Source organism: Balaenoptera ricei, chromosome 1, assembly GCF_028023285.1.
Source record: "Balaenoptera ricei isolate mBalRic1 chromosome 1, mBalRic1.hap2, whole genome shotgun sequence".
Lineage (NCBI taxonomy): Eukaryota > Metazoa > Chordata > Mammalia > Artiodactyla > Balaenopteridae > Balaenoptera > Balaenoptera ricei.
In genome coordinates, this window is record NC_082639.1 from 47,002,767 (window position 1) to 47,074,855 (window position 72,089).

Consider the following 72,089-nt stretch of genomic DNA (forward strand, 5'->3'; position numbering starts at 1 on the left):
AACAAAAATTAACTAAAAATGGACCAAAGACCTAAACTTAAGAGCTAAACCTATAGAACTTTATAAGAAAACAGAGAAAAGCTCCAAGACATTGGATTAGGCAATGATTTTTTGGATATGACACCAAAAGCACAGACAACAAAAGAAAATAGGTAAACTGGACTATATTAAAATTTAAAAATTCTGTGCAAAGGATGCAAACAGAGTGAAAAGACAACCCACAGAATGGGAGAACATATTTGCAAATCATAAATCTGATAAGGAGCTAATATGCAGAATATATAAAGAACTTCTACAACTTAACATCAGGAACAAAAACCCAATTAAAAAATGGACAAAGGACTTGAATAAACACTTCCCCAAAGAAGCTACACAAATGGCCAATAAACACATGAAAATATACTCAACTTTATTAATCATTAGAGAAATGTAAAAACCACAGTGAGATACCATCTCACACCCATTTGGATGGCTAGTAAGGAGAGAAAGAAAGGAAGAAAGCAACAGGTGTTGGAGAGAATATGAAAAAATTGGAACCCTTGTGCAGTTTTTGGGGAATGTAAATATTATGGCCATTATGGAAAACAGTATGGCCATTCCTCAAAAATTAAAAATAGAATTACCATATGATCCAGCAATTCCACTTCTGTGTATATACCCAAAAGAATTGAAATCAGTGTCTTGAGGAGATATTTGTACATCCGTGTTCATAGCAGCATTACTCCAAATAGCCAAAAGGTAGAAACAATACAAGTGTCCATAGACAGATAAATGGATAAAGAAAATGTAGTAAATACATACAATGGAATATTAGCCTTCAAAAGGAAGGAAATTTTGACACATGTTACACATTGATGAACCTTAAGGACACTATACTTAGTGAAATAAGCCAGTCACAGAAGGACAAAACTCTATGATTCTACTTATGAGGTGCTTAGAGTAGTCAAATTCAGGGACAGAATAATGGAATGCCAGGGGCTGGAGGGAGGGAGGAATGGAGAATTATTTAGTAGGTACAGTGTTCCAGTTTTACAAGATGAAAATAAATCTGTTGGTGGATGGTGGTGTTAGTACAACAATGTGAGTGCACTTAATGCCGATGAATTGTATACTTAGAAGTGGTTAAGGTGGTAAACTTTATGTTACATGTTATTAGATCACAATTAAACATTTTTATTTTTATTTTTTAAAATTAATTTTTTTTATTTTTGGCTGCATTGGGTCTTCATTGCTGCCTGCAGGCTTTCTCTAGTTGCTGCGAGCGGGGACTACTCTTCGTTACTGTGCGCAGGCTTCTCATTGTGGTGGCTTCTCTTGTTGCACAGCACGGCCTCTAGGCTCATGGGCTTCAGTAGTTGTGGCTCGCGGGCTCTAGAGGGCAGGCTCAGTAGTTGCGGTGCACAGGCTTAGCTGTTCCGTGGCATGTGGGATCTTCCCGGACCAGGGCTTGAGCCCGTGTCCCCTGCATTGGCAGGCAGATTCTTAAACACTGCACCACCAGGGAAGCCCTAAACATTTTAAAATATTACATGAAATTATGTTCAGGATATTCTCATTTTATTAAAAAAAAAAAAACTTTATGTATATATATGTGTTTGCCATGTCCCAGCATACATTAAGTGCTAATATAGGAGAGTTTAATGAAGAGACTCTTTTCAGAAGAATCTGCATGATTAATGGAACTGCTGGATATCACCAACTTACTCTTCCAAATCCACTCTCTGCTCAGCTCCTCTTTGTTCTGTGTCCTAGGATATAGACCAGAATGGACCACATCCATGATCTTTGTCCTCTGGCTCTGGTTGGGCTTGGCCAATCAGAAATATCTGTTCATGATCTTTGCACATCTTCTATTACATCATTGGCCTTTGTCATATTAATTTGTAAAAAGTTCTTTATAAAAATAAATAGCCCAAGGAAATAAATTTCTAAGTACAGAACTTCAGATATGATAGACCAAATTGGGAGTGGAGTAAAGGTTTTCCCACAATTCAAAAATAGAGCATTCCTATGAAGGCTTTCATAAGCTGAAATGGTGTAAAGTGAAGAATCAATTACTTTAGGACACATCTTGCTAACATATGCACAAAATAAATCAAGATAAAGCACAGATACTCACAGACACAGTTCAAAACTATGATGGCTTGATGCTGAGATGCCAAGTATAGTTCCCGGGAAGGGGCTTGGTGGTGCCACTCTGGCTGCTTGGGTTGTGCTCTGCCTCTACAGCAGCTAGCAGCAAAACAAATGCTGACACTATTTTTGCTTTTAGTCTTTTTTCTTTTCTTTTTTTTTTTTGGTAAAAGCAAAAATCCTCTTTGGATTTCTTTTGGTTAGCAAAAACAGGTACAAATGTAGGTCTTTTGTAAAAGCGAAGTGGCATAAAGCAAAAAGTGGGGGATACCTGTAGATTGTTTTCCTACAAGGACAGTGCAATTGCTCTACAGCACACTGGGACCCCCTCAGTGAGCCTCTCTACACTCTGCACCTTCCAGTCATCCAGGCTCATCTACTTGGTACAACCTGCACAGATATTACTTGTGCACATTCCTGTGACTTCATATTACTTGTGCACATTCCTGTGACACTTCATACCCAGAGGAAACATGGAAAGAATACAGTCTATATATTCAGTTCTGCATCTGTGGATTCAACCAATGCCAGATCAAAAATCGATCCACATTTGCCTGAACCCATGGATGCGGAACCCATGGATGGAGGGCCAACTGTACTAGGCCATTTTATATACTGGACTTGAGCATCTGCAGATTCTGATATCCGCATGGGGGATGGGAGGGTCCTGGAACCACTTCCCTGTAGATACTGAGGGATGACTGTACTTATTTGTCTTTGGAGTCAGGAGACCTTGGTTTGATTTGTCATCTTCTAACCAGGTAATCTGGGGCAAGGTATTGTATTCTCTAGTAAAGTGGCTCTGACAATGCCTACTTTGTAGGTTATGGTGGAACTTTTACAATACATGTGGAAGAACATAGCAGATTGCCTGGTACACAGCAGGTACACAGTAGATGCTAAAGGTGGAAAGAAAGAATGAAGGAAGTTATCTAAAGCATAGTCATCCCTTAAGAATCAAAGGAATTATTTCACTTCCTCCAAAAGACTTCTCCAGAATCTCTTCTTGACTTACATGCAAGAGAGATAATTCAAAGCTGGCTCTTATCTTATTAAATGCTGCTCTTACTAATGCAATACTAATTTTATTATTTTGTGAACAGTGTTTCTCACATTTCCATGCACCATATCTCATTTGAACTTTGTATCTGCCCTCTCTGCTCCATCCCAGTAACTATCGTACTAATTCAGGGCCTCCTCTCCCTCAATTTGCCTATAGTAGTTCTCTCCTCATCCTGTCTTATTGCCTCTAGCACAGCTTAGCTGGCTTCACGATTCCTACACAGCTTCCAGAAGAATTGTGACCTCCTGGCATGGGAAGCCAATGTCTGCTACAAAAAAATCCACATCTGCTGAAACCCTATATCCACTATCACTGCTGGAGAATATGACTTTTGCCTCCTTTCTGCGTTCCAAATCTCACACGAATGCATCTTATTGATGCACAACTCTGGAGCTAAGGGAGTTTGGGAAATGTGGTTCCCAGGCTTCCAATCCCAATGACAAAGGAGAAAGCAAAGCAGCAGCTAGAAGAGAATGGTAAAACAGAAAGCAAAGCTCCACATCGTCCAGAATATCCCTTCCTGATGTTTGGGCCTCAGTGTCCTCTTCGGCCTCACCTACCTAACTCTCTATGCCCTAGTCTCACTGAACACCTGGCTCTTTCCTGAGATGCAGCCCAGCTCATGCTCTTCTCTCTCCTGAGAAGACCCTTTCTTCTGGCTGGGTGCACTGTGCCCATGCTTCCTCAACACCATACACTCGTGTCATATTTTGTACCCATCATACCCATCAATTGACTTGTCTATCCTCCCCACAGGCTAGAGTTTCTAAAAGTTAAAGTTGGTATTTCTGTGTGTGTCTGTAGATCAGTGCCTTCTCTATAGTGTTCACTTATCCACAGGAAAGAAAACAGACATTCAACATGTATTTACTGGGCACTGACCACAAGCTAGGCACCATGATGGGTTTCCTCAAAGAGCAAGTGGAGAAGATGAGATCAACCACTGTAAGTTCTCATCTATTAAAAAAAGGTCATGATAATTTCTGCCTCACATTCTTTCTCCTTTTCCAATGAACAAGTGCAAGAGCCATCTCTGGAGCCAGGTTTCTACCTCAGCTTTATCCTTTCCACCCTCCTTAGGCCATGAAGAATAACGTGGTTACCAGAGACCTCAAACTTCTGTCTGCTTATGAAGAGAAATTCATCCACAAACTGCTTCTGCCCCCCAGCATGAGCAAGGCCATTAAAGCACTGGACACAGGTCCCCTAGGGATGGCCAAGCCCTCAGGACACCGTGCCTCCCTGAGCCTGAGGGCCTTGGTGTTTCTAGCCTGTCAAGGGTAATCAGGGATGCCAGGACAAATGAAATCTGCAGTCCATCAAAGGTGCAGACAGATGTGGTTGGCAGTGTGTGGGGCCATAGCTTAGAAACTACTGGAGTCTCATTATGGAGACACATGATCCTTGCGTGTGTTGCTTAGGAGAAAGACTTTTTTTTCCTCTTCTATGCTTCAAATCGGCCTGCAGCCCTGGGATTACTCATTAGGAGAGAAATGCGAAAGTACATAAAATCTGATTTTTTCAGATACAGAATTGTGTGTTTACACTTGATGTTGAAAAGCCTAAGGTTTTGGTCTCAGTGCCCTTGGCTGGGAGTAGGAGACATTTATTCAGGTCCTCTCTACATAAGTCTGTTTCAGCTCATTTTCCTGCTCTCTATAAAGTAAAAAGGCTGATTCTTAACCTTTTCTCTTGTCACAGATCCCTTTGGAAATCTGACAAAAGCTCTTCCTCAGAAAGTGAATGAGTGTAAGTCCTGCCTTAGCCACGTTGAAACTTTACTTTTTGTCTCTCACTCTACCTTTACAATAAAACCAGTGGCAGTTTTTTCCCTTTTAGATGCAAATGCCAATAGATCCATGGCTTTTCTGTTTACTCTTAGGAAATATTCCTCCTATGGTCAATTTTGTTCAAAACACAAGTTTAATTCAGAAGTCAGAATATCCAAAATAAGATGTTAACCCAAACTCCAAACTTGAGAGTGAATTTTTCCCCTTCCTCAGTTTTGGGTCAGCTTGGGTGGTAGTTCCTGACCTGAGAGCAAGTGCCCAGGGAGAAGATAATGAGGGGTTGGTGAAGTTCTTACTGGAACTGGCCCAGCTCTCCACCTGTGGCAGATATTTGGAGTGAACTCCTTTTCTCCTAAGCTCCTCCATGGGGCCTTGGAGATACCTGCTAGGTCCCACCTGAGGCTACAGTTCCTGGGATGGGGTCAGGCACATTTTCTTCAGCTGGCTGCTCCCAAGCCTCTCCCTCAGCTCTGTGTTTCAGATTCTTGCTCTTGAGTTCTCTAGACCTCTAGAAGAAGCTCTCTCGGGCAGGTTTCAAAACACCTCCAGGCTGCTGTTTCTCTCCCACTTCTGGCCCCAGGAAACACTCCTGTACCTCTAGTCCTAACAAAGTCCGAAGTACAGGCAGATCTTGGTGCAGCTTCTCTATCCTTTTACCACAGGCAGCTTTAGCTTTCTCAGGTGTGAGTCCTGCATCATTCTCGTGTCTCCCAAACTCAGGGAAGGCTTAGCAAACTCTTTCAATGGTCCCATGGAAGCTGCCTTGCTTTTAGGCTGGAAGTAGAGAAATGAGCATCCTCATCACCACCATTCCCATCTCGGATGGAGGTAGCTTCTCCCAGATGGTAATAGCTCTCTTTGCAAATCCTTCATTTTCCTTGCTTCCTTAGCCTGTCTTAGGCCCTTGATCTAACCAAGGATCTTAGAGTCCTGGAACTGGTTCTCAGAATCTCTTTTGGTACCTGTTATCTGAGAATATGGAATTACAAAGGGCTTGAGAGAGACTATCATATTGATAATTCAGTGAAAATGGGGGCAGGAGAATCCTAGCATACCAAACAATATACACAAACCTTTTTGCAGATGGTTTCAAGGATTCAAGCCAAGAAATGGGAGGTAGGGCAAGGCTGCTTGGGTTAGGTTTATTGATCCAGTTTTTATTAAGCTCCGGTTACAGATTGGGCATCAACTGAAGTTTACAGATACAGGGATAAATATGTATGGCCCCCTACCTTTTAAAATATGTAAACCAGTTCTTAGAGTGCTCTGTGATAATTGCTATAATACAGCAGGGAGGTGTGGGGGAAAAAGCATCTGGTTCCATTAAAAGGACGCAGGCAAGGTCGCAAAAGAAATAACACTTAAAAGGAGAGCCAAGGTGGACAAAGTGGGAGTAGATGTAGTGGAGGGCATCCTAGGCAGAAGGAACATGTGAAAGATATAGAGTAATGACAGTAGGTAGAAAGTAGTGTTCATAGAGCCACCTGATAGAATACGAGGAGGAAAGTTAGTCAGGGGCCTTGACTGCTTTGCTTAGGAGGTTCTACATCATTCTTCCAATTCTCCATATTACTTATTTGGGCAAACCTCAGATCAGTGACATAGACAGGAAATCATTCTGGAGCATCTTGAATAGTTTAGGTATGAGATTATGAGAGCCTGGATGAAACTACTGACAGGGCAATGAGGGGTCAGGTGGAATTGGTAAAACTTGAATGTAGTTGGGAATAAGGGAGATGGAAAATCCAACATGACTGTAAGGTTTTGGGCTTAGGAAATACAGCGGTGATTCTCAGAGAAAGAGAACACAGAAGAAAGGAGCCAATGAAGGGAGGGATGGTAAACACTAGGGATAAAGACTCATTAGTTTGGGAGCATGTTGAATTTGAGGTAGAGAAGTCCAGTGGGCTGACACATGTGGCTATGGAAGAGGATCCATGGATTGGCAGGGCTCCAGTCACTACCAGGCTCAGCCTTCACTTTCAGCTAATTGTCCCATCAGGCTGGCTCAGTATCACAGAGGCAAGTGGAGTTGAGATGTATTTTAAGGGTGAGACATTTTAAGTCAAGGGTAAGATAGGCCTTTATTCCTCCATTTTGCCTCCACCATCAGAAGACGATGGGCTGAAATTCACAACCAATTCAAAAAATGATTCAAAGGCCAATTCTTTCTGATGGTAGGTCAAAGCCATTGCTTAATTAATGACAGTTTAAAATGCCTGGATTCAATCCCAGATTGGATCAGGCCACTTCATTTATTGGTCAACAGAGCTTTGGGCTACATGATCAGATCTGGGTCTGCATCATGGGTGAGGTGAACAGAGCTGAAAGGCCATTTACAGGGAATCCTAGGGCCTACAATGTCCCAGGCAATGATTTATGACCACGTGCCAACCAGTTAATTGCAGAGTGTAGATGGGAAGAGAAACTAGGAGCGCTGGTTAGAGGAACTATATCAAACTTTAGCTTTAAAGGACAAAGACAGGAATTGAATCAAGAGGTTAGGAGAAGGGAATGGCTTTCTCAATTACCCACGAAGGTAGATCTCATTATCCACACACACTCAGCTCCTTGTTTGTTTCCCTCGTGGCACTTATCATAAATGTTTTTATTTCCACATCTGCTTACTGTGACTTCTCCAGTAAACTTAAGGGCAGCAATTTTTTGTCTTTTCTACCCATAGACCTCCAGTGCCTAGATCAGTGACAAGCACATAATAGACACTCATAGGTTAGGCCAATTAAGTGGAATACAAGACAGATTGTAGTTTTGGAGTGAAGCCATAAACAAGATGAAGGAGACTACCACCTCTTCTTATCAGGGGCTCACTGTGTCTGAGGTGGGCTGATAGGTCAGCTTGAGGACCCAGGCCAGACCAGTCACTCTATGGTCACTATGCCAGTCAAGTCCCTTCTAATAATGGCCTTTATGTATTAGAATCAAGGACTTTCATTTGGTTTCTATCTGCCACCTTACTCCTGCCCAGATATAATACTTGCATCACCTCGAAAACACCCTTACCTTGATTGCCTATCTTGTTTGTATAACTACCTCAAGGGGTAGGGCCCCCTGCCCCTGGAGTGAGCCTTTTGCTCTATAGATAGCTCTGACTACTACATTTTGCTACAATATTGGGAATATCTGATGTTTATCCCAGCACAGTAATTTACTTAAGAAGCCCTGTCTATGCTTGTTTTTATGTACACAGAAATGAGGAAAAGATAAACATCTGTAGCTGAGTCTTTAAACAAAGTTTCAAGAGATACTCTTTGACTATGCTTCACTTATTGGAGCTGTGGGAAGTGATAAAATGCTTGGCTTTTTCCAATCTTTGAAAGATGCTGTGACCCAGGCACTCCATGATGAAAACTTAGCAGTGCAGTAACTTCAGGGAATAGAGGACAAGCCAGAGATCGGGGCCAGGAAAGAGGGGAATGAACTTTATATTATCTGAGAAGCAAAGTAAGGAGGCGAAACCAAGGCCAGCTACCAAGGGTTGGTGGTTGCGGGTCGTATCCTAGTCAGGAGGCATTAGGTCATGGTTGGAGGATGGAATTCAAGGCAGTTAGTGAGGTCTTGATTGATATTTGCCACGTTGACATATGGTGACCCTAAGAGTTGTAACAGGGACAGAAGTCAACTTAGGAATATTAACTGTGGGGCATTTCAGAATAGTGGTCAACAATAAGACATGGGTACCTGATGAACTTCTCCCTCAAGCTCTAGAATCACACATACAACCACTGACTGAATCTTTCCCCTTTGTTGTCTCCATCCTGACTTGGCCAAAGCCATCGTCACAGACATGGGCTAAGGGAAGGATGCTGGTGCATAGGTGGTGGGTCTGAGCTGTATGCGCATTAGCTTGCTTGGACCTTCTAATTCTGCCCATGTTTGATCTTTAATGTGCCATTTCCATCTTTTGATGGAGTGTTTCTGGGCCATTTGTTCTTAACACCTGGTGGGTCTGATAGAATTCAGCTCAAGACAGGCAGCTCTGGGCACATGGTCACTTGGCATTAGCATTCCATCTCTATCAGGCCCCAGTAGCACAACAGGAGTTGTTTTTAAAAATAATGCCAAAGAGACAGAATTTCAGAATGGATTACTTTCCAGAAATTACTAATTGCAAACAATCTGATCAGCAAAAGATGAACAAGGAATATGATGCCATATTCACTTTTTTTTTGGAGGGGGGTTTGAAATACTTTAACTGATGATAGAGTAAAAAAGCAAAAATAACCAACATCTGCTCTTCTACTTTATTAAAGAGAACAATTTTCAAAATATTTATGGTGGTGTAAACATCAAATTAGGTGAAAGAACAATAAAATAAAGTTATAAACTATAAACTAAATTATTATTATTATTTTTTAAATTTTATTTATATTTATTTTTGGCTGTGTTGGGTCTTCGTTTCTGCGCAAGGGCTTTCTTTAGTTGCGGCAAGCGGGGGCCACTCTTCATCACGGTGCGCGGGTCTCTCACTATCACGACCTCTCTTGTTGTGGAGCACAAGCTCCAGACGCGCAGGCTCAGTAGTTGTGGCTCACGGGCCTAGTTGCTCCGCGGCATGTGGGATCTTCCCAGACCAGGGCTCGAACCCGTGTCCCCTGCACTGGCAGGCAGACTCCCAACCGCTGCGCCACCAGGGAAGCCCCTAAACTAAATTATTTTAATTTTTGCAGGCTCAGAAGAATACATCTTAATGTAATTAAAAAATAAAACTTGTGGATTTGATGTAGAAATATGGTACTTTCAGTAATCATAGAGAAATAGAAAATAATAGGATGCATGAGTTGAAAGTATGCTTCAACTTTCAAAAAAGGAGAAGAAAGTTTTAGTTTTAGAGTTTTAGAAACTACAGTCCAATGAACTTAATGTCAACCTCCAAGAAATTCTAGAAGGGATTACTAAACAAGTTATTGAGAAATAGTAAAGAAGAAAGCAATAACTATGAGCAACTATTATGTTTAATTTACTATATAAATTCCTTTTAAAATAAAAGTTCTGAGTAAAGTAAATACATTTTAAAAAATGGTATATGGTCATCCATTGAAGATGACATGACTTCCTTGCTAGAAAACCCTCGAGGCCTGTATTGGGATTATCCCCTGGGACTTGGCATAAATTCCATATGCATCTTTCTTCAGTCCTGACACTTCCAATGTCATAGGGCCTGCCAGATCATATGTATGGCCCAAGGAGTAGGGCTGCTGGTCCTTTAAAAACACACAGAGCCTCATTGGGTGAGCTTGTTTGGAACTGGCCAGGTTGAAAACATGGGAAATAAAGACTAGGAGAAAGGAAATCCTGTTCTTGTCTCAGTCCTATAAAGGAAAACACTGGGCAAAGTGCTGACCCAGCTTATCTCCCAGAAAATCCAGCAGACTGACTTCTGCCTAATGGGGTATGGATTCACGAGGCCAAGTATGGTTTGTAGTGGGTTCTTTGGTTGCTTTTCTAGGTTGTATGAAGCTGAGCCACATGAAATCAACAACGCCCTACTCTCTTCTCTGCTGACAACTTCCACTTTGATTCTACTTACTAAATTTCCTCTTATGCTCCAGGTTACCAGCCACACAAGCAGAGTCAGCAAGTGAAAACTATGAGATGGCCAAGGGCGAAATATAAGAGATTGACTGTTGTTGGCTATTGTTTATGTCAGGAAATATGCTGGGCACTTTTTACATGAAACAAACACTCAACCCTTATTATGCACAACCATCTCATTCAATCTGTAAGCTCTGTTAAGTTCATTTTACATAAAAGGTAACTCAAAGCTTTAAATGATTTGCTTAGAGTTTTGACCCAGTTCCTGCAGAAAAGAAGCCTGAATTAAAATTTTTGGGCTAACACCTCCCTGGGGAATAAAATTTCAGGGAAGCAGGAGTGAAGGAAAAGGAGGAGTGAGGCAGGGGAGGAGGAGAGTATATGTAGCTGTGCATTCTGAGCTGCCCTAGCTTGGCAACAAGCCAACTCCCTGTCTTCTGGGTATCTTTGGAGAGGCTGTCTGAAGCTGCTGTGTCTGGACAGTCAGGGATGGCCCCGTGGGGCATCAACTCTCTGGCACTTTTAGGTTGTTCAACTGAAGATGTTAGGAAGTTCATCCCATGGTGGCTCAGCTGTGACAGAATGCAGTAATAAGGTAGTGGTCTGGGCTGCAGGAAGGCATTGGCAGGGCAAGACCTCAAAGGATCCAAGGGATTAGGAGCAATTGCCTCTGCTCCGGATGGTCTTTGCAAGGCCCTCTCTTTGTAGCAACAGTAGAGGCTTTAGAGACCTGAGTCCAAGGTCATAGGAACCAAGCAAGCGTTCTCTAGGTCTGCACTATTCAGAAAGCAAGATGAGAGGACAGATTGTGGCTAGGGCATTATCTGAATCTCCCACAGTGGGACCCACCTGCGCATGTCTCTTGGCAATCCCATGCCTGTGACAACTGCAAGTCAACTTCAGCAATCATAGCCTGATAAGTGAAATGATGAAGGCTCAGATGTATCTGCTGAGGTGCAGTGAAAGTTTCAAGGGATGTGGGAGGGACACTCAGAGCATCTGCTGCAGTTCTGTGGGGTCCCCAAAGAATAAGAAAAGGATCTCTCTTGCTTAAACCACAACCCTGAGGTCTGCAAGGCTCCAGTTTTGTGCCCACCATTGAAGGGTGGGTCCTCTGTGTCAAAATCATCTGCCCCAGTGCTGAAACCCACAGCATCCAGAAGAGATACTGCTTTCCTTCTGAGCCAGGTGTGGGTCATTTGGTGATGAGGGTCTGGATCACTCTATTAGGCAAGCACCCTCGGCCTGCTGAAGTGCATATGAGCTTGGGAAAAACCCAGAATGGGTAATGGAGGAAGGGGATGTTGACGATCAGTTACAACCTAGGAACTGTCTGCAATAGTGGAGACTGGAGCTTGCTGCACTAACCTACCTGCATTAACTCTCGAGGAGACTGCAGTGGGCAAGGCTCATGGGAGGGTCTTGTGCCCTGCCTCCTGTCCTCTGGCCCTCCCTTCACTTCACCCATTGCTGCTGCACCAGCTTTGCACAGGTACAAGTTTTCAACACCTCCTCTGTCTTGCTTCCTGCCCCAGATCTTCCCTGACACCTCAGAGGAGGAGGTCCTTGGGAACTCACTCAAGACTCATGCTTGTCCTGCCCAGGACATAGAGGAAGACAACACCTATGGGTAAGCCTTGACTGATGGGGAATGGAGTTGGACATACTCTCCCCTCCCCCCTCAGATCAGTGGCTGCTTCTGAGGCATGTTCTCCATAGTCCCTCAGAGGGTCCCAGTGGGACTGAGCCCCCCCTTGCTCAGAGGTGACCAGCTCAATAACACATCCTTGCATTGGCCTTCCCACTTTTGCTTTCTCACTCTTACCATTCCCCTACTCCTCTTTCCTGAAATAATGTTCCAAAATAAATTACATGCTAGCAAGTCCTTATCTTAGGCTGTGCTTTCTAGGAGAGCCCAGGCTAAGATTAGCAGTGTGTATCTAACTCTACGTAACTATCATAAGCCTGTCTCCCTATCATTGTAAGATATATAAACATTTTTAATGGTTGTAACATAAGACAGGCTCTAGAGCCACGCTGCCTGTCAAATAACTGCCTGTTCAGTAAACTTGGACAAGTTATTTAACTTTTTGGTGTCAGTTTTCTTATACATAAAATGGTGATAATAGTAATAATACCCTCATAGGATAATTGAGAGAATTAATATGTTAATTCAGATTAAGTGTTTTGAACTTTTCCTGGCACAGTATAGCTAACACATTCATTGCTCCTGCTATTACTTTATTATAACAGCAAATTGGCTAATTACAATTTTCCCACTGTTTCCACAATTTTTCCACTGTTAAATACCGCACTGTGTGAACCATGTCGGCATGAGGAGGGTCTGCCGACAGCAATGTTCACTGTGCAAACAATCTCTGTGTAAGTCATTTCTGCATTTCAGATTATTTCCTTAGGATAAATTTCTAGAAATAGTATTTCTGGGTCCAAAGAGCCCATACCTAGTGCTATGGCAGCACTTAGCACACTCCATTATAAGAACCTGTCATTGCTGAGAGCTCCAAGATGCAAGTCCTTGGGGTAGGAGCTAGGCTTTTTAATTCTCATTGTATTTCCGGCACTTGACAAACTAATTAATCCCTCCTATATGCCAGCCCCAGTGTTAAATAAACACACACTATGGTGTTGATACACATTTCTGAATTGTTTCCTAGAACAGGTGGTGCACCCTTAATGCTCCTTTTAGTGAGCTTGTAGAGTATAAAGATCTAAAATTGATCAGGACACACACACAGGACATTTAGTTAGAAACTCTCATAAGACAGACGTATAATCATAAGAACTGAGGCTCAGAATATCTTACTGTAATATAAACTTACCTGTACACCCCCATGGGAAAAAAAGTAAACTTTTCATATTCCAACTGTCTCCATAACCAAGGGGCAAAAATGGATCCTATAAGAAAACAAACATTTGGCCTTCATAATTAAAAGTCAATATTAGACCAAGACCCCAGATAGGCTAGGCAACTACTTGCCTCCTCTTAACTCATGCCTTGATGATTCCTCCCTACATACCGTAGGAGGAACAGCTGCTTCACCAAGGCTCACCTGGTTAGAATTTTTCATGGAGCATGACTTGCAGAAAAAAAGCCCAGTCAAGCAACACTGTGCAAATTAATTTGGGTTTACATTACCAAGTGTGTATCCCAACCGGGTGTTTGAAGGAAAATTGAAACATAAAATGCTGTATAAACAGAAAAATAATTGACCACTTTGGAAGCAATAAAGTTAGTACCGTCTGGGAAATTAAACTCAGAGTTACAAAAGGATACTAAGTGTAAACAGAATTGATGAAAAAGGACAGCATACACAGCTATTAATTTGGAGATGGTGGGAATTTAAAACAGCTTAAATTTGGAGATGGTGGGATTTTAAAACAGCTTACTGTGTATCTTCTTTTTTTTTAACATCTTTATTGCAGTATAATTGCTTTACAGTGGTGTGTTACTTTCTGCTTTCTAACAAAGTGAATCAGTTATACATATACATATGTTCCCATATCTCTTCCCTCTTGCATCTCCCTCCCTCCCACCCTCCCTATCCCACCCCTCTAGGTGGTCACAAAGCACAGAGCTGATCTCCCTGTGCTATGCGGTTGCTTCCCACTAGCTATCTATTTTACATTTGGTAGTGTATATATGTCCCTGCCACTCTCTCACTTTGTCACATCTTACCCTTCCCCCTCCCCATATCCTCAAGTCCATTCTCTAGTAGGTCTGTGTCTTTATTCCCGTCTTGCCACTAGGTTCTTCATGACCTTTCTTTTAATTTTCCCTTAAATTCCATATATATGTGTTAGCATACTGTATTTGTTTTTCTCTTTCTGACTTACTTCACTCTGTATGACAGACTCTAACTCCATCCACCTCACTACAAATAACTCCATTTCGTTTCTTTTTATGGCTGAGTAACATTCCATTGTATATATGTGTCACATCTTCTTTATCCATTCATCCAATGATGGACACTTAGGTTGCTTCCATGTCCTGGCTATTGTAAATAGAGCTGCAATGAACATTTTGGTACATGACTCTTTTTGAATTATGGTTTTCTCAGGGTATATGCCCAGTAGTGGGATTGCTGGGTTGTATGGTAGTTCTATTCTTAGTTTTTTAAGGAACCTCCATACTGTTCTCCATAGTGGATGTATCAATTTACATTTCCATCAACAGTGCAAGAATGTTCCCTTTTCTCCACACCCTCTCCAGCATTTACTGTTTCTAGATTTTTTGATGATGGCCATTCTGACCAGTGTGAGATGATATCTCATTGTAGTTTTGATTTGCATTTCTCTAATGATTAATGATGTTGAGCATTCTTTCATGTGTTTGTTGGCAATCTGTATATCTTCTTTAGGGAAATGTCTATTTAGGTCTTCTGCCCATTTTTGGATTGGGTTGTTTGGTTTTTTGTTATTGAGCTGCATGAGCTGCTTGTGAATCTTGGAGATTAATCCTTTGTCAGTTGCTTCATTTGCAAATATTTTCTCCCATTCTGAGGGTTGTCTTTTGGTCTTGTTTATGGTTTCCTTTGCTGTGCAAAAGCTTTTAAGTTTCATTAGGTCCCATTTGTTTATTTTTGTTTTTATTTCCATTTATCTAGGAGCTGGGTCAAAAAGGATCTTGCTGTGATTTATGTCATAGAGTGTTCTGCCTATGTTTACCTCTAAGAGTTTGATAGTGTCTGGCCTTACATTTAGGTCTTTAATCCATTTTGAGTTTATTTTTGTGTATGGTGTTAGGGAGTGTTCTAACTTCATACTTTTACATGTACCTGTCCAGTTTTCCCAGCACCATTTATTGAAGAGGCTGTCTTTTCTCCACCGTATATGCTTGCCTCCTTTATCAAAGATAAGGTGACCATATGTGTGTTGGTTTATCTCTGGGCTTTCTATCCTTTTCCACTGATCTATATTTCTGTATTTGTGCCAGTACTGTACTGTCTTAGTTACTGTGGCTTTGTAGTATAGTCTGAAGTCAGGGAGCCTGATTCCTCCAGCTCCATTTTTCGTTCTCAAGATTGCTTTGGCTATTTGGGGTCTTTTGTGTTTCCATACAAATTGTGAAATTTTTTGTTCTAGTTCTGTGAAAAATGCCAGTGGTAGTTTGATAGGGATTGCATTGAATCTGTAGATTGCTTTGTGTAGTACAGTCATTTTCACAATGTTGATTCTTCCAATCCAAGAACATGGTATATCTCTCCATCTATTTGTATCCTCTTTAATTTCTTTCATCAGTGTCTTATAATTTTCTGCATACAGGTCTTTTGTCTCCTTAGGTAGGTTTATTCCTAGATATTTTATTCTTTTTGTTGCAATGGTAAATGGGAGTGTTTTCTTAATTTCACTTTCAGATTTTTCATCATTAGTGTATAGGAATGCAAGAGATTTCTGTGCATTAATTTTGTATCCTGCGACTTTACCCAATTCATTGATTAGCTCTAGTAATTTTCTGGTAGCATCTTTAGGATTCTCTATGAATAGTATCATGTCATCTGCAAACAGTGACAGCTTTACTTCTTCTTTTCCGATTTGGATTCCTTTTATTTCTTTTTCTTCTCTGATTGCTGTGGCTAAAACTTCCAAAACTATGTTGAATAATAGTGGTGAGACTGGGCAACCTTGTCTTGTTCCTGATCTTAGTGGAAATGCTTTCAGTTTTTCACCATTGAGGATGAAGTTGGCTGTGGGTTTGTCATATATGGCCTTTATTATGTTGAGGAAAGTTCCCTCTATGCCTACTTTCTGCAGGGCTTTTATCATAAATGGGTGTTGAATTTTGTTGAACGCTTTCTCTGCATCTATTGAGATGATCATGTGGTTTTTCTCCTTCAATTTGTTAATATGGTGTATCACATTGATTGATTTGCATATATTGAAGAATACTTGCATTCCTGGAATAATCTCCACTTGATCATGGTGTATGATCCTTTTAATGTGCTGTTGGATTCTGTTTGCTAGTATTTTGTTGAGGATTTTTCCATCTATGTTCATCAGTGATATTGGCCTGTAGTTTTATTTCTTTGTGACATCTTTGTCTGGTTTTGGTATCAGGGTGATGGTGGCCTCACAGAATGAGTTGGGGAGTGTTCCTCCCTCTGCAATATTTTGGAAGAGTTTGAGAAGGATAGGTGTTATTTCTTCTCTAAATGTTTGATAGAATTCACCTGTGAAGCCATCTGGTCCTGGGCTTTTGTTTGCTGGAAGATTTTTAATCACAGTTTCAATTTCAGTGCTTGTGATTGGTCTGTTCATATTTTGTTCTTCTTTCTCTAATTGCTTTAGGTGCAAGGTTAGGTTGTTTATTTGAGATGTTTCCTGTTTCTTAAGGTAGGATTGTATTGCTATAAACTTCCCTCTTAGAACTGCTTTTGCTGCATCCCATAGGTTTTGGGTTGTCGTATCTCCATTGTCATTTGTTTCTAGGTATTTTTTGATTTCCCCTTTGATTTCCTCAGTGATCACTTCGTTATTAAGCAGTGTATTGTTTAGCCTCCATGTGTTTGTATTTTTTACAGATCTTTTCCTGTAATTGATGTCTAGTCTCATAGAGTTTTTGTCAGAAAAGATACTTGATACGATTTCAATTTTCTTAAATTTACTAAGGTTTGATTTGTGACCCAACATAGGATCTATCCTGGCGAATGTTCCATGAACACTTGAGAAAAATGTGTATTCTGTTGTTTTTGGTTGGAATGTCCTATAAATATCAATTAAGTCCATCGTGTTTAATGTATCATTTAAAGCTTTTGTTTCCTTATTTATTTTCATTTTGGATGATCTGTCCATTGGTGAAAGTGGGGTGTTAAAGTCCCCTACTATGATTGTGTTACTGTCAATTTCCCCTTTTATGGCTGTTAGCATTTGCCTTATGTATTGAGGTGCTCCTATGTTGGGTGCATAAATATTTACAATTGTTATGTCTTCTTCTTGGATCGATCCCTTGATCCTTATGTAGTGTCCTTCTTTGTCTCTTGTAATAGTCTTTATTTTAAAGTCTATTTTGTCTGATATGAGAATTGCTACTCCAGCTTTCTTTTGATTTCCATTTGCATGGAATATCTTTTTCCATCCCCTCACTTTCAGCCTGTATGTGTACCTATGTCTGAAGTGGGTCTCTTGTAGACAGTATATATACAGGTCTTGTTTTTGTATCCATTCAGCCAGTCTGTGTCTTTTGGTGGGAGCATTTAATCCATTTACATTTAAGGTAATTATCGATATGTATGTTCCTATTCCCATTTTCTTAAATGTTTTGGGTTTGTTATGGTAGTTGTTTTCCTTCTCTTGTGTTTCTTGCCTAGAGAAGTTCCTTTAGCATTTGTTGTAAAGCTGGTTTGGTGGTGCTGAACTTTCTCAGCCTTTGCTTGTCTGCAAAGGTTTTAATTTCTTCATCAAATCTGAATGAGATCCTTGCTGGGTAGAGTAATCTTGGTTGTAGGTTTTTCTCCTTCATCACTTTAAATATGTCCTGCCACTCCCTTCTGGCTTGCAGAGTTTCTGCTGAAAGATCAGCTGTTAACCTTATGGGGATTCCCTTGTATGTTATTGGTTGCTTTTCTCTTGCTGCTTTTAATATGTTTTCTTTATATTTAATTTTTGACAATTTGATTAATATGTGTCTTGGCGTGTTTCTCCTTAGATTTATCCTGAATGGGACTCTCTGTGCTTCCAGGACTTGATTAACTATTTCCTTTCCCATTTTAGGGAAGTTTTCAACTATAATCTCTTCAAATATTTTCTCAGTCCCTTTCTTTTTCTCTTCTTCTTCTGGGACCCCTATAATTCGAATGTTGGTGCATTTAATGTTGTCCCAGAGGTCTCTGAGTCTGTCCTCAGTTTTTTTCATTCTTTTTTCTTTATTCTGCTCTGCAGTAGTTATTTCCACTATTTTATCTTCCAGGTCACTTATCCGTTCTTCTGCCTCAGTTATTCTGCTATTGATCCCATCTAGAGTATTTTTACTTTCATTTATTGTGTTTTTCATCATTGCTTGGTTCCTCTTTAGTTCTTCTAGGTCCTTGTTAAATGTTTCTTGCATTTTGTCTATTCTATTTCTGAGATTTTTCATCATCTTTACTATCATTACTCTGAATTCTTTTTCATGAAGACTGCCTATTTCCTCTTCATTTGTTAGGTCTGGTGTGTTTTTACCTTGCTCCTTCATCTGCTGTGTGTTTTTCTGTCTTCTCATTTTGCTTAGCTTACTGTGTTTGGGGTCTCCTTTTCGCAGGCTGCAGGTTCGTAGTTCCTGTTGTTTTTGTTATCTGTCCCCAGTGGCTAAGGTTGGTTCAGTGGGTTGTGTAGGCTTCCTGGTGGAGGGGACTAGTGCCTGTGTTCTGGTGGATGAGGCTGGATCTTGTCTTTCTGGTGGGCAGATCCACGTCTGCTGGTGTGTTTTGGGGTGTCTGTGGCCTTATTATGATTTTAGGCAGTCTCTCTGCTAATGGATGGGGCTGTGTTCCTGTCTTGCTAGTTGTTTGGCATAGGGTGCCCAGCACTGTTGCTTGCTGGTCGTTGAGTGAAGCTGGATCTTGGTGTTGAGATGGAGATCTCTGGGAGATTTTTGCCATTTGGTATTACGTGGAGCTGGAAGGTCTCTTGTGTACCAGTGTCCTGAAGTTGGCTCTCCCACCTCAGAGGCACAGCCCTGATGCCTGGCTGGAGCACCAAGAGCCTTTCATCCACACAGCTCAGAATAAAAGGGAGAAAATATAGAAAGAAAGAAAGAAAGAAAGAAAGAAAGAAAGAAAGAAAGAAAGAAAGAAAGAGGATAAAATAAAATAAAATAAAATAAAATAAAGTTATTAAAATAAAAAATAATTATTAAGAAAAAAATTTTTTTTAGTAAAAAAAGAAACAAAAAAAAACGGAAGGACAGAACCCTAGGACAAATGGTGAAAGCAAAGCTATACAGACAAAATCTCACACAGAAGCATACACGTACACACTCACAAAAAGAGGAAAAGGGGAAAAAATAATATATTTTGCTCCCGAAGTCCACCTCCTCAATTTGGGATGATTCGTTGTCTATTCAGGTATTCCACAGATGCCGGGTACATCAAGTTGATTGTGGAGCTTTAATCTGCTGCTTCTGAGGCTGCTGGGAGAAATTTCCCTTTCTCTTCTTTGTTTGCACAGCTCCCGGGGTTCAGCTTTGAATTTGGACTCGCCTCTGCATGTAGGTCGCCTGAGGGCATCTGTTCTTTGCTCACACAGGACAGGGTTAAAGGAGCAGCTGCTTCAGGGGCTCTGGCTCACTCAGGTCAGGGGGAGGGAAGGGTACGGATGCGGGGCGAGCCTGTGGCGGCAGACGCCAGCGTGACGTTGCACCAGCCTGAGGCGTGCCGTGCATTCTCCCGGGGAAGTTGTCCCTGGATCACGGGACCCTGGCAGTGGCGGGCTGCACAGGCTCCCGGGAGGGGCGGTGTGGAGAGTGACCTGTGCTTGCACACAGGCTTCTTGGTGGCTGCAGCAGCAGCCTTAGAGTCTCATGCCTGTCTCTGGGGTCCGCACTGATAGCCGCGGCTCGTGCCTGTCTCTGGAGCTCGTTTAGGCGGCGCTCTGAATCCCCTCTCCTTGTGCACCAGGAAACAAAGAGGCAAGAAAAAGTCTCTTGCCTCTTCAGCAGCTCCAGACCTTTTCCGGGACTCCCTCCTGGCTAGCTGTGGCGCACTAACCCCTTCAGGCTGTGTTCACGCTGCCAACCCCAGTCCTCTCCCTGCGATCCGACTGAAGCCCGAGCCTCCGCTCCCAGCCCCGCCCGCCCCGGCGGGGGAGCAGACAAGCCTCTCGGGCTGGTGAGCGCTGCTCGGCGCCGAGCCTCTGTGCGGGAATCTCTCCGCTTTGCCCTCCACACCCCTGTGGCTGCGCTCTCCTCCGTGGCTCCGAAGCTTCCCCCCTCTGCCACCCGCAGTCTCTGCCTGCGATGGGGATTCCTAGTGTGTGGAAACCTTTCCTCCTTCACAGCTCCCTACCACTGGTGCAGGTCCCATCCCTATTCTTTTGTCTCTGTTATTTCTTTTCTTTTTGCCCTACCCAGGTACGTGGGGAGTTTCTTGCCTTTTGGGAGGTCTGAGGTCTTCTGCCAGCGTTCAGTGGGTGTTCTATAAGAGCAGTTCCACGTGTAGATGTATTTCTGATGTATCTGTGGGAAGGAAGTTGATCTCCACGTCTTACTCTTCTGCCATCTTCTCCTCTCCTACTGTGTATCTTCTGACTGTTTTCCTGATATGTGTACTAGAGGCATGGGGATGAGGACACACTCTCTTCCAGAGTATAGTCACAATATAGTGCATGTTGTAACAAAATGCAATGGGAGCACAGATGCTGGAGCAGTAAGTTCTGCTTGTCATTGGTGGGTGGTTATGGAGATCTTTTACTATAATTATACATGGTTCCAGGTATAATGAAGACACAAGTTGAGTCATTCTGCTCTTTGGGATACAAAAGCATTTTGCTGAACTCCCATCTCACAAGATGAGAAATTGGCTGGCATTCTAATCTCCTTGATATTCTTGGGTATGAGTTTTCTGGGGCAGTTTACATTTCTCCTGGTTATAATGGCTGTGGCTATGGGTTCCTGATTCTAATGAATTAGACCATTTTATCAATCACCTGGTTACCCACACATGCAATCCATTTTCTACATTACATCATCCCATACTGAAAACCACCCCATCCTTTACTCCCACAGACAGCAGTCATGCCAGCTGTGCAGCACCAGACTCTTACTGAGGTTCTGGACTATAGAGGGGATCTCATGCTATAGCATGAAACACAACCTCAACTTGAATATTTAAATATTCTTAAGTTGTTTAATCACTTGGCCACTAGGAGTTTCTGACTATCAATTTATTACTGCCTTCTCCCCTTTTGACTCTGCTTCTCAATGCTGTTTACTCCCAAATCCCAATACCTGTAGCTTAATTATTCTGGGTTAAAATTTTTATTTCACTTTTTAAAAATTGAGGTATAGTTGATTTACAATATTATATGTTTCTGGTGTACAAAATAGTGATTCACAACTTTTAAAGATTATATAGTTACTATAAAATATTGGCTATATTCCCTGTGCTGTACAATATATCTTTGTAGCTTATTTTATTATTTTAAAAACATATTTATTTTTATTTATTTGGTTGTGCTGGGTCTTAATTGTGGCAGGCAGCCTCCTTAGTTGTGGCTCACCTGCTCCTTAGTTGTGACATACGAACACTTAGTTGTGGCATGAATGTGGGATCTAGTTCCCTGACCAGGGATCGAACCCGGGCCCCCTGCATTGGGAGCTTGGAGTCTTAACCACTGCACCACCAGTGAAGTCCCATATTTAGTACTTTATACTTCTTAATGTCCTGCCTCTATCTTGCCATTTCCCACTTCCCTTTCCCTACTGTTAACCACTAGCTTGTTTTATATATCTGTGAATCTGTTTTGTTGTATTCACTAGTTTATTTTTTAGATTCCACATATAAGTGATAACATATAGTATTTGTCTTTCTCTGACTTATGTCACTAAGCATAATACCCTCCAAGTCCATCCATGTTGCTGCAAATGGCAAAATTTCTTTCTTATTTATGGCTGAGTGTGTATATATACCACATCTTCTTTATTTATTCATCTGTTGATGGACATTTAAGTTGCTTCCATATCTTGGCTATTGTAAATAATGCTGCTATGAACATTGGGGTGCATGTATCTTTTCAAATATTGCTGGACCATACGGTAGTTCTACTTTTAGTATTTTGAGGAACCTCCATACTCTTTTCCATAATGGCTGCACCAATTTACATTCCCACCAGCAGTGTAGGAAGGGTCATTTTTCTCCATATCCTTGCCAATGTTTTTTATTTGCAGCCTTTTTGATGATAGCCATTCTGACAAGTGTGAGGTAATATCTCATTGTAGTTTTAATTTGCATTTCTCTGATGATTAGTAATGTTGAGCATGTTTTCATGTGCCTGTTGGCCACCTGTATGTCTTCTTTGGAAAAATGTCTATTAGTTCTTCTGCCCATTTTTTAATTGGATTGATTTGGGGTTTTTTTTGATATTGAATTGTATATGCTATTTATATACTTTGGATATTAACCCCTTATCGGTCATATCATTTGAAAATATTTTCTCCCATTCAGTAGGTTGTTTTTTCATTTTGTCAGTGGTTTCCTTTTTGGTGCAAAAAAGCTTTTAAGTTTAATTAGGTCTCATTTGTTTATTTTTGTTTTTGTTTCCTTTGCCTTAGAAACAGATCTAAAAAAATATTGCTATGATTTATGTCAGAGTGTTCTGCCTATGTTTTCTTCTAGGAGTTTTATGGTTTCCAGTCTTACATTTAGTTCTTTAATCCATTTTGAGTTATTTTTGTATATGGTGTTAGAGAATGTTTTAATTTCATTCTTTTACATGTAGCTGTCCAGTTTTCTTTTATTGTATATAGGGAAGAGACATAGTGAAGGGACTGTCTTTTCTCCATTGTTTATTTTTGCCTCCTTTGTTGTAGATTAATTGAGCATAAGTGTGTGGGTTTATTTCTGGGCTCTCTATTATGTTCCATTAGTCTATGTATCTGTTTTTGTGCCAATACCATACTGTTTTGAATACTGTAGGTTTGTAGTATAGTCTGAAGTCAGGGAGTGTGATACCTCCAACTCTGTTCTTTTTTTCAAGATTGTTTTCGCTATTCAAGGTCTTTCATGTTTCTAAATTTTAAAATTATTTGTTCTAGTTCTATGAAAAATGCCATTGATATTTTGTAGGGATTACATTGAATCTTTAGAATGCCTTGGGTAGTATGGTCATTTTAACAATATTAATTCTTCTAATCCTTAAACACAATCTATCCTTTCTTCTGTTTGTGTTGTCTTCAGTTTCTTTCATCAGTGTCTTACAGTTTTCTGAGTACAGATTTTTATATACTGAGGTAGGTTTATTCCTAGGTATTTTATTCTTTTTGATGCAATGATAAATGGGATTGTTTCCTTAATTTCTTTCTGATAGTTCATTGTTAAATGTATAGAAATGCAGCAGATTTATGTACATTAATTTTACATCCTGCAACTTCACCAAATTCATTGATGAGCTCTAGGAGCTTTCTGGTGGTATTTTTAGGATTTTATAGGTACAGTATCATGTCACCTGCAGTGGCAGTTTTACTTCTTCCTTTCCAACTTGGATTCCTTTTATTTCTTTTTCTTATCTGATTGCTGTGGCTAGGACTTCCAAAACTATGTTGAACAAAAGTGGCGAGAGTAGAAATCCTTGTCTTGTTTCTGAACCTAGAGAAAATGCTTTCAGCTTCTCACCATTAAGTATAATGTTAGCTGTGGGTTTATCATATATGGCTTTTATTATGTTGAGGTATGTTCCCTCTATACCCACTCTCTGGAGGGTTTTTATCATAAATTGATGTTGAATTTTGTTGAGAGCTTTCTCTGCATCTATTGAGATAATCATATGATTTTTCTCCTTAATCTGTTAATGTGATGTATCATATTGATTGATTTCTGGATATTGAACCATTCTTATATTCCTGAGATAAATCACACTTGATCATAGTGTATGATATTTTTGCTATATTGTTGGATTTGGTTTGCTAATATTTTGAGGACTTTTGCATCTATGTTTAGTGATTTTGGTGCATAGTTTTTATTCTGATATCTTTGGTTTTGGTATCAGGGAGATGCTGGCCTTGTAGAATGAGTTCAGAAGAATTCCTTCATCTGCAATTTTTTTGGAATAGTTTGATGATAGGTGTTGGTTCTTCTCTAAATATTTGGTAGAATTCACCTGTGATGCCATCTTGTCTTGAAGTTTTGTTTGTTGGGAGATGATGATGAGGATTACTGATTCAATTTCATTGCTGGTAATTGGTCTGTTTGTATTTTCTATTTCTTCCTGGTTCAATCTCAGGAGATTGTACATTTCTAGAAATTTGTCCATTTCTTCTAAGTTGTCAATTTTATTGGCATATGGTTTTTCTTATAACTGACACCACAGAAATTCAAAGGATTATAACTTCTTTTATATTTCTGATTTTGTTAATTTGGCTCTTCTTTCTTGAGTCTGGCTAAAGGTTTATCAATTTTGTTTATCTTTCCAAAGAACCAGCTCTTAGTTTCATTGCTCTTTTCTATTGCTTTTTTTAGCCTTTATTTCATTTATTTCTCCTCTCATATTTATTATTTCTTTCACTAAGTTTGGGTTTTGTTAGTTCTTCTTCTAGTTCCTTTAGGTGTAAGTTTATGTTGTTTGAGATTTTTCTTGTTTCTTGAGGTAAACCTGTATCACTATAAACTTCCCTCTTAGAACGGCATTTGCTGTGTCCCATAGATTTTTGGATTGCTGTTTTCATTTTCTTTTGTCTCCAGGTAGTTTATTGATTTCCTCTTTGGTTTCTTTAGTGAACCATTGGGTGTTTAGCATATTGTTTTGCATCCACATGTTTGTGGTTTTTATGGTTTTTGCTTGTAGTTGATTTGTAGTCTCATAACATTGTGGTTAGGAAAGATGCCTGATATGATTTCAATTTTCTTAGATTTACCGAGGCTTATATTGTGGCCCAGCATTTGATCTATCCTGGAAAATGTTCCATGTGCTCTTGAAAAAATGTGTATTATGTTGCTTTTGGATAGAATGTTCTCTATATATCTATTAAGGCCATCTGACCTAATGTGTCATTTAAGGCCAGTTACTCCTTACTGATTTTCTGTATGGATGATCCATACATTGATGTAAGTGAGATGATAAAGTTCCCTACTATTATTTTGTTATTGTAAATTTCTCTCTTTATGTCTGTTAATATTTGCTTTATGAATTTAGGTGTTCCTATGTTGGGTGCATATATATTTACAATTGTTACATCTTTTTGTTGGATTGATCCCTTGATTATTACATAATGTCCTTGTCTCTTTTAACAGTCTTTGTCTTAATATCTGTCTGATATAAGTATTGCTACCCCGGCTTTCTTTTGATTTCCATTTGCACAGAATACATTTTTCCATCCCCTCACTTTCAGTCTGTGTGTCTTCAGATCCGAAATGAGTCTCTTGTAAGCAGCATATACACTGCTATTGTTTTAGTATCCATTCAGCCACTCTTTTGATTGGAGCATTTAGTCCATTTACATTTAAAGTAATTATTGATATATATGTTCATATTGCCCTTTTGTTAACTGTTTTGGGGTTATTTTTGTAGTTCCTCTCTTCTTTTGTTTTCTTATGATTTGATGACTGTCTTTAATGTTATGTTTATAAAATTTATTTTTATTGAAGTATATTTGATTTACAATGTTGTGTTAATTTCTACTGTACAGGAAAGTGACTCAATTATACACATATATAAATTCTTTTTTATATTCGTTTCGATTATGTGTTATCACGGGATATTGAACATAGTTCCCTGTGATATACAGTAGGAACTTGTTGTTTATCCATTCTATGTGTAATAGTTTGCATCTACTAACCCCAAACTCCCAGTCATCCCTCCCCCCACCCCCTACCACTTGGCAACCACAAGTTTGTTCTCTAGGTCTGTGAGTCTGTTTCTGTTTTCATAGATAGGTTCATTTGTGTATATTTTAGATTCCACATATAAGTGAGATCATATGGTATTCGTTTTTCTCTTTCTAACCTACTTCACTTGGTATGATAATCTCTAGGTCCATCCATGTTGCTTCAAATGACATTATTTCTTTTTTTATGGCTGAGTAGTATTCCATTGTATATATCCAACATCTTTATCCATTCATCTGTTGATGGACATTTAGGTTGCTTGCATGTCTTGGCTATTGTGAATAGTGCTGTTGTGAACATAGGGGTGCATGTATCTTTTTGAATTATAGTTTTGTTTGGATATATGCCTAAGAGTGGGATTGCTGGATCATATGGTAATTCTATTTATAGTTTTCTAAGGAACCTCCAAACTGTTTTTCATAGTGGCTGCCCCAACTTACATTCCCACCAAGAGTGTAGGAAGGTACCCTTTTCTACACACCCTCTCCAGTATTTGTTATTTGTAGATTTTTTAATGGTGGTCATTCTGACCAGTGTGAGGTGGTAGCTTATTGTAGTTTTAATTTGCATTTCTCTAATAATTAGCGACATTGAGCATCTTTTCATGTGCCTATTGGCCATCTGTATGTCTTCTTTGGAGAAATGTCTATGTAAACCTTCTGCCCCGACTGGGTTGTTTTTTGTTGTTGAGTAGTGTAAGCTCTTTTTATGTTTTGGAAATTAAGCCCTTGTAGGTCACATCATTTGCAGATATCTTCTCACATTCCATAGGTTGTCTTTTTGTTTTGTTTATGGTTTCCTTTGTTGTGCAAACCTTGTAAGTTTGATTATGTCCCATTTGTTTATTTTTGTTTTTATTTCTATTGTCTTGGGAGACTGACCATTGGTATGATTTATGTCAGAGAAAGTTTTGCCTATGATTTCTTCTAGGAGTTTATAATGTCTTGTATTTAAATCTTTAAGGCATTTTGAGTTTAGTTTTGTGCATGGTGTGAGGGTGTGTTCTAACTTCATTGATTTACATGCAGCTGTTCAACTTTCCCTGTACCACTTGCTGAAGAGACTGTCTTTTTCCCATTTTATATTCTCGCCTCCTTTGTCAAAGATTAATTGACTGTAGGTGTGTGGGTTTATTTCTGGGCTCTCTATTCTGTTCCATTGATCTGTATGTCTGTTTTTGTGCCAATACCGCACTTCTTTGATTACTCTACTTCTGTAGTATTGTTTGAAGTCTGGAAGGGTTATGCCTCCTGCTTTGTTCTTTTTCCTCAGGATTGCTTTGGCAATTCGGGGTCTTTTATGGTTCCATATAAATTTAAAAATTATTTGTTTTAGTTCTGTGAAAACTGTCATGGGTAATTTGATAAGGATCACATTAAGCCTGTAGATTGCTTTGGGTAGTATGGCCATTTTAACAATATTAATTCTTCCAATCCAAGAGCATGGGATATCTTTCCATTTCTTTGAATCATCTTTAATTTCCTTTATTAATGTTTAATAGTTTTCAGCATATAAGTCTTTCACCTCCTTGGTCAGGTTTATTCCTAAGTTTGTTTTTTTTTTTGGTGTAATTTTAAAAGGTATTTTTTTTTACATTCCCTGTCTGCTATTTCATTTTTAGTGTAAAGAAATGCAACCAATTTCTGTATGTTAATCTTGTATCCTGCTACATTGCTGAATTCATTTATCAGTTCTAGTAGTTTTTGTGTGGCATCTTTAGGGTTTTCTACATATAGTATCATGTCATCTGCATATAGTGACAATTTTACCTTTTCCCTTCCAATTTGGATACATTTTATTTCTTTTTATTGTCTAATTGTTGTGGCTAAGATTTCCAATACTATGTTGAATAGAACTGGTAAGAGTGGGCATCCTTGTCTTGTTCCAGATTTTAGCGGGAAGGCTTTCAGCTTTTCATGGCTGAGTATTATATTGGCTGTAGGTTTTCCATAAACAACTTATTATGTTGAGATATGTTCTGTCTCTTCCCACTTTGGTAACTCTTTTATTATGAATGGATATTGAATTTTGTCAAATGCTTTTTCTGCATCTATGGAAATGATCATGTGGTTTTTGTCTTTTCTTTTGTTGATGTGATATTTCACATTGATTTGTGTATGTTGAACCATCCTTGTGAACTTGGGATGAATCCCACTTGGTCATGGTGTATGATCTTTTTTATGTGTTGTTGGATGCGGTTTGCTAGTATTTTATTGAGAATTTCTGCATCTATCTTCAAATATATTGGCCTGTAATTTTCTTCTTTGGTGGTATCTTTGTCTGGTTTTGGTATCAGGGTGATGTTGGCTTCATAGTATGTAGTTGGGAGTGTTCCCTCCTCTTCAGTCTTTTGAAAGAGTTTGAGAAGGATAGGTATAAGTTCTTCTTTGTATGTTTGGTAGAACTTGCCTGTGAAGCCATCTGGTCCCAGACTTTTGTTTGTAGGGAGGTATTTATTTATTTATTTATTTATTTTTACAGATTCTATTTCACTTCTACTTATTGGTCTGTTCAAATTATCTATTTCTTCTTGATTCAGTTTTGGTGGGCTGTATGTTTCTAGAAAGTTGTCTATTTCTTCTAGGTTATCGAATTTGTTGGCATATAATTTTTCATAGTATTCTCTTATCATTTTTTGTATTTCTGTGGTATTGGTTGATATTTCTCCTTTTTTATTTCTTATTTTATTTGGGTTTTCTCTCTTTTTTCTTGGTGAGACTGGACAGAGGTTTGTCAATTTTATTTACCCATTCAAAGAACTAACTCTTGGTTTTATTTATTTTTCCTATTGTTTTTTATCTCTATTTTATTTATTTCCTCTCTGATCTTTATTTTTTCCTTCCTTCTGCTGACTTTAAGTTTTGTTTGTTCCTCTTTTTCTAATTCTTTTAGGTGGTAGGTTAGGCTTTTTATTTGAGATTTTTCTTATTTTTTTGAGGAAGGCCTGTATCACTATGAACTTCCCTCTAAGAACTACTTTTGCTGCATCTCACAGATTTTGTATGGTTGTGTTTTCATTGTCCTTTGTCTCAAGGTATTTTAAAATTTCCTTTTTGATTTCCTCATTGACCCATTAATTTTTAGTATCATGTTGTTAGTCTCCATGTAATCATCTTAACAGCAGTGGCAGCCCACATACCCTCTTGGTATGGTGCGGGGCAGCAGTTGGCTCCTACTTGTGGTTCTCTAAGTGGTGGTGGCAGCCCATGCCTGACTCTGGAGCCTGTGATGGCAGTGGCAGCTTGTGCCCAACCCCAGAGCTCATGTAGGCGCTGTCCTGTTGCCTGAGATTGGTGCAGGGAAAGAAGCTCCTATGGCAATCCTGCCCCTCTCCTTGCATACCCCCAACAATGGTGCCTTGCCTCTCTGGTGGTCTCAGGCTTCTTCCACTTACAGACTCAGTTGCCACACTCCAACTCCTTAAGGCTGTCTCTGTGTAGCCAACCCCAGTCCTCTCCCCGGGTCTGACCTCTGAAGCCCAAGTTTCAGCACTCAGCTCCTGCCCTCACTGGCAGAAGAGCATCTCAGCCTGGGAAGCATGGGTGGTAGTACTGACTATCTGTGAAGGTCATTCTCTGTTTTGCCTTCTGCAGACTGGTTGCTGTGTTCTCCTCCAAGGCTCTGAAGATCCCCCTCCATCCAAGCTGATCCCCCTGCCAGTGAGGGAACTTCCTGGGGCGCAAGAATCTTTCCTCTTTCACAGCTCCCTCCCTGGGGTGCTGTTCCCATCCAGATTCCTTTCTCTCTCTCTTTGTTTTTTTTTTCCTTTTTCTTTTGTCCTACCCAGTTACATGAAGATTTTCTTGCCCTTTCAGAAGTCTGAGGTCTTCTGCCAGCGTTCTGTAGTTGTTCTGTATGAATCATTCCACATGTAGATGTATTTTTCATGTATTTGTGGGGGAAGGTGAGCTCCACGTCTTACTCCTCTGCCATCTTGATCATTCTCCTAGTGTTATATTTGGATTTCTTTTTCTTTTTTGTGTGTGTATATGTATCATAGATTTTTGGTTTGTGGTTACCATGAGGCTTTTACATAGCAGTCTATATACATACATGTGATAGTTTAAAGTTGCTGATCTCTTAATTTCAAGTGCATTGTAACAACCATGCATTAGTACTCTCCTCTTCCCATGATTACTGTTTTTTGACATATTTTACATAATTGTTTTGTGTTTCCCTTAACTGCTTATTATATATAGATGATTTTACTATTTTTCTTTTAACCTTCCCACTAGCTTTGTATGTGGTTAATTTTCTACCTTTCCTGTATATTTGCCTTTACTGATGAGTTTTTCTTTTAGTGATTTTCACATTTCTAGTTGTGGCCTTTTCTTTTTTGTTTAAAGAAGTCCCTTTAAATATTTCTTGTAAAGCTGATTTTGTGGTGCTGAACTCTTTTAGCTTTTGCTTCTCTGTAAAACTTTTGATGTCTCTGTCAAATCTGAATAAGAGCCTTGCTGGGTAGAATATTCTTGGTTGTAGGTTTTTCCTTGTCACCACTTTAAATATGTCATAACACTCCCTTCTGCCCTGCAGAGTTTCTGCTGAAAAGTCAACAGATAGCCTAATGGTAGTTCCCTTTTATGTAACTTGTTACTTTTACCTTGCTGCTTTTTAATATTCCCCCTTTATCTTTAATTTTTGCCATTCTAATTACGATGTGTTTTGGTGTGTTCCTCTTTGGGTTGACCCTGTTTGGAACTCTCAGACATCCAAGTCCAGGGAGCACAGTTTATTTTCCCAGGTTAGGGAAAGTTTTAGCTATTTTGTCTTCAAATATGTTCTCTGCCTCTTTCTCTCTCTCTTCTCCGTCTGAGACTCCTATAATGTGAGCATTAGTACACTTGATGTTGTCCCAGAGGTCTCCTAAACTGTCCTCATTTCTTTCATTCTTTCTTTTTTCTCTTCACCATCAGTGATATCTACTATTCTGTTTTCCATCTTGCTGATTTATTCCTCTGTATCATTTAGTCCACTGCTGATTCCTTTTAGCATAGTTTTCATTTCAGTTATTATATTCTTCATCTCTATGTAATGGTTCTTTGTATTTTCTAACTCTCTTTATAAAAAGCTTCTAACTTCTCACTCTGTGCACCCATTCTTCTCCAAGTTCTTTGATCATCTTATTATCATTACCCTGAACTATTTCTCAGGTAGATTGCCTATCTACACTTCACTTAGTTTTTCTGGGGTTTTATCTTGTTCCTTCATTTGGAACGTATTCCTCTGTCACCACATTTTGCCTAACTTGTTTTTATTCCTATGCATCTGGTAGTTTGGTTATATTTCCCAACTTTGAAGAAGTGTCCTTTTGTAGGAGACATTCTATATGCCCCAGCATTACACTCCCCTCTCGTCACCAGAGCTATACGCACTAGGGGTATCCCCTATGTGGGATGTATTAGTCCTTCTGTTGTAGAGGGCTGACTACTGTGGGTGGTCTGGTGGCTTGTTTAGCTCCTAGTCCACTGGTTACCAGGCTCTGCCTTGTGCAGAAGCTGCTAGCTGGTGGGGCTGGGTCATGAGGTGGCTGGCTGTGGAAACCTGGGGGGCCCTGAGACTAGTGCTGGCCCACTGGCAGGCAGAGCCAGGTCCTGAGGTCTGGCTGCAGGGGCCAGGGGTCCCAGAGCTGGTGTCAGACCACTAGTGGATGGGACCAATTGCTTACACAGCTGTCTGTGGCATCTGGGGTGTCCCAAAGCTTGTGTTAGCCTGCTGTTGGGTGGGGCCAGGGCCCAGCCTGTCCCAGGGCTGATGCTGACCTGCTGGTAGATGGGCTGGGTCCACAGGCTCTGGGTCTGTAGTTTTCCTGAGCCTGGTGTCCACCCACTGGTGGGTGAGGTTCATCCTAATATTAAAGCAGGGTGGCTTGTGGGTGGTGCTTGAGATTCTGGAGCTGGAGCCTGCGTACTAGTGGGTGGATCCAGGTTCCTGGCTGCAGGATCCTGGAAGTCCTGGTTCTAGAGCCTGTACACTGGTGTGTGGGGCTGGGTCCTGGACCGCCTGGTGGACAGAGCAATGTCCAGGGGTGTCTATGAGCTCAGGAGGTCTTAAGGCAACCTCTCTGCTGGTGAGTGGGGCTGTGTCCACATCCAGTTAGTTCCTTGGCCTGAGGTGTCCCAGAACTGATGCCTACAGACTGTTGGATAGGGGCAGGGCTCGGTCCTGAAGTTAATAAGCTAGAAGGAGGATTCCAAAAAGGTTCTTGCACCAGTATTCATGTGGTAAAATGAGCTCCCCAAAATGGCTTCTGCCAGTGTCTGTGTCCCCAGGGTGAGCTTCAGTTGCCTCCTGCCTCTCTGGGAGATATTCCAAGGTATGAAAGTAGGTCTAACCCAGGTTCCCTTAAAATGACTGTTTCTGCTCTGGGTCCCAGAACACGTGAGATATTGTGTGTGCCTTTTTGGAGTGGAGTCTCTATTTCCCCCAGCCCTCTGGAACTCTCTAAAGTAAATCCCACTGATTTTCAAAGCCAAGCATTCTGGGGAATCATCTTCCCAGTGCAGGATCCCCAGGATGAGGAGCCTGAAGTGGGGCTCAGACCCCTCACTCCTTGTAGAGAACCTCTACAATGTAATTATTCTCCAATTTGTGTGTTGCCTATCTGGGTGCATGGGATTTGACTATACTGTAACTCTGCCCCTCCTACCCATCTTGCTGTGGTTCCTTCTTTATATCTTTTGTTGTAGATCTTTTTCTTGTTCCAGTCTTTATCAATGGTTATTCTGTAAATAATTGTAATATTGGTGTGCCTGTGAGAGGAGGTGAGCTCAGAGTCTTTCTACTCCACTGTCTTGGCTGATTCCAACTCACTGTCCATCAAATGTGGGATGCATTTGTGTTTGTTTGGCTTTGGGCAATCTTGGGGTGACAGAGTCATCAAGCTGTGTCGGCACATGGGGGGTGGACCTCCAGGTATTTCACTTTTATTTTTATAGATATCTTTTTGGGGTCTATCATGGTAGTTTATTTTTTAAAAATGGGTGCATTATTAGGTATTTCAGGAGATAATGGTATAATATGGAAAAGAACAGGGACATTGAGAAGAGTTCTTTGTGATCCCAAACACTAAATCTTTTCTGACTTGTGTAACCATGGACCAGTTAGCAATATCAGAGCCTCTATGCCCTCAAATTAAAAATGGGGACACTACCAGCTATCTCATAAGGTTGTTGGATGAGTTAATTAAATGGTTTGTGGGGGCATTCAGGGACAGACAGAGATAAAACATGGAGAGTTTAGAGAAAGACTGAAGTAATCTGACAAGTGTGGCCTGATGAGCCTATAGACAAATGGGCTTTTGTATATTTTTGTTTTTGTTTTTGTTTCTTGGCTTACTCATACTTTTTCAAGTCAAGTGAGTTGTAAACTTTTTTTTAATAGGATATTTCACATGAAAATCTGGTGTTCAGAATTTTTAAAAGTCAGAAAAGCTTTTAAAAAATCAGGCTTACCTTCTTCTGGTAACTGTTAGCTGGGGCTTTAGTAACAACTGTCCCAGTATAGTGGGTTGGCTTTAATCATTTTTGCTAGCTGCTGGCCAACATCAAGTTTTGTGTCTGCAACTCCCATCTGAGGTGCCATTCCAGGGGCCATGCTGCTGAAGGCAAAAATAGAACACCTGGTGTGATGAGAACGTGGGCAGTCATGAAGATATCAGGACAAAACAACTGAAACTGGGATTCTCCTGGAATGTCTGAAATACATGGTTTCTAGAATGATATAATGATGGGGGATAAAGGATAGTCAGAGGTAGGGATGGAATGGAGATTAAAAATTTAGATGAGGGCCAAGCTCAGCAATCCTGCAACAGACACTCAGGCCTGGCTGACCTATTCAGGGCAGTTTTTACAGTAACAACAATTTTAGTTTTCAGGGTCTAGGAGCCTATCAGTTCCTTCTTGTCCTTCTTGTTTCCTCTTATCAAAACACAATTTCGGCAGCTAGAGAATGCAGGTAGGTAGGAACCTCTCTGTCTGCTTATTTCTTCCATATGTGGGTTATTTAATTTTCCAAGGGGCCCTAGGGTTTGGGAAAACTACTTGTCCAGTGTAATCACCTATGAGCTAGTATAAACTCAAGCTTTACTGTAATTTATTAGTCACTGACACACCAAAAGGAAAAAAAGGTTTAAAGAAAGTAAGAAAACAGCTATTTGAGATTTTAATCTGAGGTTTGCTTGAACATGTTTGAGGTTTAAAAAATAAAATAGTAGATCCATTTCCATCAACATCCACACAATGTCCTGTACAGATATTTTAAAGCTGATGTGGTTTGTGTAAGCCCACATTTCCAAAAGAGCCCAAGGATGGGTTTCAGAAGCTCTCCCCTGATCCCCTGATCATGAGAGGGTGTTTGAAGCACTCTCATGAGAAATCAAAGCTTTGGGCCTGTATTAGTCTTACTCTGTAATCTCCAGATTACCCAAAACCTCTTTTAGAGGGGAAGTTGGTATGTCCTAGGGCAGATGAATGTCTTTTCTATAAGCTGAAGAGCTGTCACATTAGTGTTTAGTAGTTACTTAAAAATCTCCAACTTCCTCCTTTTAAAGGGTAGGGAAATGTAGGTCCGAAGAAGGAGTTCATTCAGCAAGACACCAAACCCTTACTTGTTGGGGCACTATGATATAGTGGGAAGAGAACCTTTGTCCTCATGGAGCTTAAAGTTGGGGGCATGAGACAGATAAATAAGTAAATGTAAAACTATGACTGGGATAAGTACTACAGAGAAGTGTATCCATAGGAATGTTTAATTTGGGCTGGTAGAAGGTCTTTGAGGAAGTGATGACTGGAGATCTTAAGAATGAATAGGTATTCACTAGGCAGATCAAGTCAAGTCATGGGGCAGGAAATATCCTTCCGAGAGCACAAGAGTTAGATTCAGATCATGGGCAGTGGCAGAAAGAATGCTCTGTGCAGTGTTCATTACCCACCATCCCCCCAACATATCCCTCCAAACAAGTTTAATAATGTTGTACTCCTGCTTCTAATTATCTTTAGATATTTCTGTGCAGTGTGCTATCCTAGTCATTGCAAATGCTTGATTACTTTTAGTCCAAAGTCCAGGGTCTGTTACAGAATCTATGATTGCTGAGAATTCTGCCTTGTCTCCCTTATTTGCTTACTTTTGGGTGGAAGTACTAATGGACAGAAAATCTTTCCAAAGATTTTCCAAATTTTCTAAGCCTACAAGGAGGAAAAAAGAGGAACTCCCTGACTGGACTTTAAGTCAAATTTTTTTCCCTCTAAATTGGTTGTCAGAGGAAGTCCGTGACCAATGAAATGAGGTGCAGATTGCTCCCACATTCAAGCTCATCCTGCTCATGTTGCTATATGGGATTAGAGTAACTGGAAAATAGCAACAACCAGAACTGTGATGAGAGGCACCTGGACATCTTGGCTGTATTTTTGTAGTAATGATCATTGGATGGTTCATTAGTGAGGATGTTAACAAGATTAAGCAAATGTTTCTGCTGAATGAGCTCCAGTCAAAATTATATTGCTTTTGGCTAAAGACATCACAAAACACATAGAGCAAAGGGTTGTTATAATGTATTTTACTAATTGTATTGAAACAGTCACATTCAAAAAGTCATACTAACCTTGTTTAAAGAATTAGGTCCACAAAGAGAATCAGACCCATATGTTGTTTTGTCACTTAAAATGTAATGCTGAAAATGGTCTTTGCTCTTATTTTAGAAGAAATTGATATAAAGTATATAGATAAACATGTACATAGTAATATCTGGTAATAGATTACTTTTCCTGAGATAGTAGATACTAGTTAAAATCAAAATCACCTCAAGAAAACTGTAGTCATGGTTCCAAATTCTCTGGATAGGATTAAAGTGAATGTAGTATAACCCAAATAAAATTGAGATGCCTAGTAGTCCAGACTTAGAATGATGTCGCATTAAAAAATTAATCAGTGAATAATTTCACATTATTTTAAGAAGTCTTTCAAAAATGCAAAAGGGAGAGATTCCTTATATGGCATATCATCACATTTCCTAAGCTTTTCTTTCCCCATCTTTCTCACATGCTAAACAGTTGTTTGGAAGGTTTGGAAAGGGAAAGGAGACTGTCAGATTCTCTCTAAACCTAGACTTCATTGGCTCAAGGAAAACTTTCACCTGAGAATAAATAGTTCATGGTAGAGAAGATTTTTATCATCTCCCCAGCTACCTCCCACATGGTTTCCTAGCAGGAATTTTATCACTTGGGTTCTTTTTCAGCTACTTCGGCTGCCAGATCCCATGCCATGAGGCATAGTGTTTCATCCTAGATTATACGTAGCAGGAAGAGCCCCAAACTCCAGGCATGAAGCTAATCTGCCTGGTTGTGGGGTGGCAGCCCTGTCACTCCTAAGGCAAGCGACTGGTGAGCCTCAGGTGGGTGCTGGGGTGGTTGATCAATCCTAGGACAACCAGCTGCAATGAGTCCAGGAAGTAGGTAGTGTCAACGGACTCAGAAGGATCATGCAATTTCTGATACAATAAATCTGCCGTAACTGGATGCAGAGAACATTCCTAAGTCCTTCCAATTATTCCTTCACGTTTGTTGCCAAACTGATCTTTTAAGTAACTTCTCCTGCCTCAAAATTTTTTTTATTGAAGAATAGTCGATGTACAATATTGTATAAGTTATAGGTGTACTAGATAGTGATTCACAATTTTTAAAGACTATATTCCATTTATAGTTTTTATAAAATATTGGCTATATTCCCTGTGCTGTACAGTATATCCTTGTAGCTTATTTATTTTATACATAGCAGTTTGTAACTCTTAGACCCCTAGCCCTATCTTGCCCCTCTCCAATTACCTCTCCCCACAGCTAACCACTAGTTTGTTCTCTGTATTTGTGAGTCTTCTTTTTTGTTATATTCACTAGTTTGTTGTATTTTCTAGATTCCACATATAAGGGATCAGCGTATTTGTCTTTCTCTGTCTGACTTATTTAACTTAGCATAGTGCCCTCCAAGTCCATCCATGTTGCTACAAATGGCAAAATTTCCTTCTTTTTTATGGCTAAGTAGTATTCCTCACATATATACGTCTTCTTTATCTAGTCATCTGTTGATGGACACTTAGGTAGCCTTCATATCTTGGCAATTGTAAATAATGCTGCTTGAACATTTGGCTGCATGTATCTTTTTGAATTAATGTTTTTGTTTTTGTTTTTTTCAGATATATACCCAGGAGTGGAATTGCTGGGTCATATGATAATTCTATTTTTAGTTTTTTTTGAGAAACCTCCATACTGTTTTCCATAGTGGCTGCACCAATTTACATTCCCACCAGCAGTGTAGGAGGGTTCTCTTTTCTCCACATCCTCGCCAACAATTGTTATTTGTAGACTTTTTTTGATAATAGCCATTCTGACAGGTGTGAGGTGAGGTGATATCTCACTGTGGTTTTGATTTGCATTTCCCTTATGATTAGCATCTTTTCATGTGCCTCTTGGTCATCTACATTTCCTCTTTGGAAAAATGTCTGTTCATTTCTTCTGCCCATTTTTTAATCAGGTTGTTTGGTTTTTTGATGTTGAGCTGTATGAGCTGTTTATATATGTTGGATAGTAACCCCTTACTGGTCATAACATATGCAAATATTTTCTTCAATTCAGTAGGTTGTCTTTTCATTGTGTTGATGGTTTTCCTTTGCTGTGGAAAAGCTTTTAAGTTTAATTAGGTCCCATTTGTTTATTTTTGCTTTTACATCCTTTGCTTTAGGAGACAGATCCCTGCCCCCACCCCCAAAAAATATTGCTACACTTTAAATAAGTCTCCCAGGCCTAGAGTAGCTAATGAATATGAAGCCTAGTCCCCTTGGCTTTGAGACCTACCATGTATGGACTGAGAGCTCATCTGGCAATTGAATTTGTGGTGGAATGAATTGGGCATCAGCACACATGCTTATTGAATGATGTCTCATTTCCCTCAAATAGGTCCTGACCTTTCCCATCAGTGCTCACCCCATCCCCATATTCTCCACCCACTCAACACTTCTCTTCCCTCAAAGTCCATTTCAGAAACCTGGAACAGAGTAAATCCACGTAAATGTGTTACTTCAAGAGATGCAAATCTCTCACTTTGACTAGCTTCAGTCATGGCTAGAAAGGGGACTGTGACCTTGGTGAAACAGACTCAAATCAACTTCCTGGGGGAATGGCCAATATACATGCTGCGTAACATCTTTGGAACTGAGAGACAAATAGAAATATCTGAGCACCACAGCCTGACAGGCCTAGCTCTAAGAGGAAAAGCTAGGTAATAACTGACGATAGCCTGGTGTTGAAAGGAGACTTCCAAAGTGGTGTTTCTAGCTTACTGTGACCCATCCAAGACACCACTCATGATTGTCTTTTGTTATCCTCCCAGACCAGCCAGTCTAGGAGGTGGAAGACAAGAGGGTGGTGAGATCCTGCATAAAAGTACTGTGATTCCTGGGCATTAGCTAGCCTGAGCAACCAGCAGGAATGCTGCAGTGGAAAGAGGCCTCTACAGTCTGATCCAGGTTCAATATTGGCTTTTCTTCTTACTAAGTGACCTTAGGTAATTTACCATCTCAGGATCTGTTTCATTACCCAGCAAACAAAGCATCAGATTCTTCTCCAACATCTGTTAAAGGAAGAGCAGAGGGTGAGATGATTTCTGTATTGTTTGAACTGGGGTGCCTTGTCTTAACCCTAGCCTGGGTTCCCTAAAAGCAGAGCCAGAGAAGATTCTTGTGAAAGTGACTTAGTGATTGAATGTCCAGAGGAGGAACCTGTATGGGAAGTGAGGGAAGCAGGATAGAGCAGGAGAAGTTCACAGATATTATTTCAACTGAAGTCACATCTCAGCCTTTGTTCTCTGAAAAGCACTGGAGGATGAGTGGTATCACAGAGTTGTCCCACATTGAGGGGTGATCCTACTTCCACCTCTTGGTGCCCAGACCCACGCATTTTACTAGTGGGAACCCAGAAGCATGTAAGGGATATTGGTTCAAGTATGTCCAGAAAGATAGTGCCCCCTGCTTGATGGTATCTCAAGCTGGCACTTCAGCTGCATCTTTAAGTGGTTTTTTCACTACTCTACCAGGCCAGCAACTTCTGAGTGGTATGTTATGTGGTGTGGTCATTGAGTCCCTTGAGTCCAATAGACATGCACACACGTAGATTTGAGCTTCACTCATGGTGCCAAGTGCCTTAGGTCAGGTTCCTTAAGCACAGGGATTGTTGTGCAGGTGGTTGTTGAGGGAGGACTTTCAGGAGAAATTTGTAAGTAGGTGAGGGAGCAGGTTAGGACAGGGGAAGGAGGTAAGCAGAGATGTGGCTTCAGCTGAAGCCTATTTCAGCATGATCTCTAAGGGAGCTCTGGAACTGAATGGTACCATAAAATTGTCCTATTCTGAGGCAAGGGATTGGTGCTTTTGAATCAGTCATTGGTCTTGGGCCACCCTTGTGGACGGCATTTCCAGGGGAGGTGCTCCCATCAGCTGAGGGCAATTTCCTGGAGAAATGTACATCTATGAGCTATTAGTATCTCACACTCATATAAGCTGGGTGGGGCCCCAACAATTGACTCTACCATATCTTGTAATCCTCCGTGAAAGGTCTGGATTAACTTGAAGATTGTCACAGTCACTAAGCTTGACATTACCCCATCCAAACTTCCAAATCTGGGAAATCTAGCCAGCTGTCTGATTTGAGTATCTCTACTCTTTCACTGCAACTTCTGTCCACCTAGTCAATGTATTTGTTGAATCTTGACTATAGCAGACATCATGCTATGCTTTGGGGATATGAAAATAAGTCAAACAAACAATCTTGCTCTTATAAGCACTCTATTCCCGGCATTTTATAGACAGCATTAGCTAAGATTTTATATAGCAACTTAAGTCTCATAGTCTACTGTAGTCACAAAACCAATCATTGGAATAGGGCATTAAATCTTATAGCCACCAGCTGTTTCCATATCCCTGCCTGTGATGTCTGTCTCTATCAGCTTTCTGTTCTGATCATTCTGGATGATCTGACTTCTCTGTTGAGGCTGACTCTGCTGATGAAGTCAGCATAAGTAGTCATGATAGCAGCTTACATTTGGGGGCACTTTAAGCATGCTAAGTATTTAAAGTGATAAACAGTTTTCCTCAACTCTAGAAACTACCATATAATAAAACTTCTCAAAGAATGGTCCACTTCAAATACCTGAGGGTACTTTTTATAACACAGTGTTTTGGCGGCCTTGCTGCAGAATTACTTGTCAGAATCTATAGGGTTGAGAAATCTGCATTTTTAAGCACTCCCTGAAATTATGTACATTAAAGAATAACTCACTAGAAAATAATTTATAGTCTCCTTTTAGTGACAGATGACAAAGATTAGATGCAAGTGGTTTATTTGGGAGGTGTAGGGAACACTGGCAGGTGGATGAAGAAGTGACACAGGGAACACAGTCAATAATGGATGTGTTAAGCCAGCTACCAACCACTGTAGGTGTCTGGAGCTTAATCTCAGAAATGGTAGCATACATCTCTCAGGATTAACCAAGGATAGCAGAGAGTGGGGATATAAATACCCCAGCTCTCTTGCCTCTCAGTTGGGGTAAGGACTGCTTCTGGGTTGGTGATCAGTCTCCAGCATGCCCAGCCTGCCACGCATGTGCCTGCAGAGCAACTGTCTGGAAATAGTTGAGATGTAGATACTAGAAGATGGAAGCTGACTGGAGCATAATAATACAGTAAATTCTGAGGGATAAAGGGGGTGCTGAATGTCTGCCTCATGCTCTACCCATTGTATTCTAGAGAAAATATTATTACTTCTTGTACTGACTCAATATTTATACTTATGAGGGTCTTATGGTCAGTAAAATCTAGTTTAAAGGGGGAGGAGATCAAGAGGACTTGTCTTGAAGCAGTCTTGGCATGGTAAGCAACCTATCTTGTCTTAGGTGGTATGCTTCTTCAGTAAGGCCTGAGGGCGGGAGGAATCTGAGAATATGGTAGGCAGTAAAACCTACCCCCTTGAAGCTATGACTTTGTGATCCTGCTATCTATAGTCAGGATTCTTTAAGTTCCTTACTTAAGATCATACAACCTGTACTTGGTAAAGCCAGGATGCAAACACAAATCCATCTGATATGAAAACCCATGGCACAATTATCGTTTATGAAGTATCATACCCTAGAACAGTGGTTCTCAACCATGGTAGGGGTGGTAACAGTGCTCCCCAGGGGACATTTGGCGATGGCTGGAGATATTTTTGGTTATCACAACTTGGAGGGATGTTGCTGGCATCTGCTGGGGCTCTCCTGTGCATTATAGGATGTTTACCTCTACTCACCAAAGAATTACGTGGTGTAAAGTGTCAATGGTACGAGGTCAAGAAAGCCTGCCTTAAAGGTTAAGGGCATGGGTCTTGGCCCTACTACTTATTAGTAGTGTTGTTACTTAAGGAGCCCAATGTCCATAGCCCAAACTGTGACACCAAGTCTCAAAAAAAGCTAACATTTGTAAAGCATCTAGTTCACTGTCTTTCAGCTCACCCCAGTAGTAAAGTCAACCTCTCATGAAGGAAGGGCTATTCAGCTAAGATGCTTTGAGTCACTCTGTATAAACACTACCAAATTTAGCTGTAAGGTAAGAATGGCAGTAGAGGGGAGAGAATATGTACTTTGAACACTTTGTTTTTCAAGTGCACTTGACCATGCCTTGGTGTCAGTGCTTAGCAAGAAGGTAATACATTAGGGAAGACAGTTGAACCTCGACTGTGTTGCTGTCTCTCCATCTCACAGAATTTGTTGGAGTCCAAGGCTCTGGAATCTTTTCACCATTAATCACCATTGCACAGACTAGAAAGAAAATGACACTCTCCCAAAAATCAAAATCCATGGATTTTGTTAAGTCTTCACCAACTGTTTTGTATTTTATCAGCCTAAACACAGAAAAGTCTTTTCAACAGATGGATTACATCAGATTCTGTAAACATTGTAATTGTTTGGCAGGATTACTGCTTACGCTGAAAAATGTAATTTGCAGCGATACACACAGATGACATATTTTTCCCCAATGCACACAGCAACATAGTTTATGCTGTAAACGAGGCCCCATCATATGCCTTCTGCACAGTGCTCATTAGCTCATCAAATCCAGAATTAAACAGCAATTATCTCCAACGTCTCAGACTGCTGTTTCTGCGATTTTGCTGTTTCATGGGAGCTTAGGTAATGAAATAAAGCACATTCGCTGTCCCTTTCTTCCCCACATACTCACAAAGAGATCCTGGAAGACAGCCAAGTGACACAGTGGTATAATGAAATCAGCCCTTTTAATTAGGTGTGGGCAAAACAGATATTTTACTTTACTAAAAGATAAGCATCCTGCAGTTTGGGCAGTTTCACAGTCATTGCCCAAGGAAATTTACAAAGACGTTGGTCTAGCTTACAAGGAACTCTTCTCAGATGATTGGTCTAGGAACGAATCAGAGGGCTTGGGAAAAGAATCATCTTAACTTACATAACTTCATTAGCCTCCCATTTTTAGAGTATTTTATTGCTAAAATCAAGGAGGGAAGAAATTGCAAGGAAATCAATCTCAGGCACGCTGCCAGTAGGAGGAAGACAGGCAAACCCAGACCTGTGGAAAGTTCAAGGCTAAAGGAAGAGACCTCCAGTTGAGACTTCATCAGAACAATTGTGGGTTTATCATGTTGATAATTGAAGGCTTCCTCTCTGCCAGGCACTGGGCTAAACCTGTCATTCCTTAGGTTGAGGCTTAAATGATTTTAAAATAAGGACATTAAAGATGAGGGGCTTCGATAACTTGCCCAGTCACACCTGGATTCAAACTTAGTTCTGACAAAATTTGAGCCACTGAACCTGTGCTGAGACAGGTTGCTCACATTTCTAAACCTATTATTTTTGACAAATCTTCAAAGAGAACCCTGATGTTTCTAAAATGTATGTAGTCTGCTAGGAAGAAATTGTTTTCTTTTCCCTGAATACTCAGAACTGAGGAATGGAGAAGAAGCAAAATCTTAGTGGGTTTGGGAGAGAAACAAAAGATGTTGGTTAAAAATAAAGCCATCTTGAAATATTTTCTTAAAGTTTTCTTCTCTCCAATTCTGAAAGAGTACACAGCCAAAATTTGTCTTAACAGTGATTACTTTGGATTGAATTTTTTTTTCTTTATGCTTTTCTATCTTTTTATTTTTTGACTTTGAACCTTAGAATTGGATATTTTTGTAATCAGATAACACTGAAGTAATAGTGTGCACAGTGATTGCAACTTTCTTTGGATGAACAAAAAACAAACATTCTGCAACATTTTATAACATGTACAAAAATTGTAAGTCACAGCTCAGTGAATCAAAGCAACATAAAAATCTTTGTGTTACTATACCCCCCCCAGAGTTCAAGGCATTAGCAGGCCAGGAGATCCCTTCGTGACCACTATGGATCACTACCCACTTGTTCCCGACCTTGTAACTACTATGCTGATTTCTAAACTATTGAGTTCTGCCTGAGTTTGAGTTTTGTGTAAAGACAACATTTTTTACTCAACATTGCTTGATTGATTCGTGTTGCATTTAACTATAGTTCATTCATTTTCATTATTGTATAATATTAACAGATTTAGCAAATAAAAATTCAAGATACCCAGTTAAATTTGAATTTCAGAAAAAAAACCCAAATGTTTTAGTATGTCCCATGCACTATTTGTGATATGTTTAAATTTCAGGTAACTCATTTAACAATGTAAATAATATCCTTATTTTATCTGGCAATCCTAATTTTATGACTTACACATTTATCTAATACTCTACTTTTGGAGTGTTTTAGCTTTTGGCTACTGTATATATGTTGCTAAGAGCATTCTTATACATGTATTTTAATTGTTAAGATTTTAAAACAAGTTCTTTCTTTTTCAATACATGAGTATATGCTTTTAATAAAAATGTGATCAAATTATAGTATCAAAGTTTTTCATACTCTGAATGTTAAATATTTTTATTGGGTGGGTAGTATTCCTTCAGGCCACTGGAAATTAAGTTATAGTAAAATTATGGTCCACTTTGTTGGTTATTTAGATACTCAAGCCCAGTTCTAGAAAAATACTCTGTGGAGTTTAAAGAACACTAGAGAAGTAAAGGAAAATGAAGAGGTAGTTGCAGAACAAGCAAAATATAATCAACTTGAGATTTGTTTTGGCTCTTTTCTAAAGAACATAAACATCATTGGAGGTGTATTCCCAAGGAAGTAGGAATGGAGAGAAAGAAGCGGGGAAGAGAGGAAGGAAAGCAATTGAAAGTAGGTCATTACCGAGCTGGCCATGGCTTCGAGGAAACTTTACAGTGGTTGTTTAATCACAGGAGAGGTCCCTGGAGAGGCATCTGGGTGGTAATGTTCTCACACTTCCGGGTTGGGATAATCCACCTTGCTGTTGGGACATTGAGGAAGTCAGAATCTCTGTGGTCACAATCTAGTCTGACCTGGGCAATGGAGCTGCCTGTGACCCACACAGGAAGGTGAGGAAGGGTTTGCAGGCTGCCATTCCTTGCCCGAGGGGAAAAGGGAGACAATCAATTAATGATAGAGGGTGAGACAATGGCTGTGCTGACCTGGGCTTTGCAGTCATAGATGGGCGAAGTCGTCACGGTGGCTGCCCCAGCTGGGAGACCAACCAAGCTTCCAGGGTTCAGAGGGCTAGTGGTGACTGAGCCAATCTGGTTTGGCACCTACATCAGACCAGATCCAGGAAGGAAGTGTTAGCTGGGGAGCACAATGCTGATTTAAGGGGAACACACAATAACATAGGAAACCAAAAACCAGCTGTGGCCATATGAATAGTCACACAAATAAGAAACCTACCCTCTATTTGTATTTCTTTGCTTTAATATAATTTTCTCCAACATTTTATTGTGAGATTGATAAGCATAGAAAAAGCTAAAGAATGATACATCAAATGCTCATGTTCACAACCTAAATTCTACAATTAATATTTTCTTTATTACTTATTTACCATTAATTCAACATATTTAACGCACTCAAGTTAACTTTCAGGATCAGATATTTTACCTCCAAATACTTCACCATGTAATTACCAAAAGGAGTTCAATGTTTGTTTAGTTTTCGTTAAAATTTACATACAGTGAAATACATAAAATTTGAAGTCCTGTGTAATGTAGATTTTAATCATGTGTATTTCCCTCATGACTAATGCTTTGGGACATTTTTTTTTCATGTGCTCATTGACTATTCCTATAGCTCTCTTGTGAAGTTTCTATTAGAATGTTTTACTGAGTTTTTGTTGTCTTTTACTGTTGAATTTGAAAATTCTTTATATATTCTGAACATTAGTCCTTTGTCAGGTGTGTATTTTCCAAATAATTTTCTCCTAGTTTGTGCCATATTTACTCATTTTCTTCATGGTATCTTTTGATGAGAATGTTTTAAATTTTGATGTGGTTTAACCTATTCATTTTTTATGTTATTGCATTCTGTGGTTCTGTCTAAAAAGCTTTCTCTCTCTAAGTGCCTATCTCCAAAAAGTCTAAGGGCCAATATAGTCAACTAAACCTTCTAGAAGAAAATTTAGGATAAGTTTAGTTGTATAATCCATCTGAAATTAAGTTTTCTGTAATAGTGTGAGACAGGAATTGAGGTTCATCTTTTTCTAAATGAATTTTTTTTTTTTAAAGAATTTCACTTTTACTTACTTATTTATTTATTTTTGGCTGTGTTGGGTCTTCGTTTCTGTGCGAGGGCTTTCTCTAGTTGCGGCAAGCGGGGACCACTCTTCATCACGGTGCGCGGGCCTGTCACTGTCGCAGCCTCTCTTGTTGCGGAGCACGGGCTCCAGACGCGCAGGCTCAGTAATCGTGGTTCACGGGCCGAGTCGCTCCGTGGCATGTGGGATCTTCCCAGACCAGGGCTCGAACCTGTGTCCCATGCATTGGCAGGCAGATTCTCAACCACTGCGCCACCAGGGAAGCCCCTAAATGAATTTCTAGTGGGCCCAGCACCATTTGTTGAAAAGACTATTCATTTCACTGTGGGGCTTTTGTCAAATCTCCAATTGCAATTAAGTATGGGCCTATTTCTGGGACCTCTATTTCCATTCGCCTATATTTGTTGATCATTATGCCAGTGTTTGAGTCCTCAGCATCACAATCATGGTAGCCATGAAAAATAGCCTAGGATCGGTAGGGCAAAAGGGGAGTGATACTCCCTGAAAAGCTCAATTTCTAGAGAATAGTCTTTATTTGGCAAGACTTTTTGACTTTGCAAAGAATAAGCTCCCGGTGCAGTCAAACAAACTGCCATTTCCCTAGAGCATTTTTAAAGAACAATTGGCAGCAATCATTTAACATCACATGGCCTGAGGTGGTGAAAACAGTGGGTATAAATAAGCTGACCAACATTAAGGAAAAGCTGGGAGTAACATGTCTACAGGGGGTTTGGAAAAACTATGTATTCCTGGGAATCTAGGCCATACACATGTGTAGAGCTGTGCATGCTCTAGCGTCATGTGCATGCTCAAAGACCTGAGAATCCCTTGCTTCTGGCTGATAAGGAGGCCCTGTATAAGCAGGAGTGAAAGCTAAGGTAGAGTTGTAAATTACCTGCCAGAGCATTGATGACTTGCTTCTAAGCATACACCAAGCCTCTCTGCAGAGGTTGGGAGATTTATTGGTTCAAAGCATTAAGATCTGTTCAGTCATTAGCTGACCACTAAACTAACCAAGCAGAGAGTTCAATGGCCAAACATTTAAAGTGATGGTTCTTCCACTTATCATGCATAGTAAAAACCAGAGGAATTTAAACTGCAGAATCCCAGACTCAGTCCTCAGAGATTCTCTGTCAGCACATCTGGGATAGAATCCAGGGATCTGTGTCATCTTGACTGCTCAGAAGTTTGACTACCTCTTCAATAGGACAAATTTAGCACATCAGTGATACAGATGGCTCATGGAAAGTATTTTTCTAAATGGAACCATAAGTCTCCATTATGATTTCTTAGTCTATGAAATAAGGGCAAAAGAGCTTTTTATAATAGGGAGGGAGCTGATGAGAATGATGAGGAAGACTCAGATGATTTCTGCTCTGAATATATTGAGGCACTTACAGGCTTTGTGAAGAGATTGGTGGCAAATAGATAGAGGATAAAGCTATGTCAAACCCCAGACTCACAGGCAATCAGGTAGGGAGCAGTGTTTGAAATTATGGTAAAACTTACCAAAGGGGAATGAATAGGTTCCTGGCTGGCCCACATTAACTTTTTGCTCCATAAAAGGCAATTAAACACTCCCCTGAGACAGTACTTAGTAAAAATGTTGTGCCTTTGAAGGCCTTGGTCCTCAATACCAGGATCACCTGCATGTTCCATTTCTGACTTGCCATTAAAGATAGTCATTTGAAACTGAGGACTAACCTGATTAAAACAAGGGAGGCAGGCTAGGTTTGGCAGGCCTAGTCACTTGTTTTCAGTTGGTTTTAAACTCCCACTAGCTGCCTTATAGATAAGCACCTGTTACTATAGTGACCTGAAGTTGTTTTTTTTTTCCGGAACTTGGAGCTGGACCTTGCCCAGTTCAGACCTGTTGAGAACACCGACCATTCAGCTGGACCTGTGTGTCTGATGGATGACCTTTTGACATTAGAGGCAAAAACTCCACCTTCATAACTCAAGTTCAGAAAGTGGTGGCCTTAGCACATTCTATGAAGAGCCTCGAAGCTCTACTATGCTTCTGCAGCCCACCGATTTATTGACGTTTCCTACCTCCGATCACCTTTCCCATGCCTCAGACATGCCTGCTTCTTTATCCCATAAATATTCCTAAACCCTGTCTTCGGGAAGGTGGATCTGAGATTTGTGTTCGTGTCACCTCGCTTGGCTGTCACACGAATAAAACTTTTCTCGGCTGCCAACCTCTGTGTCTCAGGGTTTGGCTTGTCATGTGGCCTACAAATGAACCTCTTTCAGTAACACGTTTGGTGTGCCGGCCAACAGAAAGTGTCTAGATGGGACTTTTGTCCGTGGTTCCTCAGTCCCTTGCTGATACTGAGAGCCTGGGGACAAGTCCCAGCCGCTACAGGTGGGGCTCACGTGTCCCAGGGACCACCCCTGAGAGTTCCCCAATTCAGAGCCACTGACCTTTGGTGTATAGTTTTGCTTTACAGCTGAGAAATGGTTTCTGTGTTTGGAAGACTTCTTGTGAGTGAATAACCTCTCTAAAACGTGCCCGTGCCAAAACTGTCTAATAAGCCTGATAAGATTGTACGTTGGAGTCCCTCCTTGGTGAGACTTTAGTCAGACTAGAGTCCAGACCCTTGTGTTGGAGTCCCAAAGCTAGGATGATGGGTAGAGGCCCACCTTATGAGAGACAATATGAAAGCTGGAAGCTGCTGAGGTTCTCAAACCTGGGTTAGAGTCATGGAGTTTTAGACTTATTTACCTATGTTTTTCTATGTCTGATAGTCAATTCTTTACAAATAAGACTCTTTGGGGGCTCACTTTTTTGGTGACTGTAGAAAAACTCCCTTAGGAATTAAACTTATGAATGTCTTTTGACTCCAAAGAAAAGAGGCAGTATTCCCTCCAATCTCTTGGAACGTTCCCAAGTGACTGGGGAAATTATGGAGGTGTTGGGGTTCCTGCCCGTGATGTGAAACGACCTCAGAGGGACTCACTTTTAAGAGAACAATCCTTCTGGGCCTTCATCATTCACAGCGAAGCAGTCAGCATCAGCAGCTCCTCTGGGGCTTACTCTCCTGAGTTCTGTTGGCGCTGGAAAATTTCTGCAAATACTACCAAGACAGACCCTTATAAAGGCTTTGTTTGCTGAGGCCCCGTGGAAAAAACCCTGCAAAATGGGAAATGTTAATTCCATTCCCCCTTGGAGCTCTCTAGGTTGCATTCTCCAAAACTGGGCAATGTTTAGCTATGAACCCATAAAAAGAAAAAAGATGTTTTGGTAACACCCCATGGACAGAATATTTTTTAAACTCGTGAGAAAACATGGCCTCAAAATGGATCCTTAAATTACAATTTTACAATTATTAGATTTTGTTAATGGGAAAAAATGGGATGAAACATCTTACGTTCAACTTTGTTGTTCTTGTACTAGAATAGACCAAAGAAAATGTAAGGTTATGGTTCAACAAGAAGGAAAGGCAAAGGAACCTGTTTTGCCTGATTCTAATGAGAAAGAGGATAACTTGCTGTCAGTTGTTGAACATTTTGACTGCTCCTCCTCCACCCCCGTATGGTGGCCTTACTGATTCTGTCACCAGCACGTGAGCCCAACCCCAGGCTTGGGCCCCCCCCCCAGTCCTTGGAGGGTTGAAAAATAAGAATGGTCTCCCCCTCTCATACCCATCAAGGTACTCAATTTGTCCAGGGAGCTACCCAAAACCAGGCAGGGCATTATCCATTAAGGCAAGTCCAAGTGGAAGTATGAACTCTGAGACTGGGCAGCTGATGGGATTGATTTGGGTCCATTCCACCTTTTCAATTTTGGATTTATTGAATGGAAAGATTATGCAAACTTATCGAGATGACCCAAAAAGAACAAATATATTTTCTACCCACAACTCAACCTGGGCAGATGTTAGAAACTTAAATTCCCTTCTTATTTCAGAAGAATGTAGAATGAGGATATCCTGAGACACCAGAAAACTTCGATATGACATTCCATGGTCTAAGTGCCTCTGACATACAGAGGAAGTTACAAAAGGGAGCAAGGGGCCTTGGGGAACCCTATGTCTCAACTGGTTGAAACTGCCTCTCAAGTTTTTAATGACAGACTAGGTTCAGGAGAAAAGGGAGCCACAAAAGATGAAACAGGCTGCTCTGCTGGTGGCTGCCTTGACACAGGGCAATGTTGGACCAAACTGAGGTCCCCCACAAGGGACCCAGCAGCAGGAAGAATTCCCCAGGGCCCCAAATGGGACCCCACCAATGTGCAGATTGCAAACAGCAGTCATGCTGGAAGAAAGAGTGTCATATCTTGAGTGAAGCTCCTGAATAAGGAGAACTATGGGGGAAATGTCACATTCCTGAGCTGACTGAGAATGACAGTGACAAGGAGTAACGGGGCCCAAGGGTTATTTTAAATCCTGCTGAGTCCCTTAATATTTCCCTTATGGAGCCCTGGTTGACTATGAATGTGGGAAGTCAACTTTTTGACTTTCTGATAAATATGGGGGCCACCTACTTGGTTCTAAATATCCTGGCTTTCTGAACTTTCTTCTGAGATTATGTTAGTAACTGAAGTGTCTGAAGAAACCCTGAAAAACCACGAGAGCAACCTTGCGCATTGCAGGCTCTGTTGCTCCAATCCCAAAAGGAATACCCTCGTCACTTTGGGAAGAGATACCGCAGGGCATGAGGTGGGAACTATGGACTGAAGGGAGGCTGGGGAGAGCAAAATCAGCTACACCTATATGGGTCAGACTCAGTCCTTGGGCCAAAATTCCAAAATGAAATGCAGTACCCATTAAAGGAAGGGACAGAGCATGGAATTCAGTCTTTACTAAGAGTCTTTCTTCAGTATGTTAGTGCACCCCTGCCTGTCTCCTGATAATACTCTAATTTTTCTAGCCCAGAAACCAGGCATAGATGCATACTGGTTGGTATAGGAGTTAGCAATTTATTAAACTGCGGAAGGTATTCATCCAGTGGTCCCTAACCCAGGACCACTCTGAAACTCTGAATCCCAAGAGTTGCTTGCTTTTGAATGGGAAGATCTATATACAAGAGTTAAACATCAGTACTGCTGGCCAGTACTTGCTCAGGGATTTGGGATCCCATGTATTTGGGATAGTCTTGGCAAAGGATTTGAGGCACCTTTAACAAAATAAGGGAGCTCTGCTCCAATATGTAGATGATATTCTGATTGCCAGTAAAACAAAGGACACCTTTGACCAGAATACAGTTTTGACTTTGAACTTTTTGGCTGAACAAGGTGTAAGTACCCAAGAAAAAGAGACAGATCTCCCAGCCCTCTGTTAAACACTTGGGCTTCAAACTCTCCAAAGACAGAGAAAGTGGCTCCCTGACAGAAGGGAAGCTCTAGCCAGGGCTGCAGTTCCCACTACCAGGAAACAATTGCAGGGATTCTGGGAACAACCAGGTTCTGCCGCATTCCAAACTCCAACTTTGGACTCATAGAGAAAGCCCTTTATGCAGCTCTTAAAGGAGGAGTTAATGAACCTCTAGACTGGACTGGGAAAGCCATAAGGCACTCCCAGTTATCAAAGAAAAGTTATTAACTGCCCCGGCTTTAGGCCTTCCAGATATCAGGAAGCCTTTGACCTGTTTGCTCATGAGGGACAGGGAATCAGTCTTGGAGTATTGACTCAATACTTGAGCAGCATAAGGAGACCTGTTGCCTATTTCCCAAAACAGTGAGACATAGTCACTAAGGGACGGCCAGTTTGCCTTCAAGCCATAGTGGCTACTTGTGACCTCTTATAAGAAGCAAAAGAAATTTATACTGGGACAACATACCACTGTGTATACCCTTTACTGTACTTCCCCTCTTAGAACAGAAGGGAGGATATTCATCAACCTCAGGAGGTTAGAAGAATATGAGACTATATATATTATTGGATAACCCTAATGTCACTTTGAAGGCAGCCTCAACCTTAAACCCAGCCACGCTGTTTCCCACTAGTAGTGAGGAACATGTACCTGATTATATTCACATAATTGAATAAGTCTATTCCAGCTGCCCCTCCCTGAGAGACTTGCCATTGGAGAATCCAGACCTTGAGATGTTCACAGTTGAGAGTATCTTTATGGACCAAGGGCAACACAAAGTTGGGTATGTGATGGTGACCCATCAATAGACACTGGAAGTAGAAGCCCCCCACAAGGTACGTCTGCACAAAAGGTCCAGATTATAGCACTGACCAGAGCCCTCCATCTAGGTAAGGATAAGAGAGTATTTTTCACTGATTCTAAATATGCTTTTTCAGTGGTCCATGCCCATGGGGGATTCAAAATGAGAGAGGACTGTTAACTGCAGGGAAGAAGGACCTTAAACATGTGAAAGGCATTTTAAACTTATTAGAAGCTGTCATGGAGGATAAGAACTGGCCATTGTACATTGCCCAGGGCATTCGAGATCAGACTGATCGCTTAAGGGAAAAATCAAGTAGAACAGGCCAGGAAGCTGGTGGCCAGGACCAAAACACATAGATCCCCATGTTGGCCCTGACTCCTGATGTGGATTTGACAATACGTTATCCAAAGTATTCTCCTGAGGACTTAGGAAGGGCCAACCAATGGGGATTTGATTGGAGTTCTGACCATCCTCAGGACGCCTACTATAGGTACAGCAAGGAAGGATGGATTTATAATGGACAAGAACCTGTATCTGAACATCTTCTGGAGGACGTCATAAATCTTGTACTCCAGAGCACCAACTACGGGAGGGACGCCACCCTCCACTGGATTCAGGAATTCATTATAGGACCGAACATGCAAAGGACTATTCAAAAGTAATACAGAAATGAATGGTATGTGCTATAAACAATCTAGAAACTGGGCCACCTCAAGTAATCAGAGGAGTTCAGGCCCGAGGCACTGGACCTGGAGAAAATTGGCTGATTGACTTACTGTTATGCTGAGAACCTCTGGAAATTTTAGGCACATACTAGTATTTGTGGACAGTTTCACTGGTTGGGTAGAAGCTTTTCCTTCTGGTCCAAAAAGGCTTTCCAGGTTGCAAAATCCTTACTAAAAGAAATAATTCCTAGGTTACCTGCTTCGGGTGAGGTGGCCCCAAAAAGTAATCTCTAATTTAGCCCATAGGAAATGTTACATGGGAGCCCTTTTCTATGTTCTAGAATTGATTTAGGAGACCCAGAGAGAACTGATATCTTAAGGAACTAGATACTGTCTGGTATGTACCATCATTGGGAGCTACTGTAACTGCTTTACATCAGTTTGCTTCCAGCAGGATGATGTTTCCCACAGATGCTCCTCTGTCCAACTTCTGTCCTGGAGACTGGGTTCTACTGAAATCGTGGAAAAGTAAGCATCTAGAAAACCAGCTGTATCCTTGCTGGACCAGAATTTGAGGTCCTACTAGTGACCCATTCCTCGGTGATATTAAAAATGAGTCAAGCCACGGATTCATCACACTTGAGTTAAGTTGGCTCCACAAGGATCGTCAGTGACACCTCTTATCTACAGAAACGTCACAGAGAACAGGACCCATGCTGTAGGAGAACAGCACGACTGTCGTCATCCCAACATTGGCTGGCTCCACACCTCCCTGAATGGACAAGTGAACCCCTGATAGGTCTCAAGTTGCTATTCAGAAGGCAGTCTCCTAAAGCAACGAGTAACTCACTTGTTAGATTACTTGCTTGACTCTTCTAAATCCACATGTTGAAGTAGAAAAATGATTGCCCTTCTCTTTTTTGTCATGCTTCCTTGTTGGCTTTGACCCTTCCCCTCCTCCCCCCTCCCCCCAAGCGTGGAAGGACAACTCAACAACTAGGATTTCCCAAGCATTGGCAAAGGCAGGTAATCTTTCTCAGTGTTGGATATGTCATCCAAAACCACCTTCCTCATGTGATCATACTATTCCCTTTTTTGTGCCTGTAACAATTTTTTTTAGCATCCCTAAATTTACTTTGACATAAAAGCAAAAGCCTACAAGTGTAACCAATAAAGTTAGAATGGTTATTCAAGGCCCTTTTTCTTCTGTTCCTTGTTTATTCCTAACTCCCCCTTGCCCCCAACCCAGACTAGGATAATGATCTCTGGAGAAAAAAATGTAACCCAAAAACTTACTCCCACCAAAACCAGACCTTTTCTGATGGGAAAACTAGGCTTTTCTGTTTACTAAATGGCATTATTCACTTCTCTCCCCATTGTCCCCTGTTCTTATTTTCTAGTCCACGAATGGTATGCTCCAACATCAGGTTACGGGTTCTCTCAATTATGTCAAGGTTTCAAAATGGAGACGTTATATTTTCAAGGAGTAGGCCAACCTACTCCCCTATCAAGCTGTAAACTACACTACTCTTCATGGGTACTAACTCAGTGACCACTAGCTTGCGCAAGTTCTAGACCATCTCCCTAAGAATGAGAGACTCAATTCCAAAATATGTCTGACATTTTCTGTGCCTCCTTAGGACACATCTTTGCAGTTCCAGTGATCACCTTAGGGCCTATACATATTGAAACAACTGGAGAATTGGAGACACCTCCCTACTAGTGTACTTAGTCACTCCCTTTTCTGTCCATGACTCCAATGAGACTTAACATCGGACTAGTTCTTTTGAATTGTTTTCAAGAATAAGAAAGGCTGCTTACTTACCTGGATATCAAGAGGATGGCTTTCCATACATGTTTTGTAGAGTACTTTTACCACGGTGGGGAGTCAGATCACATGAGCAACTGATTGGGACCTTCTCCATTACCCTAGGCATAATAGCACATGAAACTGCCTTAGCTACTGCTGCCCAACAGAAGGAAATTGTCTTTCTAGACAAGGTAGTCCTAGATAACCACAGAGATCTAGATGACATCCTGGCTGAACAAGGTGGAGTTTGTGCTGTTGCTAATACCTCCTGCTGTACATACTTTAATGCTTCTACCGAAATAGAAACCCATATAGGCAAAATAAGGCAAAAAGCTACTTGGCTACAACAGGTATCCCCAGAAGTGCCGGGTCCAGACCGGTTTTCAGGGTAAAGCTCCTGGATTCCACAAGGGAAGATCTAATCTTCAGTGACTATTAAAGCTTGGGTTATTGATACTTCTCATCCTTTTAGTCCGGTATTTGCTTATAAAATGAGCTCTTAGATGTTGTACTGAACAAGGCAGGACAATTCTAATAATGTAAAATGTCAACCTGAAACCTGGAACCAGAGACTATTTCCAAGTGAATGCTAAACAGTTTCATTCCTCAAGCCCTTGTTAGGCCTAAGCCCTTTGCCACCAGGATGTAGCCAGAGGGGTCGTTTGTTCATTCCTCATTCTTGAGGGATTCAGGGAAAGACAAGGGCACACTGAAACCCAAAGCTAACCTGATTAGGCCCACCAAAACTAAACTGCCTCTCTTGCTTTTAGATGATTTTAAGCTAAACTCCCACTAGCTTCCTTATAGTAACACCTCTGATATTTGGGTCCCTATAGTAACCCTTGCTCAAGTTGCTTTTCAGGAACTTGGAGCTAGATCTTGCCCAGAGGAGACAGGTTGAGACCACTTGCCATTCAACTGGGCCTGAGTATCTGATGGATGACCTTTTGACCACCGGGGGCCAAAAGCTCCTCAAGGGGCCAAAAGCTCAGGTGTGCTACCACCACACCTTTTTCTGAACTTGTGTCTTATGAAAAGCCATGAAGCTCAAGCAGTCTTGCACACACCACTGATTACCTCACTTTTCTTATCTCCAATCACCTTTTCCCATGTCTCAGACCATCCTGCCCCTTTACCCTGTAAAGTTCTCTAAACCCTGTCTTCAGGGCCAGGGCTGGAGTTGAGATTTGTTTTCATGTCCTCTCCCTTGGCTGCCTCATGAATGAAACTCTTCTCAGCTACCAAACTCTACCTGTCAGCATTTAACTTGCTGCTCCTCTGGTAAATGAACCTGGTACAGTAACAAATTTCACAAACCAGGCAGCAGGAAAAGTCAAGATAGATCTTTGCCATGGTTTGTCACCCCTTGTTCATACTGAGAGCTGCTGTGGATGAGTCACAGCAGCTGCAAGGGTCAAGGAGGAATCCCTGGTCCCCAGAACCATCCCCAGGATTTCCCTAGTGCAGAGCTGCCCAACTTTGGTACCTAGTTTCCCTTTGTAGCTGAGAAACAGTTTCTGTGTTTGGAAGATGCCCTTTGGATGAGTAACCTTGTTAAAATGCACCAGTTACTAAACTGTCTAATAATCTTGTCAAGATTATGGGTTAGAGTTCCACCTTGGGCAGACTTTAGTCTGGCTAGAGTCTGGACCCTTGAGTTGGAGCCCCAAGGCTAGGGTGGAGGGTTAGAGGCCCACCCTATGAGAGAAACCATGGAAGGTGGGAGCTTCTGAGCTTCTCAAACCTGAGTTAGAGTCCCAGAGTTTTGGCCTTGTTTATCTGTCTATTTCTGATTGTCTTATTTGTTCAGAATTGGCTATTTAGGGGTCGAATTTCTTGGTGACTGTAATAAAAGTACCTGAGGAAATAACTTTAGGAGGGTTCTTTGACTCCAAAGAAAAGAGACATTGTTCCCTCCAGTCTCTTGGGAAGTTCCAGGTGACCAGGGAATTTATAGAGGTGGTGGGGCATCTGCCTGTGACGTGTAACAACCTCCTAGGGACTCCCTTTTAAGAGAACAATTCTTCCGGACCTTCATCATTCCCGGCAAAGCACTCGGCATCGGCAGCTCATCTGGGGCTTACTCACCTGAACTTTGCTGGCGCTGGATAATTTCTGCAAATACTACCCAGTCAGACACTTACAAAGGCTGTATTTGCTGCAGCTGCATGGAAAAAGTCCTCCAAGATGGGAAACGTTAATTCCATTCCCCTTTTCAGCCCTCTAGGTTGCATTATCCAAAACTGGGCAATGTTTATTTATCAACCTGTGAAAATAAAGAAGACGGTATTTTTTGTAATACTACTTGGCCACAATATTCTTTAGACTTCAGAGAAAAATGGCTTTGAAATACAATTTACAATTAGATTTAAATAGTAAATAAAAAGAAAAATGGGGCGAAAAATCTTTTACAGACAAATTTTTTATGTTCTTGCACCAGAATAAATGAGAGCAAAGAAAAGATTATGGTCCAACAAGAAGGAAAGACAGAGAGACCTGTTTTGCCCGATTCTAATGAAAAGGGGGACGACTTGCTGTCAACTCAGTTGAATCCTTGGACTGCTCCTCCTCTACCCCCATATGGTGGCCCTGTTGATTCCCCATCATGACCTCAGGCTTGGGACCCCTTCTCCAATCCCTGAGGGTCCAGAAATAGGAATTGTCTCCCCCTCTTACCCCCATAAGGGTACTCAATTTGGCCAAGGAGCTACCCAAAACCAGGCAGGGCATTATCCATTAAGGCAAGTCCCAGTGGAGGTATGAACTCTAAGACTGGACAGATGAAGGGGTTGACTTGGGTCCATTCCTCCTTTTCAACTGTGGATTTATTGGATTGGAATATGCCAACTTATCCACATAACGCAAAGAGAACCAAAAAACCTTTTCAACCCACAACCCAACCTGGGAAGATATTAGAAATTTATTAAATTCCCCTATTTCAGAAGAATGTAGAATGGTGCTAGATAAAGCTAGGGAAGAGGCAGATTGGCTTCATGCAGATACCCCCTGGCAACCTGGTGTGGGCTGCAGCAGGCACAGCTATACCAGCAGTGGATCCTAATTGGGATGTGAACGTAGGACGTAGACCAAATCGAACATTTACAAGATTGTATTCTTGCAGGGCTATGAAAAGGGGTGTCCCAAATAGAGAAGTCCTATAAAGTACAGGAGGAAAACAAAAGCCAAAGGAGTCTTTAGAGTTTCTCGAAAGATTCTTTGAGGCCTATAGTCAACACACTGATTATATATATATATATATATATAAATATATATCCTGTGACACCAGAGAACTCCAATATGACATTCAATCGTCTAAGTGCCCCTAACATATAGAGGAAGTTACAAAAAGTAGAGGGAGCCTTGGGGAAGCCTATGTCTCAACTGGGTGAATTTGCCTTTCAAGTTTTTAATAACAGAGACCAGGTTCAGGAGAAAAGGGAGCCACAAAAGATGAAACAGGCTGCTCTGCTGGTGGATGCCTTGACACAGGGCAATGCTGGGCCAAACTGAGGTCCCCCACAAGTGACTCAGCAGCAGGAAGAATTTCCCAGGTCCTCATGTGGGACCCCACCAATGTGCAGATTGCAAACAGCAGTCACACTGGAATAGAGTGCCATATCTTGAGAGAAGCTCCTGAAGGTGGTGAACTATGGGGGAAACACCACATGCCTGAGCTGACTGAGAAAGACAGTGACCAGGAATAATGGGGCCCAGGGGTTCTTTTAAATCCCACTGAGTCCCTTAATATTTCCCTTATGGAGCTCCAGTTGACTACAAATATGGGAAATCAACTTTTGACTTTCTGATCAACGTGGGGGCCACCCGCTCCGCTCTATATACCTCGTTTTCTAAACTTTCTTCTTAGACTATATTAATAACTGAAGTGTCTGGAGGAATGCTGAAAAAGCTGTTTCTGCAGCCCTTAGATTGTCAGATGGGGAAGACTCATCTGAAGCATCATCTTCTGTACATTCCTGCATGTCCCATTCCTCTTCTAGGAAGAGATTTACTAACCAAATTAAATGCAAGTGTTACCTATGCACCTGGACAAATGGACAGCAAGTATCACCAGGGCAGGCTTGCGCATTGCAAGCTCGGTTGCTACAACTCCAAAAGGAATAGCCTACAACACTCATGGAAAAGATACTGCAGCACGTAAGTCCAGAAGTATGGATGGAAGGGAGGCAGGGGAGAATGAAAACAGCTGTACCTATACAGGTCAGACTCAGTCCTTGGGCCCAAATTCCAAACTGGATGTAGTACCTGTTAAAGGAAGGGGGCAGAGCAAGGGATTCAGACCCCGCTAACAGCCTTCCTTGAGTATGACTTAGTGTGTCCCTGATGGTCTCCTTATAATAGTCCAATTTTAACTTTCCAGCAGCCAGGCACAGATAAATACAGGTTTGTACAGGATTAAAGAGCAATTAATCAAATTGTGGAAGATATTCAGCCAGTTGTACCTAACCCATACACTCCGTTCACCATGGACTTCAAAGTAGTGAGCAAACAGAAGTCCCCAACGATGCCTTTTTCTGCATATCCCTGAGTTTTAATTCCAAGAGGTTTTTGCTTTTGATTGGGAAGATCTAGATATAAGAGTTAAGCCACACTACTGCTGAAACTACTTCCTCCGATATTTGAAACTGCACCTACTATATTTGGGAAAGTCTTGACAAGGAACTTGAGGGACATTTAACTAAATGAGGGAGCTCTGCTCCAGTATGTAGATGATATTCTGATTGCTAGTAAAACAAAGGACACCTCTGACCAGAATATGGTTTTGAATTTGAACTTTTTGGCTAAACAAGGTGTAAGGTGCCCAAGAAAAATGGACAGATCTCCCAGCCCTCTGTTTAATACTTGGGCTTTGAACTCTCACAAGGACAGAGAAAGTGGCCCCTGACAGAAGGGAAGCTTTATCGAGCATTGCAATTATCTCCTGGTGGTGGGAACTGCAGGGATTCTGGTAATGACCAGGTTCTGCTGCATTCCAATCTTTAAATTTGGACTCATAGCAAAAGCCTTTTATAAAACTCTTAAAGGAGGGGACTATGAAACTCTGGACTGGGGAATGCCATAAAGGTATCTGTGTCTATTCAAAGTGACAATGGCTGAGCCTTTGTGGCAAATATAACTCAAGCATCTGGTGGCTTAGATATTGGTTGGAAATTATGCGCTTCATGGCAATTGCAATCTACTGGCAAAATGGAGATGAATCACACTCTTAAAGACTTTAGTTAGGATTTGTCAAGAGACAAATTTGCCTGGGATTAAGGCCTTACCAGGGGCCCTGCTTCGGATGATGGTGGCTCCTAAAAGCAATCTCTATTGAGCCCCAGTGAAATGTTATATGGGAGCCCCTTTCTATGTTCTAGAGTTGATTTAGGAGACCATAGGGTACTGGAATCAAGGAACCAGACACTGTCAGGTATGTACCATCATTGTGAGCTACTGTAACTGCTCTACCTAAGTTTGCTTCTAACAGGTTGATATTTCCCACAGATGCTCCTCTGTACCACTTCTGTCCTGGAGACTGGGTTCTACTGAAATCATGGAAAAATAAGCATCCAGAAAAGCAGCTCCATCCTCACTGGACCACAGTTTGAGGTGTTACTATTGACCCATTCCTCAGTGATATTAAAAATGAGTCAAGCCACGGATTCATCACATTGAATTAAGTGGCTCCACAAGAATCCTCAGGGTCACTAGGTTCTATTTATGGAACACTCACAGGGAATGGCAACCACCCTGTAGGAGAACACCACGACCGTCATCATCCCAACCTTGGCTGGCTCCACACCCCAGACACTGACCTCCCTGAGTGGTGAACCTCTGATAGGTCTCAAATTGGTATTCAGAAGGCAGTCTCCTAAAACAAGGAGTAACAACTCCCTTGTTTGATTACATGCTTGATTCTTCTAAATCCACATGTTAAACTAGAAATATGATTGCCTGTCTCCTTTTTGTCGTGCTTCCTTGTTGCCTTTGACCCTACGCCCCCTCCCGCAGGCTTGGAAGGACAATTCAATGACTAGAATTTCCCAAGTGTTGGCAAAGGTAGTTACTTTCTCGAGTTGTCGTATAATGTCATCCAAGCCCTTCTTCTGCACATGATCATACTGATCACCCTTGGTTGTACCATTAACACATTTTTCAGCTGTCCCTCACTTTACTGTGACATATACTCAAAAGCCTACAAGTGTAACCTATAAAACTAGAATGGTTACTCAAGGCCCTTCATCTTCTGTTTCTTGTTTCTTCCTAACCCTCCCTACCCAGACAAGGATAATAGTCTCTGGAGAAAGTGTAGAAACAAAAAGTTTAAACTGCCATCAGAACCATATCTTTTCTGTTGGGGAAACTAATGGCATCTAGTAAAGGAGTGAGCCTACTCAGTTCTCTTTCCTGGCTTATTTTCTAGTCCTGGAGAGGTACACCCCAACATCAGATTACGGGCTCTCTCAATTATGTGAGGTTTCCAAAAACAAGACTTGGTATATTTTCAAGGAGTTGGTCAACCTACTCCTCTCTCAAGCTGTAACGTATAGTACTCTTCATGGGTACTAACTCGTAGTGAGCCCTAACTTGAATAAGTTCTAGACTCTCTCCTCAAGAATGAGACAACCAATTTGCAAAATATGTCTGTCATTTTCTGTGCTCTCTCAGGATACATCTTTGTAGTTCCAGTGATCAACTTTGGGCCTATACATGTTGAGACAATTGGATAATTGGTGGACCTCCCTACTAGGGTACTTAGTTGTTCCTTTTCTGTCTGTGACTCCAATGAGACTCAACATTGGACTAGTTCTTTCAAATTGTTCTCCAAAATAAAATGGGCTCCTACCTACCTGGATATCAAGGGGATGGCTTTTGGTGTATGTTCTGTAGAGTACTCTTACCATGGTGGGGAGTCAGAGCATATGAGCACATGATTAGGAAACTTTCCATTACCTTAGGCATAATAACACATGAAGATGTCTTAGCTACTATGCCCAACAGAAGGAAATTGTCTCATTAGACAAGGTAGCCCTAGATAACCACAGAGCTCTGGATGACATCCTGGCTGAACAAGGTGGAGTTTGTGCTGTTGCTAATACCACCTGCTGTGCATACATTAATGCCTCTACTGATGTAGAAATCAATATAGGCAAAATGAGGCAACAAGCTACTTGGCTACAACAGGTATCCCCAGAAGTACCAGGTCTGGATTTGTTTTCAGGGTGAAAGTCCTGGATTCCACAAGGGAAGAAAATCTATTCTTCAGGGACTGTTAATGCTTGGATATCTATACTTCTCATCTTATCTATATTTTGATCTGGTATTTGCTTATAAAACATGCTCTTAACTGTTGTGCTAAAGCTGTTGAATGAGGAATGAGACACGACAATTCTAATAATGTAAAATATTAGCTGGGAAACAGAGACTATTTCCAAATGAATGCTAAACAGTTTTGTTCCTCAGACTCTTGTTAGGCCTATGCCCTTTGCCATTAGGGAGTAGTCAGAGGGGTCTTTTGCCTGAATCCCTCAAGACAAATGAACAAAGACAAGGGGGCATTAAAACCCAGGGGTAACCTGCATAAGCCTGCCAAACCTAATCTACCTCTCTTCCTCTTAGTGGATTTTAAACTGAACTCCCATTAGCATCCTTATTGTAAAATATATTGGATATATGGTTCACTATAGTAAGGATTGCTTAAGTTGTTTTTCAGGAACTTGGAGCTTGTTCTTGTGCAGTTCAAACCAGTTGAGACCTGGATCATTTAAGTGGCCTGTGAATGTCTGATAGATGACCTTTTGACCTCAGAGGGCCAAAGGCTCCACTCTCAGAACACACCTTTCTCTGATCTTGTGTCCCATGAAGAGCCATGGAGCTCGACTGTGCTTGCACAGACCATCAGTCACCTCACCTTTCTTACCTCCAATCACCTTTCCCCACACCTCAGACCATCTTACCTCTTATCTCATACATAGCCTAAACCTGATTTTCAGGAAGGTCCATTTGAGATTTGTTTTTGTGTCTTCTCCCTTGGCTGCCTCCTGCATGAAACTTCTCAGCTGCAAACCTCAGTGTCGAAGCGTTTGGCTTGCTGTGCATTTGGCAAACAAAACTGGTTTGGTAACAATTTCATGCTAATCTCATTTCTAAAACAGTTGTGAATTGATTACATAATTTCCTTTAACTTTTATTGTAAATGGCTATTTCAAGTGATTTTCCTTAACGTGAGGCTTAGCAAGAATCATTGCTATTCTGTCATAAAATTTTAAATGTAGATATTTATTCAGACACTGTTTTGAGTTTAAAGTTTCCTTCTATAATATTTTTATTATAGAACATGATAGGTCCACATAGAACATGTGTATGGTTGTTGCAAATCAGTTTCTCAAGAAAGCAGTCTGAGGTGGAGATTTGTTTGCAGAATGTTTCCTGGGATGTGCTCTCAGGACCAATGCCCACTGGGGGAGGAGAGGAAGCAGAGTGGGGCAGAGGGAGAAGTGGATCTATGCTATAGTCACATCAAAGGCCTTAGCCAATCCTACAGAGAATTCTGGATCTGGAATGACCTTTCAGAGTCAACCTAAAGTGGAACAAGAGTCCTGGTATTTTTGTATCTATTCTTTTTTTTTTTTTTTTTTTTAATTTTTATTTATTTATTTATGTTTGGCTGTGTTGGGTCTTCGTTTCTGTGCAAGGGCTTTCTCTAGTTGCGGCAAGCAGGGGCCACTCTTCATCACGGTGCGCAGGCCTCTCACTGTCGTGGCCTCTCTTGTTGCGGAGCACAGGCTCCAGACGTGCAGGCTCAGTAGTTGTGGCTCACGGGCCTAGTTGCTCCGCGACATGTGGGATCTTCCCAGACCAGGGCTCGAACCCGTGTCCCCTGCATTGGCAGGCAGATTCTCAACCACTGCGCAACCAGGGAAGCCCCCTCTATTCTTTTTTTTTTTTTTAAGGAATTCCTTTATTTTTATTATTTATGTATTTATTTATTTTTAGCTATGTTGGGTCTTCGTTTCTGTGCAAGGGCTTTCTCTAGTTACGGCAAGCGGGGGCCACTCTTCATTGCGGTGCGCGGGCCTCTCACTATCGCAGCCTCTGTTGTTGCGGAACACAGGCTCCAGATGCGCAGAGCTCAGTAGTTGTGGCTCACAGGCCCAGGTGCTCCGCGGCATGTGGGATCTTCCCAGATCAGGGCTCAAACTCGCGTCCCCTGCATTGGCAAGCAGACTCTCAACCACTGCGCCACCAGGGAAGCCCTTTTTGTATCTATTCTTAACAGTCACTGAGTGCAGGCTGGCTCAGGAAGTAAGTATGATACTGGACTGGTAGCTCTTTTCAGCCAAGGGCAAGGTGAAGATTCAGCTGGACGTATTTAGCTGTCAACATTTCCAGAAGCTGAGAGAATTATGCCTAATCCTGAATTGGGGGTGGGTGCGAGAATGGGGCATCCAGATGGGACAACATCCACTATAGTTCAATCCATATGCTACTTGGATGAAATTGCCTCATAAAGTCTGGAAGAAGTTTCTGTTGGACTTCTTTCCCTTAGGGAACAGAAGGGTTAGTAGAACCTACAGTCTCTGCATCTGGTCTCAATGGCATCAATGATATTTATTATACAATTCCTACCACCCCCTTCTAGATTTCCCTCACCCTTGACTAGCTCCTCTGCCGACCTTTTTATTTAAGCTACAATAGGGTAGTAGTGGTGGCCAAAGCCCTACTGGCAGGAAAGACTGAGGGTCCTCTGTGTCAGGTTACCATGCCCTTCTCAGGCTGGGGTTGTTATACCTGCCTTTTCACCATCACAATTTGTCAAAGAAATACCAAGAAGTGCCCAAGTTGTCAACTAGGTTCCATACTTATTGTATCCATTTTGTACCAGCAGCCCTACCTTCTCCTGACAATCAGGTCCAGGATGTTAACTCTTCTTGCCTGCTGACCTCTTAGCACCAGCTCATGGAAGTTGCTTTGTGCCGGCCATAGCTTGAGATATAATGGGATTCTTGCTGTGTTCACTAATGGAAGCACTATCATTCAGGCAACAATGTTCCCTACCACAGAACTCAAAGTTACAAAGACTAGAAATACAAGTTACCAAATTTAGTAATTAGGAGAGATAGAAATGAGGTCACCTATACTTTTACCCCTTGGCTCCTGGGCCCAAGGATTTTACCTATTGGTGATATAGCACCATACCATGGTTGTTGATTTAGTTTGCACGTGCACTCTGGTGATGGGGTACCAACCTCCAGCATGATCGTTTTTAAGCTGGGCTCTCAGGTGTACTTTACACAGGCTGTTCCATCACTTCATCAAGCCTGGAGCTCTGGGTGGTATAGTATGGTATAGGACCAAGAAATCCCATGGTCATATGCTCACTACTATCCTACTTTGCTATAAAGTGGCTCTCTTACTCCATGTAATATTCAAGATTCTCTGCCACTGGATCAAACACCCTGTAGGCCTTAGGATAGGAATACTGGTCAAGGCCCTGATGGCAGGAAAGGCAAACCTATGCCTGGAATATGTGTCCATTCCTGTCAAAATGAACTGCCAAATGACAAGTTGGTCTCCAAAGATGTTGCCATATTCTGTGGCTGGTATTTTGTATGTTGGGCAGAAGCAGTAGCTAGACCAGCACTGGTGAATGGGAGTCAGTGATTTTGGATTCATGCACAGCTTCCATCTCTGTCATCATAAATAATCCACTCATGTGCATATTGGTAAAGCATTGAAGTCAACGATGTGAATGGTTCTTGTCAACTGGCAGAACCATTCTGTCTACCTTATTGTGTAGTGTTCTGTGGTAGATGCCTTTCTTGTGGGTGTTAATACAAAGGTCCTCATCGTTATGCCCACTCCCATATATATGTCCACATGCTTCTTCCCCAGAACTCTTTGCCCCCTTGTCTTCTAGACTTTGTTTCCAGGTCCTACATGAGCTACTCTACTCAGGTCGTTTGTCACGATTCATGATTTCATGTATATTCTGAGTTCCTTCTTTTTCCAAAGCGTTAATCTAGGTACACCACTCAAAGCCCTGCCTACTTGGAGGGTTTTTATCTCTAATTTCTGAGTTTAGCTGGATATAGTAGCAGTCCTTTGTTTTAGCTGCGTATGAGATGACATATTTGGGTGCAACCTTCCATCATTTTACTTTTGTCATCTGGTGAATAAATCTCCTACATTTCTATAGATGTGACTTGAAGGAGAGGTATAGTGAAATGTCTGTGGATGATATGACAGTCTGGACCACATAATTGTATAGCTTACTTATGTTTGGTCCTGGATGTACAAGTTCCATTTCATGATAGATTACTGCTAACCTACCTGAATTTGTGACTTGGTGAATCTGACAGACCCCATCAGGATGGGCAGTTCTGGCCACAGACTCCCTTGGGGTCCTGGGATAAGGTGCTTAATTTCTACTAACTCCAGTTGAATACTAAAAGCTATTTTTCAATGGTACATAGTTCTCTGATACAGGAGGCCTGGCCTTGCTCTATGTTGTGATTTTACTAGACCATGCCATTAATTCTACATGATATTTTTCCTTCATCATAGATACCACTAATACCATAGGATATGCCAGATTGTATGGCCTGAGCAGCAGGGCCCTTTCCTACTCCAGGCACCATTCAAAGCTGGCAGCCTTTTCTGTCATCTGATATATAGACCAGACTGTTATTACCAAAGGAGCATATACTGCCTCTGGAACATGAAGAGGTATATCAGTCATTGATTGTATTTCTTTCTTCATGGTGAAGATGGTCCTTTACTTTGAGGCTATACCTTGCAAGCCATTGGACTCTTAAAAACCTCCCTGAAATGATAGTCTCTTGAATCTTCCTGTGTTTTAAACTCTTACCCTCTGGTGTGCCTCCAATATATTTGCCACTTCTAGTTTATCTGGGCCAATTGTGATGTCATCAATATAGTATAGAAAAGTAATGAGGGCTTCCCTGGTGGCACAGTGGTTGAGAATCTGCCTGCCAATGCAGGGGACACGGGTTCGAGCCCTGGTCTGGGAAGATCCCACATGCCGCGGAGCAACTAGGCCCGTGAGCCACAACTACTGAGCCTGCACGTCTGGAGCCTGTGCTCCCAACAAGAGAGGCCACGATAGTGAGAGGCCCACGCACTGCGATGAAGAGTGGCCCCTGCTTGCCGCAACTAGAGAAAGCCCTTGCACAGAAACGAAGACCCGACACAGCCAAAAAAAAAAAAAAAAAAAAAGAAAAGTAATGAAATGTTCTGCAAAATGTCCAGATATATCAGTCTTTTCAGACTATTTTGACAGAAGGTAGAATAGACATAGCCTTAGGAAGACAATTATATACATGGATAGCCTTGTTGCAGGCCTTTGTACCTGAGGTGGTAATAACCAGCTATAGCAAAATACCTCATCTAATACTGAATTGAATTTAAGTAATCCACTTTCTCCAGGAACTTTCTTCAGAAACCTGGATTTCTAGGGACCAGATTGACAGTTTAAGGGAAATATGTTGGAAAGATGCATTTTTTCTGTTTTTTTTTTTTTTTTAGTAGTGGTACACTTTCTTTCAAGGATGTAATATTTGGCCATTAGAGATGAGCTTTAGAAACTTCCCTTTTGTCACTTCCATGATGTTAGTTCTTACCCAAGTTAAGAAAATGGTATTAGGGTTCTGCCAATGACCAAATATATTCATTGCATTTACACAGTCAGGTCCAGGGAATTGATCATTGATTGGGTAGTTCCATGGATACTGAGTCTGTCAGGACTCAATTATCTGGCCCAACACGTAACCTAACATGACAGCGATTATGCTTTGTATCTCCAAATATCAACATTGTGAGGGCCAGAATGCATCTCTAGTAATTTACAAGAGGCTCTTATCTCCTACAGAAAAAGAGCAGAGGCCCAGAAGCTAGTTAGAGACAAAGCTCAAAACACATTGCATGCTCAACTATAGCAGGTCTCTATGTTAAGGTGAGGGCTCTGTCTGGAAAAATCATGGGGCCCTGAAACATCAGATGGGGACATCTGTGTGGGTCCTTAATGATTTTAGCTCTTCAAACTCCTCTGAGCCTTGAGAACCAAGGAGGAATTGCCTCTCAAACATGCAGCTCACAAATTTACTTCTCCATGAAAGAAATAGTCCCTGTAGATGTGCTGCTTATATTTCCTTTCAAGAGAATGATATACAAGGAGATTAGATGGTGTGGACATCCTCCAGCTGCTGTCCCTCCCAACTGCAGGATCCATACAAGCAACAATCTTTTTGGGATGCTCCCAGCTAAGGACTGAGCATGGCATGGTTATAGGAACATTGCCATTCCCCTCTGGTGCAGGACTCTTATAGGCAAATTTGAGAAAATTTTGGCCAGTGAGGAGCCCCAGTCAGAACTGCACTGTAGTCTGTCTCCTCTTATCCAATCCTCCTTTCTTTTTCTCCTGATTCAGATGTCAGACCTGCACTGCATTTCAAAGTCACTTCCCCCCGACTCCTGCTCCCATTTCCCCATTATCCTTACAGTTTTTCCCAAAGTATTTCCATTCGATGCCTGCTTCTTGGAGGAGCCGAACGAACACACTTCCTCTAATCTTATGGATGCTGACTTTGACATATCTTCTCAGATGATTTGAACTTTCTAGGTGACATATCTTATTACCTGGCTTTTAGGTAATGCCCAGGCTGGCTGACCTGGGAACACTTGTCAATTCTCACATTAACCACACTCAATTCCTCTGTGTCAACCCATCTAAGCCTCACAGACATGGGAGGTAAAAGATGATTAAAGACCATGTCAGCATGCCCCAAGATCCTATTACTCTCAAACAGCCTCAGAGATATACTAAGAGTCTCTTAATATTTTCTACAAAGGCTTTCACTCAGTGATTGGAGTCAGAACAGTACAAGAAACAGGACAGACAAATTCAAGTGATCACAGTGTCATATTTAAAAGCAGCTTACATACAGCCATAGATTAAGCTGTTCAAGGGTGAAAGGCTGGTAACTTGTATGTAGGATTGATGGGCATGAACCAACTCCTTTCCTCAGGTCCAAGGCTTTGATGATCAGGACTTTGGAAGAATAAGTGGACACTTTAATACAAGTGTGGGAACCATTATTTTTTGTACATAATTCTCTTGAATCCCACAGACCTACTTCAGAGAGGACATTGATGAGGGTCCAGCTGCTGCTGAGATCCATCTCTACACTAGTGTTGAGGTCATGCCTGCCAAGGGCTGCTTTCCAGTGACAACAGGGCTGGGCCACTAAGGCCCACCCATTTTGGGGGATTCAGGGGATCCTACTAAGAGGAGTGGGACAAGAAGCAGTCTCCAAGACTAGATTTTAGAATTGGATCACTTACCAACTTGCTGGTAATAATGTCCTAATCGCTTTCCTTAGGTAGACAAAAGATAATAGGAACATCTCCTGCCAGTGGCTAACTCTCATCGTGGCAAATTGGGAGAATGTGTGAGAAGAGAGTACATTAAATGGTCTTATGTACAAGAAATCTTGCATGGAATCTTATCTAGACCTACCAATCATTTACCAAAGTCCTGATGGTCTTGTCTCCCTAACATGATACTATTCTGCTCCCTTTAAGGTTTAGTGATTAAACCTGGGACCAATGCTTCTAACCCATCCAGGATGGACTGCAACCTGCCAAAACCTCAGCCCACTCACAGCCTAAATTTGAACTGAGCTAGTATCTCTCTCTTCAACTCCTGATTGCAACTTTGCCACTAATAGGACAAGAAAAGGGACAATTGAAGGTGAGTCCAGGACCAACCCCAGCTTCAACCTAGGTCTTTTTCCTTAAGGCCACCCTTGATACTTCTATTTCTCAGATTCTTGGAGAGCTTCAGGCTTCAAAGTGAATGGACTTGGCCACCACACTATAGGACGATTTTTGGTGCTTCTTTAAGACAAGTATTTATTGGTATTTAATGCTTTCTTAATATCTAGGATTCAAATATATAGGATGTATAACATATACAATGTTAGTTTTTGATAGCTTAGAGTATGGTCAACATTTAGCTTAAAGTGCAAGGCATTGCACAGAGCTCTAAAAAGCATTCCTGAGAAATACTAGTAATTATGGTTCCAATAACATATTTCCAAATGGAACCTGAAGGCTAAAACTGTTTCATTCTCAATAATCTTTTCTGCAGATGCCTTTTCAAACTCAATGAGAGAATTGTCTATGGGTAATTTTTGCCCTGCTAATCAACAATGGCCTGGGTGAGAATTTCTCAAAGCTGTCCTGAATTGAGACTCCTTCTACTCAGTATTTCTCTCACATTCTCCTGGCCAATGACAGAGTACAGCAGGGTAACTGCAGCCTGGCCACTCCTGTGATTCAGGACTTGATTTGGGGCAATCATAGTCTGTAGTATGCATCTGAAAAAGTTTTTGTTCAGCCAATGGGGAATCTCACTCAAAGTCTCCTGTGCAATTCTCCTTCTTTCTCTCTCCTGTTTCAGGTAACAGACCTGCAACATATTCCAGAGTTTCTCCCCACCCACTCTTTTCCCTTCTCTACTTCATCCATAACAGATATGGCTGATAACACTGCCATAGGTTTACCTATTCAAGGGTGAACTTATCTTCTTGACAGTATAATCCAGATTGCTTTTTATAGTTGTAAGTATCTGAAGTGCCTCAGAAAAGGCTCCATCGAGACTCAAGGAAATCTCTGAAAACAGATGGAAACTCAGGCAAGGGTAGAGAAAAGGTAAAGGTGCATTGTGTCAGGAGTTCAACGTGTCCTTTAAGTTTGAGTTCCTTCCCTCTACACTACCCACTCTTTCCTCACTTTACACTATCAGCGTCTAAATTCTCACCTCAGGCTCTGCTCCTGGAAGAGCCCAAATTAAGGCATTTAAAATTAGAGTACTAAATATGATCATTTTTCTTGTAGGATGGGAGTTGCAAACATGCTAATAGTCTATTCTGTTTAGTAAAATAGATTTATAGTCTTCCACATGGATTTTCTGGCTACAAGAACAAAATCAGCCAGCTCTGTTCCAAAAACATGAAAAGCACTGTCAACAACGGCCCAGACCTGGCCTTGAAAATTAGTTCTCAGGTATGGACACATCCTAAATAAGCCAGGGACTGAAGAGCGATAGCCTTTAAAGGCTTACCAATTGGTGCACATGATGCCAAAACTTCAGCCTCTGAAAGTCTGGATTTGAATGGAGCTAATGTGTCTCCTGTCATGTAAATCACAACTTTGCTACTAACAGGACAAGACAGGGAACTATTGAACTTGAGTCCAGGCCCAACCCCAGTCTCAGTCTAGGTTATTCTTTTTCTTAAGGCCACCCTTGATCCTTCTGTGTCTCAGAACCTCAGAGAGCATCATCAGGCGTCATGTCATGGGGTTAAGTCACCATCAAGTAGGATGACCTTGGTGTCCCTTTTTAAGACAAGCCTTTAAATGGTATTCTCTTAGTTTCTAGGATTAAAATACAGCATGATGATTATATATAATCTCTATTATATAGAATTGAAGTTTTTGATAACCATACCTCAAGCTAACCTTTTTAAAGCACAAAGTACATGACTTTACAGACAGCTATTAATTCATTTTTAGAAGTACTACTAACTCTAATTCCTATGAAATATTCTAAAATGGAACAAACTCATTTCCCCTTGAGGTTCTATTCGTGAAAACTCTTCTGCAGATGCCTAACACATTCCTCCATTCTTTTACTTGCACCTGACCATCTGTATATTCTTCATAAAAAGTTTTAAGTTCTAAAGCAGGAATGATGTTATTCGCTGTATTTTTTTAAATTTTATTTATTTAATTTATTTTTGGCTGCATTGGGTCTTCGTTGCTGCACATGGGCTTTCTCTAGTTGTGGCGAGCGGGGCTACTCTTTGTTGCAGTGCACGGGCTTCTCATTGCAGTAGCTTCTTTTGTTGTGGAACACGGGCTCTAGGTGCGTGGGCTTCAGTAGTTGTGGCATGTGGGCTCAGTAGTTGTGGCTCGCAGGCTCTAGAGCACAGGCTCAGTAGTTGTGGCACATGGGCTTAATTGCTCTGTGGCATGTGGGATCTTCCCAGACCAGGGCTTGAACCCGTGTCCTCTGCATTGGCAGGCGGATTCTTAACCACTGTGCCACCAGGGAAGCCCTACGCTGTATTTTCTTATGTGCTGCATAGTGATGAGCATAGAGAAAATGTTGATAAGTGTGGAATTATACATGACTTGGTGAACAAGGTTCTGGCCTATCCACTCCTGTGGTCTCTGGCCTTTTGGAATTCTCAGAAGTAAGTCAAAACAATGTAGTATATATTTACCATAAAGGTTTATAATCTGGAGTTCATAATACAAATATGCCTTAATTTTAGAGAAAGTTCAGGCCTTCCAGTGTCATGTGGAGTCTGAAATCATACTATTCTGCCCAATCTAAGTATTCTTTCTGAATCTGAAAGATAGAAAAGTTGTCATTGTTAAGCACTTCAAAAATTGGTACCAGTTTGGATTTATTGCTCATAAGCAACCTTATTAATGTGGCAAATTAATATTATCTTGGAAAATACTATGATTTCCCAACCTTCACAATGGTGAAGAACATGATCCCGTATGTATTCAGTCACATGTATGATTAGATTTGTTAAGGGAAGGCAACATATTGGGTAGACCAAATCACTTAACCTTGTAAAAAAGAAGATACATATATAATGTAAACTGAACTTTGATTTTT

At 41.1% G+C, this 72,089-nt stretch overlaps 1 long non-coding RNA gene across 1 annotated transcript; it reads right to left on the bottom strand.

Moving 5' to 3' along the window:
- Positions 1–33,582: 33,582 nt before the first annotated feature.
- On the bottom strand, positions 33,583–44,782 carry LOC132349924 (uncharacterized). The gene is made up of 3 exons (XR_009497765.1): positions 44,669–44,782; positions 44,370–44,487; positions 33,583–33,666 (listed from the first exon to the last, which is right to left on the bottom strand). It is a non-coding gene; the product is annotated as an uncharacterized LOC132349924 (long non-coding RNA).
- Positions 44,783–72,089: the final 27,307 nt, after the last annotated feature.